This window comes from Papaver somniferum, chromosome 4 (assembly GCF_003573695.1).
Source record: "Papaver somniferum cultivar HN1 chromosome 4, ASM357369v1, whole genome shotgun sequence".
NCBI lineage: Eukaryota > Viridiplantae > Streptophyta > Magnoliopsida > Ranunculales > Papaveraceae > Papaver > Papaver somniferum.
In genome coordinates, this window is record NC_039361.1 from 80,398,205 (window position 1) to 80,470,293 (window position 72,089).

Genomic DNA, 72,089 nt, shown 5'->3' on the forward strand with positions numbered 1-72,089 from the left:
CTTTGGTTGTTGATTGATATTGATTGATCCTTGGATATTGGTCTTTGGTACCATCCAAGTTATTCCTTGTATTTGATTAGAACTCGCAGTTCTTACTTGAGTAAATCAAATCAAGAAGAGAGATATAAACTCATTGATATACTTTTAATTGATTGAGTCTAGTTGATTCTCTTAAAAGTATATTCGAGTTTGTTCATACAGATTGCTAAGCGAAATATTGAGTGGTGTTGTTAGACCCCCGCTTTTTCAAGTGGTATCACCAGAACCGTTGTAAGAAGCATGAATAGTTTCTGTAGTACCATCATTGTTGCTAGTGCTGGCTTTGTTTGTGTTAGGGTTTGTAACTGAACCTGACCTAAGATCAACCATTTTGTGAAAATGTGAGATTTGCTGGTTTTTTAGGGAAGTGAAGAGACAGACGTGTTGTCGAGACTCCTAAACCGAGCAAACTGCTCAACCTCACACAGATACACTGCAAAGGGAGTGCTTAGATTCGAGAGATCAATCTGTAGGACTCCGGCCCAAACCAAGTCAATGGCCGTTCCATAGTCAATTCGGTCGCAAAGAGGGAGATGGGTTGATCTGTAGGAAGGAAGCTGAGAATTGTGTGGGATCAATGATGATCAAGGATTGTGGATGTGTTGAAGGTTTCTGCAATAGTTGATAAACTGCGAAGTTTATGAATAAGTTCTGGTAGATTGATGAATTCTTGAGAGTGATTACTTGTAGAATTCTTGTTCGATGAATGTTCGAATGTTCAATCATGAATTGAGAGACTTACTTATATTGTCAGAATAGCGAACACATTGATCCATATAAGTGTGACGGTTTCATGAGTGCAAGAGTGGGAAAGTGGAAGATCGTGGTGAAACCAGTTCCAGGTCGTGCGGAGACTTGGTTGATCGCTCACCCGCTACTTTGCTAACTCCTTCAACTGTTTGCACGACTTACTCACATTTCTCGTCGTAGATGAACACACGTGCCGTAGGCCGCCAGACCAAAACACTAATTGATATCCCCTCATTTGTGACGTGATTGATGTCTCATGAATCGTGGAGTCTGCAAGGCAGACGTGTTTTAATTAGTCAGTTGTTTGACTGATTAAACGATGAGTCTAGTTTTGTTGAATTGAGCATGATTGACGAATGCTCAGTAATTCAAATTCATGAATGTTAATATTGTTTGTCCGAGAAAATATTGTAAATTCGATGAGTTTTTGAATATTGAGTTGCAATTAATATTTGAGTTGCCCGATTCGGCAAGTTACTGAATATTGATAAGTGTATTATTCGAGCAACTGAGCAAGTATTGCTCGATTCGACGAATTATTTATTGGTGGCGTGACCCAAACAAATATTAATTAAAATATTGGCAGATTACCGAATATTATATAATTAATCCAGATGCTGATTGTTGGATCAACATAAATTTATTAGCGTCTTGAACTTGCTTAGAATGATGATTTGCGGAGCGTTTTGTTCGAAACCCTAATTTTTGATCAATTGTTCGTCAATTGGTGAATTGCTGAAAATTGGTCATGAGTGAAGGAGGGACCGACCACATGGGATGATGGACGACCATGTGGTGCCCGAATGCTCGAGTGAGCGTGCACCAGGGCTCTCAGTTAACTGGTTGGTGAAAGAATGATGATTATATGTCGGTTTCATCATTTATTAAAATAGTTTCTCAATTGAGCATTAGGTAATAAAACTCAATTTATGGAGAAGTGAGGGACCGGCCAAGAAGGAATGAAACCGTACCTTAGGGGTGTGGGACCGGATGATGGTCGATTGAGATAATTTCAAGTTGGTTGGAAAGAGTTTGGACCCAATATGAGCAATTGAGCAAATTAAGTCAAAATTGTGAATATGTGTAGGACCGGCTTAGTGTAAGCCTCAAGGCCAGACTTGGTCGGTCAAGGAAGCATGCCCGTGTCACCATAACATTCGTGTCTCGGTCCTGAGTGTTTCGGTATTTTCCGATGTGCGTTTGAGCAACATTGTGGATTTTCAGAAGAGTTTGATCTTTGACTGAAATTCTTGATTTTTTTCTCGAATGAGCAGGTATGCTCGTTTGATCAAAAATCGGGAAATATTAAAATAATAATATTTCAATATTTCGCGTGAGTAGCCTAGTCGGTCATGTGAGCATTTGAGTTTTTGGCTTTTTCATGGTTTGAGCAATATTTGAGAAAATATGGAAAAACCATGAGTTTTGCTCAAACAAAGAAAATTGCTAAATAAAGGAGTTTTCATGAGTTCATGAAAATAACAAAATAATTAAAATAAAGGAAAAAGGCATGGGGGACCGGCCACAGCGTCATGGCCGGCCAGCTGGTGGGCCCGGTCCCTAGGCGCCATTTTTTATTATTTTAATATTATTTTCTCTCTCCTATTTTGTGTTGGATTCCTCGTTTGTCCATATTTCGAATGCTCGTTCGTGCGTTTGGTTGCTCGTTCGTGCATCATTGTCGAGTACACTTGCACCATTTTATGGGGCTTACTCAGTCGTAGTCCAGATGCCCGATTGTTGAGTATTTATTACTAATTTATGAAATTCAGTGGAGAATGATTCATGAAACCGAGTAATAAAAGTGAGTAGTTGTTTATTATCAATCCATAGGATCAGCCGTGGATTCGACCATGAATTCGGAATAATAAAGCGAGTGTTACCATTCCACGGGATCGTGGATTCGACCACAAAATCAGAGTAATTAACTATTACCATTCCATGAGACCAGCCGTGGATTCGATCATGAAATCGGAGTAATGAGACTATGTATTACCATTCCATGGGACTAGCCGTGGATTCGATCATGAAATCAGAGTAATGAGATAAAATAGATTATCTTCTAGGAATTCAGTGGTGGATGTCACGGTAGAATTAATCTATTGCATAAGGGATATTATCCAGTTAAAGCGCCATACTCGTTCTGAATGGTGCATAATCAGGAAACATCTAGTGTTGCCGAAGTCCTGAAGACGTTACTGCTCTCAATCTTACGGAGAACCTCTTGGATCTATACACGGTCTCTCTACATAGTCAGGCAACAGTGAGTGTCACCGACGTCCTGAAGGCGTTGTTGCTCTCAATCTTACGGAGAACCGCCCAATCGTTCTTCTATGTAGAGGGGGGTCTCTCTATGTAGTCAGTGAATAGCAAGTCACCGACGTCCTAAAGGCGTTAATGCTCTCAATCTTATGGAGAACCGCCTAATTATGTTATTCTACATAGAGGGCATGATGAAATGCGCAGCGTCGAATGCTCAGCTAGTGGGAAGCCTTTCGAGAATCATATTCATCATGGATCTGAGAGGAACTCGATCAGAGATCGTGAAGCGGTTCACTGATCGTAAAACATGAATCGTCACATGCATTCCTGAAGCCGGGTCAGAAACATGCAGTAACATGATTTTATGATTTTGACCTTTGTTGAAAATCCACCATCAACACCTGTGATAGCAACAAGTATTAGCATAGGGAGTTAGAGATAGAACCTTACCTGTGGCAGAGTTGGTATGAGCATAATTTTAGTGGTGGTCCAAACCATAGTTGCTCACTTTTGTTGTGTAAATTGTGCAATGCTGGACGTTGTAAGTCTGTAGGACCGTGCTATGTAGATATAGGTCTTCATGTGGGTAGGCAGTAAAAAACGAAATCCTTTGAAAATTAACCGAGATCCGACCCGTAGTAGTGGGAAGTTTGCACCTGCCAAGTGTTCGATGCCACTCCGCATGAGCCAATAGAATGTAGTTATTGTTGCAAAACCACTGCAAATTTCCAGTAGGCTTGCCACTGCACAAAATCAATCGACACCAATCTCTATGTGCAATTTTCTTAGGGATCAGAAGGACATATAAGACGTTTGACGGATACAATGTGAAGACTGTTGCTCTTCCCAGCCAAGATATAAACAAGAGAAAGAGAAATTCTTTCAACTTCCCATTCAATTTATTCCGATCAGAGCCAAATAGAGAGACAGTTTTTAGATTCAAAGAAAATCTCAGACTATGCCTCGTGTTTTTTATTGCGATGAAAATATATTAGAGGAGACTCCAGAGATATTAGTGGAGCGTACACTGGACTGGTACAATCCTCAGATACCCGTTTCGAGTCTGCCTTATGGAATTGCTTTCCCCAATGGAAGAGAGGCTATGAACTACACCCGCAACTTCAATTGGCACTCGAGTAATTTGCACTATAATCGAAGAGTAAAAATGGAGCAGATGTATGATCAGATACCTCCTGGTTATGATCAAATTGTAAAGAGGCCTAGATTGAATCTGCCATATTTCCAGGTAATATTCTTTGACATGCAAGAGCGGAAAGTTATTAATTTGTTTCTTATAGAAAGAATTGCAGGAATAAATTGTGATCCACATTAATAAAAAACTGATGTCGGAATTTTTTGTTTGCCACCATTTTGCTAGAATAATACTGTTTGTGGAAGAGGGTCTTCTCCAAGAGGAGATGAGGGAAGGCATGTGTTTCAAAATAGTGCATGAGGTTGGTGGTGGAAGTGGCATTGGGGGTGAAATTGGTGGTGATGAGGATAGTGGTGGTGGGAGCAGAGAGACAACAACTGGTGGTAGAGATCAAGGTCAGCAGAGGGTACCTTCTCATCCAAATGGTGATCGAATATGGGCGGCGAAGGACGGGTGGGTGGTGTTTGCTACTCATCCCCGTTGTTAGAGCATAGCTCGGTTGAACCCACCAAGCGTTGGTATGTCAAGTTTGGTTGTCATATTTTAGTGAACTAAAACTCATTTAAGAGTCGCTTGATTAAATGTACTAGAGTCAACTTCGTATAGGTTAGCTTGAAAGTTTAGGATATGAAACATTACAGTATTGTGAAGACTTGAAGAAGTGAATAAGTAAGGAGATACAACCACAACATCATCCTTCCACTTGAGTTTAGTGATATCTGACTTGAACTGTTTCATTCCCTAACGTATCTTTCAAGTCGTGCATATTGAAAACAAAACTGCGAAGCATGAACGCTCTAGATAGACATACAGTTGAACCTCGATAAACGAATGTTCGATAAATGAAAAACCTTGCTAAATGAACAATTTTTTCTGGTCCCGACTTGGGCCAAGGTGATAAATGAATAACCTCGCTTAATGCATTAATGAATAAAAAAAAATTGGATCCTTAAAGGCCCTATAGAAATATAAACGAATAACCACTGAATTATATATAAAAAAAATATATAAAATAAACCAAAATACATAATCATAAAATTTTACATAAAAATACATGTAGGAATGAACTCAAAAAAAATCATCTATCGTTGATTGTCTTTTTCTTCTACCCAAACCAAAATGCACCGTATCCTTAAATTTATGCAATGCTTGTACAGTTTCTGGAATATTTTGCTCGTGGTGTAGCATTAATTTTTTAAAGTGACCATCGCTTGAAAAGCATTTTTCAATGACACATTTGGTACGGCACTACTATCATATGGTTCAGGATATCATTCTCATTATTCATTACTGAGTCAATAATTTCTTCGTCTGTTGGAGACTCCATAACTGCATAAATCTCGTTAAGATAGTTCAAAAGATGTTTGTCCTCCATCACATTTCTATAACGTAAATTATAAATGACACCAGTTAATTCAAAAGTAAATGAATATTAATTGAATTATTGATAAGAATTTTGAACAATATTTCCTAGGTATACTTGTACACTTTCTCCTATACAATTTAACTTCTTAATTAAGAAAATATTGTCTAAATGAATAAATATTTGTTTATGTTTGAGGATAATTAGAGGTGAAATATGAAGAGATAAGAGGAAGAAGAATATTATTAGGGGATTAGAGTAGAACCATTACATAGTTTCCTTATATACAACCCTAGGAATCTAGATGAACCGCACATCCACGGTCCGTAGACCCTGTAACACTCCCCCTTGTGCGGTTCAATAAAAAAAAATTATACATAGAGCTTTACATGTAGTTCTTCAAATGTCGTTCTTCTTGATGACTTGTGCCGAAGTCCATTGCCTCATTAAAACTTTGACAAGGAAAACCCAGTGGGATAAACCTAGACGAATGGAAAAGATTATAACGTGACAAATGCAAGTAAAGGTGATTTGTTGCATATGATCACTTTGTTCCGTTGAAGTTGACTAGTTTCTTCACAACTCCTAAGGAAGAAAATCCTTGTGGGAAAGACAATATCCTTAGTTGGGAAATTACTTCCCGGTGTTTGTTGTTGTCTCATTAAAAACCTTGCCGAGCAACAAAACCCTGTGGGAAAAAGTATTCTCGGTGAAGGAAAAGAGTTCAACACACCATTAAATGCCCCCCCCTGATGTCAGACAATTTTCATTAGTCTAGTGCATTCAAAAGGAGTTTATAACACTTTACTTTGGTGACTTGGATGTTTATAGAACCATGTTGTTGATTCTGGAAGTTACGTTGCTTAATGAACTATCGTGTTTCATTTCTTTGATTCAGATATTTTCAATAATATCAATGCGATCTTTATGTCTTCAACGTTCAACATACTTGATGCTTTTAGTATTGTTTCTCTAAAACCTTGTCGAGTAACAAAACCCTTTGGGAAAAACTATTCTCCATCGAAGGGAAAAAGAGTACAACACAGCTTCAATTTCGAAGTAAATTATGTCGACATCATATCCTTGGATCCTCCCCATGATGCCGGCATCTCCTCCTGATTACTTTCAGAGTTGTTCCAGACTGTCCCTTTAGTCATGTACTTTTCGAAACTGAATATCGGTAATGACTTAGAAAATAGTCTACCGTATCTCCCCTGATTACTTTCGATGGAGAAGAGATTATTGTTCCTTTATAATCAACAACCTTTGGATTGCACTTTTGTTATCATTCTTTTTATGTCTTTGGATAAAATAAATTTATGTCAATGGTTACTTTTAAGCATATGATTACATTCATTATACCATTCCAATGACGTTGCGTTGGCGCTGAGCTATATCTAGCTAATAAGTTCATTGAGGATATAACATTTGGTCGAGTACATTATACTAAGTGCAATAATGCGTCTATTATACTTATATAAGGAAAGTTCATCTTCCAACCCAATTTCGTCATCTTCTCTTAGACGAATTGGTCATTTATGTACATTTGAAACTCGACTAATCATGGAAGTGCTAGAAGCATGCACGTCCTTGTTAAATTGCTTGATAATGGACATATGCAAACTGGTGGAATAATATACCACAAGCTCGGTCTTATAGTTTAGAACATAGATAAGATCGAGATTTCCCAGGATTTTCATCTCAAATTCAGATTTTAAATAGCTTGTAAGATCTTTTATTCCATTAAGAGTACTTATCATGTCCATACCGTCGACATATATAGCTATAATTCTGAATCAGGAACTTATTTAATACGCATGGCACGAAACCTTACTTGTTTATCCCTTCCCAATCAAATAGTAACTTAGACGGGTATACCACATCCGCCTGATTATTTAAATCAATAAGTGACTGTTCCAGTGTAATTGCAAACACACTCCGCGGTTTAGAGTCATTCAATTTGGGAAGCAAAAGGCCATCATGCACTTTTGCAAATATCTTTGAGTCTAAATCTTCAGAGATATAACCACATCTACTGTGTTTCAAGTTCTTTTGAAACTACCAAGAAAACTAATTAGTTGAACATTATGATGTTCAAAAGAGTAAGAGATCCAGGGATTTGTGACAAACCTCGTGAAACAAGGTGATTCTTTATACTTTAAGACCTCATTCTTCTCACTACACTTTGTGAAAAATAACCACATATGTCCCACAGGCTTTACACTATGTTGGTTAGTACTACCACACCAAATACCCGTATATTTGTCAAAGAACTAAGTTCTACCTGGATTGCGTAAGCCAAATATGCTATTTATTTGAAATTAAATAAAATAAATCATGGTTCGATCTTATTGTGCTATACTTCTGGAGCAACTATTTATGGATTATATCATCATTGTGCACGCATGATCCTTCCATTGACTCATATGCAGTCTCATAATCCGTCAAGATTTTATTGTTCTCTAGAATCTTTTAAAACTTCGGAGCGTCCTCCAGTTTGATTCATGGACATATTCAGAGACAATCTTATGAGATGATTTCTGACGATATAAATAAGTTGTGCCTTACTCACCTACTTCATTTCTAGGTGATGATTAATCGAACCAAGTGGTCTCTCCAACTTCCTTTATGGGGCCATGGCCTCAACCACACTTCCACTAAGTGTAGTTGCGACACCTTAGTATATGGTGTATATCCCTTATTGAGGATTCCTAACCTTGCGCGGGTAGGTTTGCAGCTGGTATGTGTGATCTCATCACTTTAGCGGCATCAGTGTACATTCTGAAAATCGATTATTCTTTGTCACTTCATATTTAAATTTATAGAGTACATGAATAAATATGAGACATAGTGGGAACACACCACGACAATTCTTGTTGTTCCCTTAGAAAATACTTTTTCTTATCTCCCCCTAATGACGGGAAGACTGTCTCATTAAAGTGATAACTCGCAAATATAGCGGTATGAGATTTCCTGCCAAAGGTTTTAAAATGCGGGTAATTGTTGGGAACTCGTTTGCAACATAATTACTTAACAGTTTTGAATACCCATCATAATACAATGTGGAATCGTAATGGCACATGTATAATGCAACCAAAAATGCGTAAGAACACAAATGTCATGCTTAAATCCAGTTACCAACTGGTACGCAAAAAAAAGGTTGACTAATATTGGGGACTAAAAACGAATTAAGTAATATTGCATATCCCCAAAGCAATAAAAGGTAGGTTAGTACGCATAACCTATTCCTTAGACACCGTCTGTAACCTTTGGTGATAGTCTCCGTGAGACCATTGGGTATAAGATGCTCTATATTGATCCTATTAAGCATGCAATATTCATCAAGTCATTTTGATGTAAATTCTCTAGCATTAATAAGGGTGATGAGCCTTTGCACTTTGCATTGTGTAATATGTGCTAGGTGTTTTTAAATGCAATTTCTTGGGAACTATAACCAGTCCAAAATGTCAAAACATTCACCAGAGCCATAAGTCACTTTAATGGTCTGCATTCTGCATGAACATTTTTCTAAATTTCACCTTGTTATCTTTGTAATATGGATTGTTTACCATTTGCATCTTAGGATGGTCTCGATCCTGTTTTATTGAAGACTTTGTAAAATGAGTGATATGCTCTCTTATTTAAAAGCATAATGGGAGGGAGGAGGGGGTTGTGCATCTAGTACTTTAGAAAACACTTATTGAGAGATATGTCGTTACTTCGCATTTTGTCAATCTTTTTCCCATTTTTGTTCACTCAAATAAAGTGATGTTCGCATGAGTCCTTTCAAAACGATCATCATGTCACAAACAAAGTTGCTTTATGTTTATGCCCAAAGCATGTATGAGTCGATTCCCAACATTTCATCGTCGGAGTCAATATGTTCAATAATCCAAATACTATAGTGATTTACATTTCACTAGATTGACTCATTAGTTTCTCTAAAATATATTTCCTTCCAAACATATTAGAGACTATAAAATATGAAATAAATTACATTCTCATCACTGTGAGGTTCCACATGATATCCATTTGCATGGGTTTCTTTGGAATTTAACAAGGTGTGATTATCTCTCGGTAAATGTAGAGATTTTATGATGTATTTGTTCTATCTCTAAAACAACTTTTGAGTAGTGCTGCTCTCGATGATCCAATCCTCTTAGTCACATTATAAGAAAATATTTTAACAACTAGTTTCAATTCCTTAAGCTGGTGGGAGGAAAACCACTATATGTTAGACATTGAGTCTTGAGATATTATAAAAGTGATGTGGCCTTATAAGTAACAAAAGTGAGATTCAACTCAAGTACTTTAGAGTGATATATATTACGTTTCACCCAATATATCTCAAGTGTTTTAGAGAATTTATGTCTTGTGTTTTCATTACATAAGTGCAGACATTGGATCTTGTTCAACTGAATAAGATAGTCAATTGGCCTGGCAAAGTTCTTGTTGCCATTAAAGTTGATGTGAAAATTGGTTGCGACTATGATACACACATTATATTGTATATACCAACACCTATGACCAGGTGCATTTCCAACTCTTTTATTTATGATGGGAGCTAAAATTACATTTTAGCTTTATCCCATGTTCAATTGATACTTGTACTTTGGTGTCATTACTGCTGGGGAAAAATACATTTTTTTCTTCTGACGATATATATGTCCCTTTTCACATGCTTTATATGAGTCGGTACGTCTAAGCCTCATTACTTCGTGGTTCTTTCCATTTTCAATTTTTGCTACATTTAGCTTTATTTGAGAAATTTCTTTATCTCAACAGGTCAAGAGAATCTCACTATACATGTCAACCACTTACTTTAGGTTGAATATACTGGTTTGTTAGTATCATGTATGAAGTAGAGAAATGGAAATTTTCTGACTCATATCATCTTTTGTGAGTTCTTCCACAAAAATTGGAGTACATGTGGATTTTATTTGAACGTATAAACTACTGACAGAATAATAGTCGAGCAAGTGGATTACATTCCACGGAACATTCAAATTTTGGGAAGAGAAAATATCAAGTACGCAATAATGGTGTTCAAGTACTTCTAAACCCCAAATAAATATATTTGAATCGAGTTGGTACAACCAAATGAACAGAAGACACCATTCAACCATAGCGCATATCATTTTCAAGAGAACGAAATAACATTAAGACTAAAATTCTTAATGATCGAGATCAACACTCATAATTTAAATTAACCGTTTATGGACTTATCTTAAGAGAAAAAAAAACATAACTAAAGCATGTTCTAAAAAATAAAATAAGCCCAGCAGGTACTCAATGTAAAAAAAAAAAAAAACACATTACATTAGTTACATACCTCATATATTGGTTCCCACCCTATATAAGCAAAACCAGAACAGCCTCAGTCGCGCACAACCCAAAACAGAACAGGCCACAGTCGAAACGGGGTCGGAACAGGCCACAGCTGGAACGGGGTCGGAACAGGCCACAGCTGGAACGGGGTCAAAACAGGACCGAAATGGGTGGACTAGAATGGGTCAGAACAAAACGGGGTCAGGTGGACCGGATCGGGTCGGGATGGATCGGACCGGGTCGGCTGGGTTGGGTCGGACATGCCATTTACTTCCAGATTTTTACATATTCACGCAGACAGGTTGGATGGCCAAGAGACGTTTTTTTTTTCTTTTTCTTTCTGTCCAACATATTTTCTTTCTCCTTAAAAAATCAAGTGACATATCGCCGACACATTTTCCCTCACATATTACCGTGAACATGCGATTACATACACAGTACAACCAAATCAAATCATCAATTAAATGGCTAATATTGGATATAAAAAATTAAAAAAAAAAAAGAAGAGAGAGAGAGAGAAAAAATACAGAAAATAAATTCATCTCAAAACCATCGTGACCCATTTTAGCATTAGAAATTATCGAAGTTCGCAACCAAGGGACACAGAAATATTTAACATTTCAAAGAACACATTGCAATTTTGATGGGGAAAACAATAACGGACTGTCTATATACTTTTATTTTTCTTAAATATACACAAACGCAAAATATAAAACATATGAATTAATAGCAGAAGAGACAAATGTTGATGAACGGATACAATTGCATGGTTTTGTGATTAAACAATAAAACTAAAATTTTTACCAAACAATGACAAAACAGGATATGATGATAAATATACCCTAGCATCGTATCACGCAAATCGATCGATTTTTTTTCCTTTTTTTTTTTTTTTTTGTCAATCAAACAGAACAGAACATAAACAGACAAAGATATCATTTAGATTCATCAAATAGTATAAGTCATTGACCAGTAGGTAGCCTACGTATGATGAATTTAGGGGAAAAGAAAATAAATTTATTTAGGTATATCTTTTAAGCTTTAATGGATCTCATTGAAGGAAGAATGATTTGATCTTACTGAGGTACACGGATTTGGTAACAATTCTCTTTCTCTGGTTTCTTTTCTTTTCTCGTTCTTTGCGGCAGTGTCTCCGTGCGTATTTGACAGAAGGAATACGATAAGTAGGGATATCCAACGAAGATGGAGGCTGTTGAAATGGTATTTGTGATTCAATGATAATCCCAAAAAAGAAAAAATTCAACGGCTGAGCTCGTGCTTGATAACGTGTTTGAGGAGAATTAGAGGTTAAACATGAAGAGATAAGAGAAAGAAGAAGAAGAATCTTATTAGGGGATTAGAATAGAACCATTACATAGTTTTCTTTATATACAACCCTAGGAATCTAGATGAACCGCACATCCATGGGCCGTAGGCCCTGTAACAGTTTATCAATAAATGAATAAAATATTCATTTATCGATAAATAAATAACCCCGCTAAACGAATATTTTTTCTTGGTCCCGAGAGCATTCATTTATCGAGGTTCGACTGTAGTATTAAGGAATACAATACGATGTTTATTGTTTAACCATTAAACTTTGTAGATAAGACATCGACATAATCGTTTGAATGCTATTGCGATTATGTATGGGTATGAGGTGAGAATTTCATCTTAGGAAACAATTTTATACATTTGTTTTAAGGAAGTAAGTTCATAAACTTTGTTTGTGAATCGAAAAGGAAATCGCCAGGCGTTATTGGGATTGTTCTTCATTGCATATCTTGTGAACGACCAGTATGTGTGATTAGTATAACCGCTCATGACTTGTTTGTGTTCTTGGTATAACTATTCACATGAGGCCTGACTTTTGTATTGGTATGACTTTTATTAGTGAAACCGATCTTAAGTAATCACCTGATGGTATGATCGAGTTTGTGTAATTTGTAAGACCTAACACTGGGTAAAGGGGAACCGATCCTAGTAAGAGGTGAAACACATCACAAAGGGGAATCGATCCTTGTATGGGGTGCAGCAAGGTTTATAGCAGAAAGGGGAACCGATTATATGGACATGTGAACCCCGTTTTTAGGCAAAGGGGAACCGATCCTATGGACATGTGCAACACATATAAGTTAGATATCATGTATATGTTGGGAACCGATCCTAGTACCTAGTCAACCGAATTTTGGGAAGCTAGTGTGACTATGCACGGTACTCACATGGAGGTAGAACCGAAACTTGGTTTGGTAGAACCGTTAAACCCATGATTTGTGATTGAGAGTTCTTAATCAATCGCATAGCTCTTGAAAGTCAGATGAACCAATTCTAAACTTGTTTGGAAGCGTGGTAAATCGGTTTCAAGTGTGTATGTATGAAAGAGGACTTACAAAGTAAGGCACACTTTGAACACGTGCGTTAATGTATATCTGTTATTGTTCAAAGATATTCCTTAACAGCTAAGAAGGAAGTAAATCCCAGGATCGAAATTAAATAAGTTAAGAATATTTTAATTATGGTTTTTAATTATATATGGAAAATAAGAATTAGTAATGTGCATTTGCTAGTTAAAGATTTTACAAGGAGATTTTCGATCATTATTTTGGACAGAGCATTCTCAGGAATTATGAAAACCGAATATGGAAATTATTATTGAATATCTTGAGAATATTTTCGATTTTGGAAATTCCTTGGTGTCCAAAATTCCTTGTCTATAAATACTTGAAGTTTGCATTTCGGGCAAACTAATCTTTCGTGAGAGTAAACTTCCTCTGTTGTACTGTGTTGATAGGGTAAAAGTGGGAAAGAGAAACAAGTCCAAGCCACAACAAGCCTATCCCCTTACAGGTGAAGAGAGAGAATGGATGGGTTTCAGAATCCCTTTCTAAATATCCTTTCTCCCCTTTTATAATAATCCCTCCTCCTCCTCTTATGGATAAGCACCCATAAGATCAATATATCACGAAGCTACCATTTCCTTTCCTTTAAGTTATTAGTAAACCTTAAGAGGATTTCTTTCTTTCTTTGACCAACACCAACTAGACTAACATGCTCTTTTATGGGCTAGAGCTATCCCAACCTTATGGGTTAGGTCTAGTCCCCAAGTCTCTCTATCCTAGACGGAATCCCTAATAAGTTAAGGGGACTCTTTTTCTAAGGATAATTATTTTCATGTACCAACATTAGTCCCCTGACTGTTGACTGGTCGTAGGCCAGGTCAACAGTCACATGTTGATTCATCCATTAGCGGATGCAACTAATGGAATTTTCAGACGAACACATCCGCGCATGTTGAATCCTCACGTGTTCCCTCCATCCTCATCTGATGGTTGGTTTATCTGTCCTCAGGCGGATGTGTCCCTGATAACCGCCTTAGAGGAGGTACCTCGCCTAGCAGCTCACAGGGAAACTATGTTTCTCCGACAATCGCACTCTGCTCGTCCGTTGAATCTCCAACCGCTTGGGAATCTTGGTTGGATTACATATACTCCAACCCCGATCATGGGGAAAATGATCCGCTGTTGGGGCATACGAGATGTGATAGCATATTCTTAGTATAGAACTGTCCGCTGAGATCATGACAGTTTGGTGCGCTTATTTTCTTGTTGGATGATTGATCCTTACATGTTTTATTTGCTTGGGGGAGGAGACTTCAATGCTGGAAGACGTGGTCGCGCTTAATGGTTTGCCCATTCATGGGAACACATGTTATTCTGAATCTTGTATCTTCAAAGCTATGAATAAGAGTGATAAGGATCTTCGAGATCATTTGGTTTTATCCAAGGAAGAGTCGATAAACTTCCAAATTTTAGACGAAGTTAAAGTGGAGGCTCCGGAGGAAAGTGAGGATAAAGAGGAGATGGGAACCTCATCAGAAGGTTATTATACTTTGCCTCCCTTTCGGAATCAAAGAAGACGAGGTGTCCTTCTGCGCTGAAATAGTTGGCATCCTCTATGAAAGTTGGTAAATTACGATGAATAGTTTATATCCACGATTTCGAGTCCCCAGGACTATCATTCAGATCAATGTTTGTCGTGTTCCAATAATAATCCAATAATATTATTGTATGTCAGTAATGGGTTTCTCATTTGCATCCTAGTAGGCGCAAGGTATTATTAGCGTAATATGTGATAAAGGTGCGTGAGATAGAGAGGTTATTGACATTTTTATAATGCAGTCCCTGAGTGCCACAACGAACAGATTCCGAATCATATATGACGGGTAAATTATGCTTTACACACTTGCATATGTAGCTATTTCAAATGAGGCGCAAGTATATGAAAGTCACGATGTATGAAAAGGCGGCTTACAGAGAGTGGTTTATTTACAACATCCAAGTGGCTACATATCAATCGGCTAGCTTAAGCGCACATATATTCTTACAGAGAATAGGTGCGCGTAAATGTAAATGCTTCATTGTCTCATGAAAATGGTAAGTTGTTCATTTAGTAGGCATGTTTGTAATTAGTTATCACTCACATGACCAATAGACTTATAGATCAGTGTAGGTATAGGCTCATATTCTTTAGGATATGCTAAGGCGGATGAATCCTCTTTTTGGGTAAGTGTTGAAGTTTCACTAATTTGTCGCTTTCACGCTCTCTCTCTCTTTTGAAAACTGTAGGGTGGATGAATGCTCGGTATGAGAGTTTTACTTAAGTGTTCAAATGGAATGGCGGATGAGTGAAGCCTGCTCGCCTCTTAAGCATATGATTCTGCTTGGTTATTATGACCCGAGTTTGCTTGGTTTTACTTCAACCATCTAGTGAAACGTACTTCGCCGCATGTGATCATTTCGATAGTGAAAATACACTTTGGTATTCCCGACTGATAAATGTCGATCGTCTTGAGATAGAATCTCACATGAGCGGTGTACTACGTACCTTCTTTTTTCTTCTTAACGATATCGTGAGCAACACATACTTATATATTTTTACCATTCGAGCATATATATGCCGACATGGTCGTTCAATCCGGCGTTTAATGATGTATGCTTACCATGCCGCCCGTTGGTTGAGAGGGTTGTCATCCGTGCACTATTATTGGAATCACTGACGATGCCGATAAGGATGGGTGATCATAAGCGTGAAATGACATTTGCAATTGTCCGCTCAGTGGGTGAAAGCACATCAATGGCCTTGGACAATGCCTAGCCATACTCGGGCATATTTGTGCATTTCATTGACCATAAAGCGGGATGAAGAGAGCGCATCAAGTTGCAAGTGGAGATGCACAATCGCAAGCGGGGGCTTCTTGAAGCAATTATGTCCTGATGTATCCGCTTCGTAGGAATTTGAGGATTTATTCTTAACAAGCCAAGTGTTGTATTCGTAGGGTAAGAATCTTTGTACAAATGTTTTAGGCGCTCGACATGCTCCCGTATTAGGCGAGAGAGATAACATTTGCGTGCAGATACTGAAATCATTTATCAATGATCGAGATAAGATAGATTTGTGAACTAGCGTTTGTGTATGTCCATTTAAGCTCCTACTTACCTTCTTTTGGCGGCCGTTGTGGCCTTATCTAAACGCATATAAATTTTGAAGTTGTCAAAGGCGCGTTGAGGGTCTTGCACTCAATGCACTTGAAATGTATTAAATGAGAAGTAGCATTACATTTTTTTTCATTTTTTTTAGAATGAGGCGGACGAGCGCTTGGTGAATATGATTTCCTAAGGCATTTAATTTTGTAACCATCACGTCGGTATCCTGCTAAATAGTGTGCGTGTTATCTTTCTCTTGGCTTATAACTTTAGTGGATGTGTCGTGTATGTCTTGCCCGCTTTCCTTTTAGTGTTTTGCAATGAAATAAGTCTCATTGGTAGCTTAGTGCTAGCCATGTTCCTGGCATTTCTCATTCCATCCTTATGTTATGCTTGTATCCTAGTCATACTCAAGGCGATCTCTCAAATCTATTTTTGCCTACAGTCTAGCCATCCATCTCAAATATCTTTTTTTTTTCAGTCTATCCATCCATGCTTTATTATCTAATGAGCCTACTCCATCTCGCATGTGATCATTTTGATAGTGAAAATTCGCTTTGACATTCCCGATTGATAGTTGATCGGCTTATGATGGAAGTTTACAGGAGCAGAGTACTACCTTCTCCTTTGTTTCTTAAGCAGCGCTATTATTATTGAGAGCAGCGGCTACTTACATTTTTTTACCATTCGAGCATATGTAGGCGGATGAGTGCTTGGTGTTCTACCTGTATGCACGAGTATGTATAGTCGCTTGGTTAGATGGTATGGGGGATTAATATACGCGCCTAATTTGGTGAAGTTGGAGGACGAGTGTATGGTATTTAACTTGCTCGCCTGCCATGCAAGGATTCAAGGAGTGATGATAGATTTCTGGAAGTAAGTACCCTCATACCCTTTTATTTCTTTCTTTCTTTCATATTATTTTTCTCTTTAAATAAGCTCGAGACGTGGTATATATCTATGAGCATGAATTAGCGCTTGAGTCTTTGGAGTCGAGTATGACATGCCCTACTTTAGTTTCTTTCAGTCAGCACCACTATGATTTTCGACTATTGTGGAAGCATATGCAATTATCATTTCGAGGTTTACGTTTGTCACATGGTTAACGGTTGTCACATAGCAGGGATTATCTCATAGCCCTTACTCATGACCGGATTATGTCATCGCTCAGCGTCGGTACGACTTAACTCATGGCACATTCGAGCCATCTATCTATTTTTAATATTCCATTTCTCATGGTACATTCCGGACCAGTCTTTTGTTTCCCACGCCGCATTCAGGGCCGCCTTTTTCATTTCTCATCACTCAGCCGTACTCGTGGCTATTTTCGGTTCATGGTGGCTATTTTCAATTCATGGTGCATTCAAGGCCATCATTCAAGATCCATCTTATCTCATTGCTCGGCTATTCTCATTTTATCTCATCGCTCGCCTTCTTTGATTTTATGGGTCGTACCCGCAGCCTAGTCATACTCAAGGCTTTATTCATTTTATGGGCTGTACTCATAGCCTTTTCCGGAGCCTAGCCCTTTATTGGACTATTAGTGTGCTTCAGTAAGCCACGTATGGATCCTAGCCCTTTCTTGGACTATTGGTGCGCCTTAGTTAAAGCCACGCACAGAGCATAGCCCTTTCTTGGACTATTGGTGCGCTTCAGTTAAAGCCACGCACGGCCCTTTCTTGGACTATTGGTGCGCTTCAGTTAAAGCCACGCACGGAGCCTAGCCCTTTCTTGGACTATTGGTCCGAAGCCTAGTCATACTCAAGGCTTTATTCATTTTATAGGCTGTACTCATAGCCTTTCCCGGAGCCTAGCCCTTTATTGGACTATTAGTGTGCTTCAGTAAGCCACATATGGATCCTAGCCCTTTCTTGGACTATTGGTGCGCCTTAGTTAAATCCACGCACAGAGCCTAGCCCTTTCTTGGACTATTGGTGCGCTTAAGTTAAAGCCACGCACGGCCCTTTCTTGGACTATTGGTGCGCTTCAGTTAAAGCCACGCACGGAGCCTAGCCCTTTCTTGGACTATTGGTGCGCTTCAGTTAAAGCCGCGCACGGAGCCTAGCCCTTTCTTGGACTATTAGTGCGCTTCAGTTAAAGCCACGCACGGAGCCTAACCCTTTGTTGGACTATTAGTGCGCTTCAGTTAAAGCCATGCACGGAGCCTAGCTCTTTCTTGGACTATTAGTGCGCTTCAGTTAAAGCCACGCACGGAGCCTAGCCTTTTCTTGGACTATTAGTGTACTTCATTGGCCATGCACGGAGCCTAGCCATACTCGGAGCTATTTTTCATTTCATGGGATGTACTCGTAGCCTTTTTCATTTCTCACGGTGCATTCGAGGCCACCTTTTCTCATTTCTCATGGTGCATTTTCATGGCTATTCTCAATTCGTAGTGTGACCATATTTAAAATTTCTAAAGTTCAATATTATATGACAAGGATATTCTATATATATAGTTCACACATGCGATTGCATAATATATGCGCGTTTTTTTTTTGGAAATCAAATATCAATACACAAATACGCGTTATCTCAAATATCAATACACAAGTATCAATTCGCTAAATATATGAGATGGGACAAGGTCTCCCATAAATACTTTTCATGCTAAACAAACACGCATCCGGGCATGTTGTCCAAAGTCACTGTGGTACAAATGATTCAAGCGCTCATACATATACATAACTTTAAAAGTGAATTTTCATGTGTACATGCTTAAGGGTTCGAGGCAGGGTATACATTCACACGGGTGTTAAGCAGTTATCCGCTTATCATAAGCTAAGTGGTATGAAATTTTAGATGATATTAGCTACTACTAGACAACAAAATGAGCTCATCTTAGAATCATCAACTCTTTAATGGAAACCTATTTTACTAGTCACTGGTAGAATCTAACAATGATGAATCATATTAAATTACTGCAGGCAACAATCAACAAGTATAGCGGATGTACAAGGAAATTATGCTACTGACTAAAATGCTAAAGGTATGTACACGCGATGGTGTAAAGCAACATATGCATTGATGCAATGCAAACTTAGAACTATACCAGAATTATGGGTTTAAGTGACAGTTCTAACAGTTATGTGTCTAAGTAATCTCAAAATGCACAGGTTTGTATTCTAAAATAACCAAGGATCATAAGATAAATGCTAACTGAGAATAAGCAAAGACAGTAGGTAGTTATCTTTTCGAAGCGGTTTGAAGCTTTTCATATTCTCGGAGCATGGGTAAAGGTTGTGCGTCTATGCATTAAGTCACGCGTCGAGCCCTTTGTGACGCTAGTGCATGAAGGATCTTGATGATGGCTTTGTTCTTTTACGAAATATTTGGATATATTGTACCATGTACTCATTAATAACTTCTCTTCGTCATTGCTTGGGGCTCACCTGAGAGGAAATTGGCATTATGCGGCGCTGGTATAGCCAAGTGGTATTGAAGCAATCGAGTGGTGCAGTCATACAAAGACGCAAACGGAAAAGACGCTGATGCAGCGAAGCAGTGCTGCCTGCAGCTCTCAAAGTCGGATTGGTAGTTTTATAGAGAGGAAAAGCGCTGGTGGTGCTCTCACGAGTTGAGTTGGTCGCATCTATGGATGGAAGGTGCCGATGTTATTGTCAGTAGCGGAGCTGGTGGCGGCAGGATCATGCATTAAAGGTCTGAGAAGAGAAGCAACGCTGGTGAGATCACGCGTTGTGTTACTGTGGTGTTTGCTAACACTAATCCCGATGGTAACGACGGTATCCATCGACATCCAGCTAACACATCTTGAGTGCTGACCTCCTCTAGTGTGACTCTTTCCCTGATTGAAATCATCAGTAGCAACAAGCAATAGAACAAGCTAGTGGTGTCGATGAGCGTAAGCGACAGAGTATGTAGTATGCATTAAATAAAGCCTACAACAACTCGACTGCTCTCCATAAACTCCTAAATACGTAAATGCATTCATGGATTCAAGACCACAAAATATAATAAGGTATACATTTTGAAGAGATTCTAATTCACAGGGATAGGGTATAGTTAACTATAGCCCTAGCAAAGTTGCTCAAGGAAATGGAATATAGAACGCGGATACATCTAAGCATCCTCGCTACTGACTAATATCGTAACTAGTAGTTCCAAGAGATAAAACATGTGCAATTTATCATTTGAGAAATGCAGTTGAGTTAAACAAGATAACACTTAGCCTTTTATGAGATGAAGCGGGCGTCTTGAGGGCTTTGTCCTGGCGTTTTCTGCTCGAGGTATGCTACGTCAAGGGTTTGAGGGAGGAAGATAGGTGGCAACGATGCAGTCAAGTAGCGCTGATGGGATTAAGTCTTGCGCTGCTACTTCCCTGTGGCTTTCTTCTATCAGAGCCGGAGTGGTAGTTCCGTGGAGAGGAGAAGTACTGGTGGCATTGTCACAAGTCGAGTTGCTTCTATTTATGCATAACGAATCAACCACTGCCCCTAGATTTTCATGATATGTAGAAAGGCAGCGATAGAGGTTCCTATACTGCTGCAGAATTTCTTTATTAGAGGTTGGAGTTCCATTCACGGATGGTTATGAGGTTGTGTGTTGTTCTTTAAGAGTTCAGCTCGTACTCGTTGCGAATTGACAACATTTAGTCTGTATTGCGGCAAAGAACTGGCTTTGCCATGATTCCCTTTGAGATTTTACTACTGCAGTTGGGGCTAGAGCTCGCCTATTTGAATTAGTCCCTCGATCTTACAAATTCGAAGTTTCCTGGACTGTCTCAATAGGTTCAGACTTTGTGGATTCTTCACCAGTTGAATCCGTTCACATCATAATGCTCCACGCAAAGGCACAATCCTATTAACCCAGATATGTCGTTTAAGCAGTAGGAGTTCCCTCTTAAGCGGTGGAGTTCAGACTAGGTTCATTCAAGAGACATTTATTATAGATTCTGGAAACAGGGGGTAAGATTTTCTTAGTTGGTCATTACTATTCAAAGATTGAATACCATATTATCTTATTTTATCCAAGAACTGAAGTAATTTTTAATTGAGATTTTCAGAATAATTAGTATAGGCACAAGTGCAAATCAAATGAAGGATCAAAAGTAAATCAAATGCAATATAATGAATCAAAGGGTGATAAAGATTAATAATAAATCAGAAGTTTGTTTTTAAATCAAACCTAAGAATCGAGATCTATCAATTTCAGTTTTAAACCCAATATATTTCTGATGATTTCTCTCTGAAAATTCTATGAAGTTTTTCACTGAAACGAAAATAGGGGAAAGATAAACGCGAATCTGAATTAAATCAATAAGGAGTCTATTTAGAAATCAAAATCTTTAGTGTTTTAACTACAAAATCACCTAATATAATCAAATTAGAAGATTAAAAAAAGAAAATACTTATCTTCTTAGACGTTCTCCATTTACTAATTTCATCTTTGACGTGTTCTTGTCGCTTAGATGAAGGCACGTTGATATACTTTTGGATAAATGGAAAATTGGGATGGATCGGATCTGGTATAGTGAAGCACTGACATTCGAGTCCTCTCTGGATTAGATTGGTACTTAATTTACAATAGTATGCAAGCGATGAAGAGGAAGGCGATGTAGATCGATGCAATCGGAGGGGATGAAGCGAGCGGAGTGAAGGAAGCTGCTCGGAAGATTAGAAGATCACCCGGGTTGATCTTGGTGTAGATTCTCCGTATTCAAGGAGGTTATGGTTGTGACTGCTCCTGTAGATTTCTATTAATGATGTGTGACGATGATTTTTTGCTAAGATTTGGTCGTGTTGGCGGAGCTGTGAAGATTATTGCAGATGGATGTGGATGAGAGAAGAACCAAGAAACTCTGTATGGTGTAGTCTCGAGATGTACAGGTACTATGGATGATACACATAGGTGCAATTATCGTCTAAGAGGAATGAAGCGTCTTGTGGAGAATAAAAAAGAAACATATCGTGAGAATTGAGCGGACGGGTCTTGCTGGGCGAGAAACTCAACTTCTCCCACTGTGGTCGCAATGTTGATAGAGTAAAAGTGGGAAAGAGAAGCAAGTCCAAGCCACAGCGATCCCATCCCCTTAGAGGTGAAGAGAGAGAATGGATGGGTTTCATAATCCCTTTCTGAATATCCTTTCTCCCCTTTTATAATAATCCCTCCTCCTCCTCTTATGGATAAGAACCCATAAGATCAATATATTACGAAACTACCATTTTCTTTCCTTTAAGTTATTAGTAAACCCTAAGAGGCTTTCTTTCTTCCTTGGACCAAGCCCAACTAGACTAACATTCTCTTTTATGGGCTAGAGCTATTCCAACCTTGTGGGTTAGGTCTAGTCCCCAAGTCTCTCTATCCTAGACGGAATCCCTAATAGGTTAAGGGGACTCTTTTTTTAAGGATAATTATTTTCATATATCAACATACTGTTAGTGGTGAAGACGCCTATTCGGAGAGGAGAGTAACCTAATTACGCGAAATCTCTTACGACCGCTCAATTTAAAGACTTCTTTGGGGTTGAGAAGCTCTACGAGTACTGTTGGTGGGAAATTAGATAATTGCGGTTTATCTTTTGTTTTTGATTGATTTGATTGACTAACCGTGGTTGAACTTTGATTGCACCTAGTTTGTTTATGCTTGAGAATCTTGTCTTCTGATATAAGATTCACTCTAACTAGTTCAAAATTTCGACAGGGATCTTTAGACTGTTGTTAGTGCTAAAGACGATCTTGTGATAATCCATTGTTATTAGATTCCGTTCTGTATGTGATTGATCACAAGAGATTCAAGTAATTGTGTGCAGGTGTTTATTGAAGATCTAAGAAGATTCGAAGACAAAGAAGAGATAAATGATTTTTGACTTGGTTATATAAATCTTTGGTGCGCACAATACTTGTTTCGGTAAAAAGAGGATCTCACTATAATCGGTTTATTCTTGTGGTAGATTGGATAGAATAGTTGAGTAGATCGGCATCAGTACGGTTCTTTGTGATTAAAAGTATTGATTGCAAAATCTTACGATTACCTTGGGTAAGTGAACATAATATAGATCTAAGGACCTGACAAAGGAGTTTATTTGAGATAAACAGAAGAGACTTTGTCTGACTCATATCACTTGGTTGAAGAGAGTTGATACCAAACAGATTTTTTGTTTCTTTACTGTTTGGAATACGAACCAAAGGAATTGTTCCAAGTACGTGACTTATTCATAAGTTGGAGGCGTGGGAATACAGACGGAACTAGGTGAACTATAGGTTTAGTTGCTTGGTCTCAAATATACGAAGTTTGTTTATTTTGTATTGCGGCTTAATCCTGAGAGTATTCAATTCTGTACAAGGTCCTCAGGTTTTTCGGCATTTGTAGTTTTCCTCGTTAACAAAATCTTGTTGTGTCATTTACTTAATATTTTCGCATTATAATTGTTTTATTATGATTAAAGTAAATTACACAAACGTTAATTCCTATTTACTTCATAATCAATCCTATTATGTTTGGTTAAGTCCGAACCTTTGTATCAAGTAAACATACTTTGTTGTTGTATTGTCTCGATCTCGTATCCATAGACGATCACACGAAGTGCGAACCGATTTGTTGTATTGTCTCGACTCTGTCCATAGACAATCACTTTCGGAGAAAGGACTTATAGGAAGGAAAAGTTTTAGCTTGAGGTATATTTGGGTACCCTCGCCTTTTCAATTGGTATCAGAGCAGGAAAACACGAAAAGATCTAATAATCCGTGTTTGGTGCGATCCATCCTATAGGAATTGAATCTATGTCTGATTCAGTTAACGTTATGCAAGAGTATGAATACTCAAAAGTTGAAGATGTTACTACTTCGTTAACTCATGATCCTGGAGTTGCGAAAACATCTATGTCTTTTTCTGATGAAAAAGAAGATGCTGATAAAGAGTTGGTAAAACTCCTAAAGCCTATAAATTCTCTGTCTTCTAAAGTGCTGATATTAAAGACAGAGAAAAATCTTCTTAAGAAGGAGATCATAGATAAATACATTCAACTGAAGATTCTAAGCTTAAAGAATATGAATCTCACTGTCAAATTAGAAGCTCCTGGTAAATCTCTTTCTCAAGGAAAAGAGACACGTCATGTGATTCTGACGAATGATTCTGTTGTGATTTTTTCTGATACTGAGGAAACTAAAAGTCCTTGCTTGAATTTTACAGATTGTGATAAAACTGGGTTGGTCACGTCTGAAACAGATCAAGATGATGGTAGTCCACCTAACTACATCAAGTCGGAAGAGTATAAGAAACCATCTTCTATGTCTACTGATGATCAAACGAAATCTTGTCCAAAGGAAACTTTGAACCAATTCCGTGAAAGTAATCTTAAGGAATACACGTTTCAGTCATTTGACAGTAAACTTATACTTCTTCAACATACTGTGGTAAAAATATTGAAAGAAGTTTCTTGTCTTAAAAAACTGAAAGACCATTCCTCAGTAGAAAGACAGATTATACAACTACCGGATAAGATCAACTCAAAAGAATCAGAGGAAAGAGTTGATAATCGCTTATGGAAAAAGGTTCCTCCACATCCATATCGAAACAATTATTTTAATGAAAAACAATTCCAGAAGAAAGGGAAAGAGAGAATCTCTGCCAAAAGAAACAATCAGGAATTTCCGATAATTGTTTCAGACAATCACACTGACGTGGATCATAAGGAAGTCCTTATAATGAGAAAATCCTATGAATATCTCATTGAAAGAATTAAGAGAGATCTATCAATCTCTGAAAATTCTCACATCAGTAAGTTTTCTCCACATGATCATATCTCTAGAGTTAGAAAAGACCATTGTCTTGAGAGAAAATACTTTGGGCAGAAATTCCCTAAAAGAAACATGAACTATGTTTCTGATATTCAATGTAAGCTGGAAAAAGCTTACTTAGATCTAACTTAGTTGTATCAAAATTTGTGCGTTATCATCATCTTCCGTGCTCTTATTCATGGATGGGAGAGGCACAATAAAACTGGAGCACATGTGTTTGTGTAGTTGATTATCAGAAAAGTTGTAACACTTTATGGACAGCTGCAAATCCATGGTTGCTTAAAAATGTTCATGTTTAACATGATATTCCAGATATAGGTTTTATTAAGAATTTTCGAATTTTAATAAACCTTCCAACTTGAAGAGTTCGGACAAAGGAAACGGAATATATTTCTGTAATATTTTCGGATTCTCTTTTATTTTCGGTCCGAAAGTTGTCTCTTTTTAAAGAGAAACTATCTCCTACCTATTTGGTTGAAACCCTGATCAATCCTTTATATATATATATATATATCCGAGCATGCCTCCAATAACTCGCGATATCTCAAAGGCTAATAAGGAGGAAGCTCAAAAGGTTAAAGATCGTCAAGGAATCGATACAAAGAGGAAGAAGAGAAATAGATCAAAAATCATGTCTGATTATGATTCTGATAGTTCTGTAGGATCACAAGATTATTCATGTCTATTGGCTTATAACCTTCAAGATCCAACCAAAACCAAGTGGGTTCGTCCTGATAGTATGATTGACTATATTCAAGGTTTTGAAGAACTAAGACTCAATCTCATAATAACGGTTCGAAATCAAGATTGGCTCAATGATAAGATTGAGGAAACAAAAGCTGGAATTGCTGACATGAAAATTCAAGTTGAAAAACTTGAGAAACAAGAAGTGGTTGCGGACAAGTCTCTTGAGACATGCTTTAACAGTTTGAACACTGAAGAAACCTCAGTGAACAACAAGAGCACCACTAGAGATTAAGTTATACTCCCTCTATTTTTGGAAAAGATATACTTTCACTTTTTCATTTTAGCCTAAAAATAGGCCAAATTGAAAAAGTGAAAGTATATCTTTTCCAGAAACGGAGGGAGTATGCTGTAATACTTAATCTAGAAAAATAGGCTGCAATTTTTGATTTCATTCATTGATTGTATTAAATCTATTATAAATAAAAACTATTATGAATAAAGTTATTTGATTTATAATTTTCTTGTGATAGTTTTTGATTTACATAACCTGTGCTTGAATGCTTTATTTATTGCTATGTATTTTTATGAGATGTTTGATTTCGGTTTTATTACCTTGATATTCGATCTCATAATATGTTGTGAACCCTTATGGTTTTGGTGACTTTTTGATTTAGCGGGATTAAGTTCTATCCCATGTTGGTAAGCTTTATCAAAGGATCATGAGGGATTCTGATAGAAACAATATGTGAAAAAGTCACAATATGTTGAATCGGTTTGGTTTAGCATAAAAGCATCTGAGTTTCGCAGGTTTTCAACTTTTGCTTGCAATAGTTAAAAACCGATTTTCAACCTTTCTCTGGTAAAGGTTGGTTGTTGTTATTCTTTTGTTTTGCATAAGGATGACAAAATAATTAGGGCTGCACAAAACCTATCCAACCCGCACCCTCCAAAAATTACCCGCACCTGAACCAACCCGCCTAGGCGTGGGTCGACTATGGGTGACAACTTCAAAACCCGCTTAGCATTGGGTTGGGTGCGGGTAGAAACTTCTCTCACCCGATCCAACCCACCCACCCTCCTAAATACCCTAACCCTTAGATTAGATCCCAACTACTAATCCTAGCCGTTCAATTCTTATATATAGTACAAAAATATAACCTAACCCTAATCGCTTCTTTTCTTTCTTAGTTTCCTTCCTTTCTTATTTTCCATATTCTTCTTCTGTTCTTCAATATTCTTCACATCACCTTAGTAACACATCAAATCATCGTAAAGTTACACTTACAGTAGTATCCCCAATCTAATTAAATACGACTAGGACCCAGTGATTATGGAACGAAGCTGAAGAACAGTCACCGAACATGGAAGAACAACCACCCAACAGAGCTGAAGAGTAGTCACCAAACAGGGACAAGAATCACAAGATAAAGCTTCATCCACCAAATGATTGATTAATTGATTGTTTGATTTCTGATTTCTATTTAAACCGAAATTATCTTAAAAGTTATTAACTTATTTTTCTTTTACAAATGCATGAATTTCCTTGCTTAATCATGTAATTTTGAAATGAAAAGGATGAGTAAAATTGAAGTTAATAGAAGGATTTTCATAGAGGGTTTTGTTGTTTTCTAAATTTTTGATATTTTTGGGTGTCAGAAATTGAAATTGAAAAATTGTGATTATTGTTAATTTTGGATGTACAAGTTTCATCTTTGTTCTCTTTCAATACAGTGAATCTGGATTATGTTCATACGTGTACTTTTCTAATTGAATTCAAACCCCAGAAAATGAAGATATCTTGTTGAAAAATCAATTTCTACTTTCACAATAGAAAAATAATTTTTATATACCCAAAAGTGGATGAATCAAAGAGACTGTAAAGATTTATCAAGAATAAATAGCGGGTATACTCGCCACCCACCCGATCCAACCCGCCGTAATGTGGGTCGGGTGAAAACCGACCCATTATGATGTTGGGTTGGTTGCGGGTGAAAACTTGTGTTACCCACCATCAGTGGGTTGGGTGGTGGGTGAGGTCAAAACCGACCCATGTGCAGCCCTAAACATAATGGTATTTCGATATCAATTCTCCCTGGAAGAAGAAGATGTGATCATATTAGAGAAGTGGATGCGATATTGAGGTAACAATCTTGTTAGTTGATTGTTTTCCTGTTTAATAAAAGCCTAATTTTATTGCTTATATCTTTTTTCTTTTGCTTAACAAAATTTCAGTACAATTGATGTTTTTATTCCATTATGTGTGTATGGATGTGTGTGTGATTCATTTGGTTCCGGTTAAGAAAAACTGTTGTTATCTTGCTTTGTTGTTTGGTATCAATTGTTAAGGCTTACAAAATTTACGGTGAAATTGTAGTGCTTTAATGTTTATGTTGTTTCAATTGCTTCCGGTTGAGGTGAATAATTATGCAAGTTGATTTGTTTTGGTTTGTATGAATTATTTATGGCTTGACAAAAGAAAATGTTTAGGGATGAGTTGTTTAGTCCAGTTCGATTCCGGATAAGAGAAACTAAGTTAATTCTGATCTTAGTTAGACTTATCAAAGTGGAGGTTTCGGATAATCAAGTCTAATCGAATTCCTTAACAAGAAATGCTAATTAACTAACCTAGTATTTGGCTTGTTTAAAACATAAAGGTTTAAGTTATATGGATAATTAGAACCTGGTGAGAAAAATAGAGTTATCTTTATTTTGGTCTTATTGAATAAAGCGATTGTATTTGTACAATCGGTTTAGCAAAGGAACTAATATGCTTAGTTGATTTTTGGTTTTCTAAACTAGTTGGGAAAATTGCTTCGGGAAATTATTTCCATGATAACATAACAAAACATAATTACTTTGTAGTTTCGGTTTTGATATTGGTTATCAAAAATGATGTGTGGAACCCTCGTGCTTGACTCAACAGGTTGCAAGTCTATTTTGAGATTTGTAAGATCCTTTTCGTGTTGTCCTTTATTTTTTTCGTTTCTTTGTCATTTTGTGACAAAAAGGGGGAAAATATATAGAGTAAACAAGTAATGCTGGTGTCAATTTATATTGATTGGTGTCACTAGGGAAGAAGGACATTGGTGCTTGGACGTTTATCTAATGAATGAGGAAAAACATAGACTAAGGGGGAGTAACATATCATATGATTTGGTATAACAAAGACGTGAGGATTGAAAATCTACCTATCTCACCTTTAAGGGGAGTATGAGCTTTGTTATTATAATGTCAACATCGGCATTTTTAAGGATTGAATGAATGCAGGTTATGTGTTGTTGAATTCGGGAATCAAGCGTATGTGTAATGAATTATTGTAATTTGTTTATCCATATGATTGTAAGAGTTATGTCACTAAAATTGACAAGAAGGGAGATTGTTAGAGCATAGCTCGGTTGAACCCACCAAGCGTTGGTATGTCAAGTTTGGTTGTCATATTTTAGTGAACTAAAACTCATTTAAGAATCGCTTGATTAAATGTACTAGAGTCAACTTCGTATAGGTTAGCTTGAAAGTTTAGGATATGAGACATTAAAAGTATTGTGAAGACTTGAAGAAGTAAGGAGCTACAACCACAACATCATCCTTCCACTTGAGGTTAGTGATATTTGACTTGAACTGTTTCATTACCTAACGTATCTAGATAGACATAGTATTAAGGAATACAATACGAGGTTTATTGCTTAACCATTAAACTTTGTAGATAAGATATCGACATAATTGTTTGAATGCTATTGTGATTATGTATGGGTATGGGGTGAGGATTTCATCCTAGGAAACAATGTTATACATGTGTTTAAGGAAGTAAGTTCATAAACTTTGTTTGTGAATCGAAAAGGAAATCGCCAGGTGTTATTGGGATTGTTCTTCATTGCATATCTTATGAACGACAAATATGTGTTGAAAAGGAGAGGGTACCCAAATATACCTCAAGCTAAAACTTTTCCTGCCTATAAGTCCTTTACTCCGAAAGTGATTGTCTATGGACTGCGTCGAGATAATACAACTAATCGGTTCACATTTCGTGTGATCTTCTATGGATACGAGATCGAGACAATACAAAAACGAAGTATGTTTACTTGATACAAAGGTTCGGACTTAACCAAACACAATAGGATTGCTTATCAAGTAAATAGGAATTAACGTTTGTTTAATTTACTTTAATAAAAACAATTAAAATGCGAAAATATAAAGTAAATGACACAGCAAGATTTTGTTAACGAGGAAAACCGCAAATGCAGAAAAACCACGGGACCTTGTCCAGAATTGAATACTCTCAGGATTAAGCCGCTATACAAAATAAACTAACTTCGTATAGTTGAGACCAAGCAATTAAACCTATAGTTCACCTAGTTCCGTCTGTATTCCCACGCCTCCAACTTATGAATAAGTCACGTACTTGGAACAATCCCTTTGGTTCGTATTCCAAACAGTAAAGGAACAACAAATTTGTTTGGTATCAACTCTCTTCAACCAAGTGATATGAGTCGGACAAAGGCTCTTCTGTTTATCTCCAATAAACTCCTTCGCCAGGTTCTTAGATATATCTTATGTTCAATTAATTACACCAAGTAATCATAAGATTTTGCAATCAATACCTTTAATCCCAAGGAACTGTATTGATGCCGATCTACTCAACTATTCTATCCAATCTACCACAAGGATAAACCGATTATAGTGAGATCCTATTTTTACCAAAACAAGTATTGTGCACACAAAAGATTTATATAACCAAGTCAGAAATCTTCTATCTCTTATTTATCTTCAAATCTTCTTAGATCTTCAATAAACACTTGCACACAACTACTTGAATCTCTTGTGATCAATCACGCACAAAACGGAGTTTGTTAACAATGGATTATCATAAGATCGTCTTTAGCACTTACATTAGTCTAAAGATCCCTGTCGAAACTTCAAACTAGGTTGGGTGAATCTTATATCAGAAGAGAAGATTCTCAAGAATAAAAAAACTAGGTGCAATCAAAGTTCAACCACCGTTAGTCAATCAAATCAATCGAAAACACAAGATAAACCGCAATTATATAGTTTCCCACCAGCGGCACTCGTAGAGCTTATCAATCCCAAAGAAGTCTTTAAATTGAGCGGCCATAAGAGACTTCGCCTAATTAGGTTACTCTCCTCTCCGAATAGGCGGCTTCACCAGTAACAGTTAACAGAGGAAGTTTACTGTCACGAAGGATTAGTTTGCCCGAAGTGCAAACTTCAAGTTTTTATAGACAAGGAAGTTTGGACACCAAGGAATTTCCAAAACCGAAAATATTCTCAAGATATTCAATAACAATTTCAGTATTTGGTTTTCATAATTCCTGAGAATGCTCTGTCCAAAATATTGATCGAAAATCTCTTTGGAAAAACTTTAACTAGCAAATGCACATTACTAATTCTTATATTCCATATATCATTAAAAACCTTAATTAAAATATTCTTAACTTATTTAATTTCCATCCTGGGATTTACTTCCTTCTTAACTGTTAAGGAATATCTTTGAAAAATAAAAATATACGCATTAATGCACGTGTTCAAAGTGTGTCGACATCCTTACTTTGTAAGTCCTCTTTCATACTTACATACTTGAAACCGATTTACCACGCTTCCAAACAAGTTTAGAATTGGTTCATCTGACTTTCAAGAGCTATGCGATTGATTAAGAACTCTCAATCACAAATCATGGGTTTAACGGTTCTACCAAAACAAGTTTCGGTTCTACCTCCATGTGAGTACTGTGCATAGTTACAATAGCTTTCTAAAATTCGGTTGACTAGGTACTAGGATCGGTTCCCCACATATACATGGTATCTAACTCATATATGTTGCACATGTCCATAGGATAGGTTCCCCTTTGCCTAAAAACGTGTTGCACATGTCCATAGAATCGGTTCCCATTTCTGCTATAAATCTTGATGTACCCCATACAAGGATCGATTCTCCTTTGCGATATGTTGCACCTCTTACTAGGATCAGTTCCCCTTTACCCAGTGTTAGGCCTTACAAACTACACAAACTCGATCATACCATCAGGTGATTACTTAAGATCGGTTTCACTAATAAAAGTCATACCAATACAAAAGTCAGGCCTCATGTGAATAGTTTTACCAAGAACACAAACAAGTCATGAGCGGTTATACTATCACACATATTGATCGTTCATAATATATGCAATGAAGAACAATCCCAATAACGTCTGGCGATTTCCTTTTCGATTCACAAACAAAGTTCATGAACTTACTTCCTTAAAACATATGTAAAACATTGTTTCCTAGGATGAAATCCTCACCTCATACCCATACATAATCACAATAGCATTCATACGATTATGTTGATGTCTTATCTACAAAGTTTAATGGTTAAGCAATAAACCTCGTATTGTATTCCTTAATACTATGTCTATCTAGAGTATTCATGCTTCGCAGTTTTGTTTTTAATATGCACGATTTGAAAGATACATTAAGGAATGAAACAGTTCAAGTCAAATATCAGTAACCTCAAGTGGAAGGATGATGTTGTGGTTGTAGATCCGTACTTCTTCACTTCTTCAAGTCTTCGCAATACTTGTAATGTCTCAAATCCTAATACTTTCAAGCTAACCTATACGAAGTTTAATCTAGTACATTTAATCAAGCGACTCTTAAATGAGTTTTGGTTCACCAAAATATGACATACCAACGCTTGGTGGGTTCAACCGAGCTATGCTCTAACAATCTCCCCCTTTTTCAATTTTAGTGACAAAACACTCTTACAATCATATGGATAAACAAATTACAATAATTCATTACACATACGCTTGATTTCTGAATTCAACAACACATAACCTGCATTAATTCAATCCTTAAAATGCAGCAGATGCATTATAATAACAAAGCTAATACTCCCCCTAAAGGTGAGATAGGTAGATTTTCAATCCTCGCGTCTTTGTTATACCAAATCATATAATATGTTACTCCCCATTAGTCTATGCTTTTCCTCTTTCGTTAGATAAACGTTCAAGCACCAATGTCCTTATTCCCTAGTAACACCAATCAATATAAATTGACACCAGCATCACTTGTTTACTCCATATATTTCTCCCCCTTTTTGTCACAAAATGACAAAGAAACGAAAAAATAAAGGACAACACGAAAAGGATCTTACAAATCTCAAAATAGACTTGCAACCTGTTGAGTCAAGCACGAGGGTTCCACACATCATTTTTGATAACCAATATCAAAACCGAAACTAAAAAGTAATTATGTTTTGATATGTTATCATGGAAATAGTTGCCCGAAGCAATTTTCCCAACTAGTTTAGCAAGCAAAAAAATCAACTAAGCATATTAGTTCCTTTGCTAAACCGATTGTACAAATACAATCGCTTCATTCGATAAAAACAAAATAAAGATAAACTCTATTTTTCTCATCAGGTTCAAATTATCCATATAACTTATACCTTTAAGTTTTAAACAAGCCAAATAATAGGTTAGTTAACTAGCATTTATTGTTTAGGAATTCGATTAGACTTGAATAACCGAAACCTCCACTTTGATAAGTCTAACTAAGATCAGAATTAACTTAGTTTCTCTTATCCGGAATCGAATTGGACTAAACAACTCATCCCATAAACATATTATTTTGTCAAGCCATAAATAATTCATACAAACCAAAACAAATCAACTTGCATAATTATTCACGTCAACCGAAAGCAACTCAAACAACATAAACATTAAAGCACTGCAATTGAACCGTAAAATTTTGTAAGCCTAAACAATTGATACCACACAACAAAGTAAGATAAAAATAGTTTTTCTTAACCGGAACCAATTGAATCACACCCACATCCATACACATATAATGGAATAAAAACATCAATTGTACCGAAATTTTGTTAAGCAAAAGCAAAAGGATATAAGCAATAACATTAGGATTTTCTTAAATAGGAAAACAATTAACTAACAAGATTGTTACCTCAATTTCGCATCCAACTTCTCCAATATAATTGCATCTTCTTATTCCAGGGAGAATTGATATCGAGATACCATTATGTTATCATCCTTACTCAAAAACAAAAGAATAACAACAACCAACCTTTACCAGAGAAAGGTTGAAAACCAGTTTTTAACTATTGCAAGCAAAAGTTGAAAACCTACGAAACACATATGCTTTTATGCTAAATCAAAACCGATTCAACATATTGTGACTTTTTCACATATTGTTTCTATCAGAACCCCTCATGATACTTTGATAAATCCTACCAACATGGGGTAAAACTTAATCCCGCTAAATCAAAAAGTCACCCAAACCATAAGGGTTCACAACATATTATGAGATCGCATATTAAGGTTATGAAAACCGAAAACATACATCTCACAAATCAATTTGCAATACACCATAAATATTCAACATAAAATAAAGTATTGCAATTACATCAATCTTGTAGGAAATTGAATTGCGAAACCAACGCAAAAATAATGAGTTCATTCCGAGTTCGGACGAAGAAATTATGGGCAAAACAGTTTTACACTCCTTCGTATGGGGACCTCTCACTAGGATCGGTTACCACACTATGACATGGTACTAGGATCGGTTACCACACTATGGCACGGTACTAGGATCGGTTCCCTCACTAGTACAGGGTACTAGGATCGGTTCCCATGAGTTACTTGTGACGGATCACAATACTACACTGATTTTGACATAACTTTTGCATACGATGTCCGAATTTAGTGATTTTTAGATCGTTTTGACCAAAAAAGCAAGAGATACACAAATATGATCAGTATATATCAACATTATCAACTCAAAATTACCGTTTCTATCAAAAGCTCAAAGGTAGATAGAGAAGGTATGAGTATAGAAGAAAATAAATCTCCCTAAAGATGTTAATTAGTCATATAATAATCGAGAGATCATGTGCTCAGTTTTTCATGTGCTTCCTCACCTTTAAAAAGATGGATCACTAAGGTGACCATGCACATTATAACACAACTAGGTTGTGTTAAGTTGATCCTTGTCTTGTTCGTCACGAGTGACTAAGACTGAATCATCATTCTTGACCTCTTGCTTGGTTTGTTTTCTCTTGTTCCATCTCTTGTTTTTATTCTTTGACTTGTGATGAAGAGTGTCATTATCACAACCTTTACTAGTACAAGAGATTTAAGACATGATTTCTTTCTTTAGTCTTTCAAGAAGACTCTTGTAATTATTGTCACCAACAATTAACAGCTGAGAGTCATTCTTGTGACTAACTTTTGATCCCTTCTTGGCTATGGAGGACTTTGGGACCCATTTAGAGTTGGATTTGGCAGGAGCAACTTTCTCCTTCATACTTTTAGGATCATTGTCCTTTTGAATATTTTTCAAATCACCCTTTCTCCAGTTTGGAACATCAGATCTTGTTTTTGCATTTAAAAAGTCATCCCTCTTTCTATAATTGGGCATTTTATGAAATGACCTCGTCGAGTGATATGCAAAATTTGAACTATCATTAGAATAATTCTTTTGCCTAAACTTAGGACAATACCGATCTGAGTTCTTATGAGGAGAAAACTTAGCTAATTCGTCTGATACACTATAAAGTGCATCTTGCATCTTTCGAACTTTGCATCCCCATTGCAAGTGTCCTTTATTACCATAATAATAACAATGCTTAGTATAAATATACAAAGTATGAGTTTTAATGTTACCTTTTTGTGGATCATCTTGCATTGGAGCTCGACGAGTTTTCTTCTTCTTCTTCTGATCCTTGTTCAACGTTGTTGCTTTCTTGACATTAGCAGAAGTACTCTCTTTGATTGCTGCTGGTTGAACACTATTCTTAGGCTTGACAGACTTTTCTTGTTTACAAGAAATATGAGCATCTTTGTCATCAGTGGAAGCCTCTAATTGAGAAGAATTTGTAGCTTTAACAAATTTTACCTCTTTGCTAGTATTGAAGCATCTATTGCCTTATAGCCCAATCCTCGTGTATCACGATGATTTCTACTTGCTTCTAATATTGAGGTTAAATTATTTGATCTATCATTGAACTTTTAAAGGTCCAAATTTTCTTCTTCCAACATCTTGATTTTATCAAGAGCACTAGCTAGATCAGCCTTAAGGAATTTTTCTCGTGAGAGATATACACCTTCTTTCTCTTCAAAATTCTTTGGTTGAGAATTAACCCTTGCTTCAAATTTAGCAAGTTTCTTTTTCGACAAAAAAAGATCTCTTTGAAGGTTTTCACATTCTAATTTCTTAGAATTTAACTCGTATGTACGATCTTTAAGAAGAGAATCACTGATTTGTTAACCAATGTAATATCCTTGAAAAACCCTCCTCAGTTTCTTGTTCTCACGACAAAGAGGAGTCATAAAACCAAGAAAATCTGAAGTTCTCAGTTTTTCATTTTTCAAAGGATCCAGCAGTTTAGAGTGTTCTGAAATATCATCTTCTACTTATTTTTCAAAATCTGAGTCATCATCATCGGAAATTTTATCTAACCCTTTTTGTAGACATATTTTCCAGTCCTCACCGGTTTCTATATTATTAACAAGATTAACTTGTCTAGTAGAATCTCTAGAGATGATTTCTTCGGATATTGAGTCGTAGATCCCATCATCAAGTGTTAATTGAAAACTCTTGATGTCTTGCGTTACGTTAACTGAATCATTCATTAGATACAACTCTTATAGGATGGATCGCACCAAACACAGATTCTAAGATCTTTTCATTTTTACCTGCTCTGATACCAATTCAAAAGGCGAGGGTACCCAAATATACCTCAAGCTAAAACTTTTCCTTCCTATAAGTCCTTTACTCCGAAAGTGATTGTCTATGGACTGCGTCGAGACAATACAACTAATCGGTTCTATTAGAGCATTGCTCGGTCGAACTCACATGCGTTGCTATCTCAAGCATGTTTTTCAATGTTAGTGATCAAAACTATAAGTCTTGATTTCTAGTCCATTATAGCTAAGTCTCGGACTAGGACAGAAAGTGTAGTTGAGCTCAAGGACTTCATGGCGATTCATCATACAAGTAGAAGAACTACTCAAGGAACCGGTGGAACTTCTCGACAAAAAGGTATGTGAAGACTTGAACTTATCTGTCACTCAAAAGTCTATCTACTATATCTCACTCTTTGAGACAAGAAGTCGTGTGCTATATATATAAACTTGGATTATACACATTTGGTATTTCGAGCCGAGTATACCTCACCTATCTATATCTCGAAATATGTGTTGGTAAGCTTTTCGCTTCGATCAAGTTTATCTTTACCATGTGACGAAAGTCATAATATGTTTCAATCATCTTGAAAATTGCTTTGGCGAGAAATGGTGTAACAACTACATAACGTCCTCTAAGAATTTTTCAATGATTGAAATGAGAGTTTAGATTACATAACCAATGGTGGACATAAGCATTGTTGTGGAAACACATTTATGTATAAGTCCTATTCCTTGAACCAAAGTGTGCGAACTTTGTTGATCAAGAGAACCGAAAGAATGGCGTGAGCCAAGTCCGCGAACTGCCGAAGTTCTCAAACCCGAGAATTTCTGATGGAGTTGACAAACTACTTGCGTGAAGCTAAGTCCGCGAACTCAGTCCGCGAACCCAGTCCGAGAACCGGCGAAGTTCTCAAACCCGAGAATTTCTGCTGGAGTTTGTAAACTCTGCCCGGTAACTTAAGTCCGCGAACCTAGTCTGCGAACTTGAGAAGGTTATATATCTGAAGATGATTTCTGAACTTAAACTTAAAAATACTAAGGAATGTTGTTTGCAAACCGTGGCTATAAAAGTTCATGAACCAATTCGAGTGAATCAAATCATCTTTGCTTCAATTATGTCTTGTGTAGTACATAAGACCAGGTTAACGACTTAAAGACTTCATTGGGATTGTGAAGCCAGATCGATACTACTTTTATCATAGTTTTGTGATCTGATCTTACATCTTCTATCATACGAGTAAAATAAGATTGATTGGATTGAGATTGATATATCCGATAGGCAAGATATAAAAACTAATCACAAACATCTTCGTCTCATTTGTGATTCCGCAACATCTTGTTTCGCTACCATACGATTATGATTGTTGTGAGGTAATTAATAACTCTAGGCTGTTCTTCGGGAATATAAGACCGGATTATCAATTGGTTCCTGTTCACCTTGAATATTATCAAAATATGGAACAAAACCTTTAGGGTTTATATGTGGGAGACAGATTGATCCTTTGATAGACTTGTCTATGGGAGACAGATTTGTTTATTGTCAAAGCCTGCGATTTTGGGTCGTATCAACTCTTAGTTGTGGGTGAGATCAGCTAAGGGAATCAAGTGCGCAGTATCCTGCTGAGATCAGAGGCGTAGGGAGTACAACTGTACCTTGGATCAGTGGGAGACTGATTGGGGTTCAACTACAGTCCAGTCTGAAGTTAGCTTGGAGTAGGCTAGTGTCTGTAACGGCTTAATAGTGTGTGTTCAATCTGGACTAGGTCCCGGGGTTTTTCTGCATCTGCGGTTTCCTCGTTAACAAAATTTTTGGTGTCTGTGTTATTTCTATTTCCGCATTATATTGTTTTATCTTTATAATTGAAATAATACATGTTGTGTGTTAGATCATAAATTAGGGTAATCCAACCTTTGGCTGTTGATTGTCATTGATTGATCCTTGGATATTGGTCTTTGGTACCATCCAAGTTATTCAAATCAATTAGAACTCGCAGTTCCTGCTTGAGTAAATTAAATCAATTAGAACTCGCAGTTCCTGCTTGAGTAAATCAAATCAAGAAGAGAGATATAAACTCGTTGATATAATTTTAATTGATTGAATCTTGTTGATTCTCTTAAAATTATATTCGAGTTTGTCCATACAGATTGCTAAGCGGAATATTGGGTGGTGTTGTTAGAATCCCGCTTTTCAATTGGTATCAGAGCAGGAAAACAGTTTAAGACCTTATAAGTCTGTGTTTGTAGCGATCTGACTCCATGGACAGAGGTGATATATCTATTAACGTACCACCAGTCTTCGATGGCTCTAATTACTTATGGTGGAAAATTGTTATGCGAGCTTTTCTTCAAGCACGTGATTTCAATCATGGGTATATGTTGTTAATGGCTATGATGCTCCCGTTGTGGCAGTTGGAGATGTAAACGTTCCCAAGAATATTGGTGAATACAGTCCTGCCGAGATACTTGCTGCAAAACAAAATTCCGACGGTTTGAATGCCATCATACATGCCGTTACCTCAAATATTCAGCACCATGTGTCTAATTGCACTAGGTCTAAAGATGCTTGGGATATCTTAGAAACCGTATTTGAAGGCAACTCCAATGAAAAGGAAACTAGGCTTCAAAACCTTAATTCCGATTGGGAGAACCTTCGGATGGCTGATAATGAATCGATTGATGATTTTTACCACAAAGTGTCTGAAATTGTTAATGCATCATTTGCATTGGGTAAGACCATTCCTGAAAAGGACACTGTGATGAAAATCCTCAGATCGCTGCCATCAAGATACGATTCTAAGAAGCATGCCATCTTTGAGGGAAATAATCCTGATACATTTTCCAAGACTTCACTAACTGGAAAGTTAAGAATTCTTGATCAAGATACAGCGAGAACGTTCGCACTCAACGCTATGAACAAAACTGAGATGTCTTCCTCTCACTTATCTTGGGATGATGAATGTGATCATTCACTAATAGTCAAAGAGGTCAAGAATCTAATAAAAAGGAAGAATAGATTTGCAGTTTTTCCATCTTCTCCGATTGCTGAAAATAATTCAACAAAAGAAAATACTTCTCGATATAAATCAGATGAGTCTAACTGGTGCAATGGATTTACTGCCCTTACTTCAGATTCTCTTTCGACTTCAAATTATAATTCATAAATTGAATTTGACACTGAGTTGGTTGATCTCCTGAACCAACTCAGTGTGAAGAAATTCTTCAAGAGAACCTTCGTCTTAAAGCCTCCTTGAGGAATGTTGAATCATCACTCCAGACGAAAACTATTGAGATAGAGCATCTGCATATTAAATTCGTCCAAACCATGTATCTAAAGGAAGAAGAGATTAATTCTCTCAGAGATGACCTGCAAAGGCTGTTTAGAAGCTCTGACAAAATTACAACAATGTTGTTTGGTCAGAGATCCTTTGGAAACAATCATGGTTTAGGATTCAAAAGAAAAACCAAAAAAGTAATGGATTCTGCAAATTAAGGAAACAATGGTTGGGTGTTGTGTCAAACAGGAAAAATTACATGGAGACGAAAAATCCACATTGATCTGCTCCTTCTGTGGAAACTCAAGGCATGATAAAGATACCTGTTGGAGATTCAAGAAAAGAAACAAAAGAGTCACCAAACTTCAAAAGAACATGCAAAGAGTGAGTCTGGATAAAGATAAGCAAGGTAAATATTCCAGAAGAAGTAAGAAATATGTTAGCACAACCAACAGTGACAAACCAAGAAAAAACAAGGGAAGAGGGCATTTGTCCCATCCGATCACCAACTGAATGATGACGTTTGCCTTCTCATCTTTAACTTGGGAAAGATGATAAGTGTCTGAGAAGTGGCTCAAGTCAATGTTTGTGAATTTCCATTTATATTTGTGTAGGCAATCTTTTTAGATTCTTGGAAGACCGTGTCAAAATGATCTAGGGTTTGACACGTTTAAATCTCCTTTTATTGTTTGTTTTCCCCTTCAATTACGTTCTCATGGCTCCTGTAACTAGAGGTACTACCAAAAGAGATGCAGTAGAAGCAGTCAATGTACATCTGTGCAAAGGAATCACTTCCTCGAGAATGATAAAGAAGAAGTCAACAAACAATGGAGAAGGTTCTTCCTCTAACTTTCTCTTTTCTGTTTATCGTGCTAGAGACATGGTGAAAGTTTTCATCAACAAGCAAAATGATTTAAAATCTCGAATTATTTCCTATTTGGAAGAGATAACTCACTATGAACAAAGGTTGTCTCTGACCAAGAATACCCTGCATGATCTAAAAAGAGAACTTAGTGAGTTAACTGATATTTCTGAAGATCTAGAGGAATTGAACGATCCCATAATCAATGGGTTTTTCAATAATGAGAAGGAATTTTCTGTAGATGCTCTGAGAAAGATCTACAATGCCTAGTAAGTCTTCTTTTTGGTTTAGTTGGAAGAACAACTAGTGCTTTGAATAGCAATGATTGTGACTACACATAGCTATTATTTTTTCATTTTCTTATTTTTTTTAGGTTTATTTGGTTTAAATTCTAAAAATATCTGGAGGATGATATTTTTGCAGTATTAATCTTTATGATTTGTTATATTTCAATTTATTATGGGATTGGTGTTTACGTCCGTGAACTATTTTTGTCCCATACTTTGTCAAAAGTAAAGTCGTTCGTGTTCGGTATTCACGTACTGGTAAAAGAATGAATGGATTTTTGACAAATACAAAAGTTAAGCCTATATTGTCAATTATTTGATGGAAGATATGTTAAAATCTTTTGTTTTCAAGGATTATGCCTATTATTGTCGTTATGCAATAGTGATTGAAGATAAAATGAATCCTTATGTATTCCGCAGTATTGATCATCCCTGATCCATATTCTTATGTATTACTGTGAGGCTCCGTAATGTATCTTATGTTGAGCACTATACAACCAAGTTGATTTATTAGCTTAGTTGGTGTTCCGTGAGATAAGTTATGTCGAGCATATTGAACTAAATTAATCATCTTGTTTGGTTAGTTATTTCTCCGTAAGTATTCTTATGTCGAGCAAAACAAATGACAATTAGATTGATTACTTTTGTAATTAGTTTGGTTGTGTATTCCAATTAGATTAATTATGGGTTCTCTTTTAATTAATCTAGTTGAGTATTTTCGTGTCTCCATAAGTTTTCTTATGTTGAGCATAATAAATTGAATTGATCACTTCTTGTGTTTAATTTGATTGCGTATTCCGATTAAATTAATCATGGGTTTACTTGTGATTAATTTGATTGAGTTTTTGGATATAGGAAATCATTCTTATGGTTTTTGGTGTCCAACTAATAAACATTTTTGGAAAAAATTGGCTCGAAAAGTTGTCGGAAAGCACCCGGAGGACATTTGCTATTCGGACTTTCACTTTGGATAAGGGGTAACCTAATTACTAAGGGGCATCCCATTTCCAGGCAGTTGCTAATCGCACCCCTACTCTGGATAAGGGGCAACCATCTTCAACATTAAAAAAAAAAAGGATTTTGGCGGGGAAAAAGTGCAGTTAAAGAACAGTTTTGGCAATCGTGATTTGGAGGAGTTTGAGGTCGATTAAACCTCTGATTTTCATAGGATAGACTCCTTATGGGTCTAGGAATCTGATATGGGTGTTTAAATCGACTAGACTGGCCTCAATCGACGGATTTTTCTCACAACAGAAAATATGGAAAGTCACGTGTGTTACCTGTTTTAGGGAATTTTAGAGAGATTAAAATGTTGTAAACCTTCCCAAAGATTTGTATCTATCTAAGGAAGAGTTTATAATAAAAAGGAAAGCTCAGAAACGCGTAGAAATCCTAAAACAATAAATTGCCGCAACTTGGACGTGAAGAGAAGGAAAGAGATTTTGGAAGATTTGGGAGAGATTTAATCGGTATATTTGATATAAATAGATGTCTTGGGTCATATAGAAGAGGTGTCGAGAGTTTGGGAACCTAAGGAGAGCCAGAGAAAAAGAAATCAGAGCTTTACCAAACTCTGTTTCTGCTGCTGCTGCTGCTGAAGAAGAAGAACGCGAAGAACATTGACGCTCGGTAAACAGTCGCAGAACAGTGTCGTTGTTTAACAGCTGAAGAACATTAAGCTGTTCAGGGCAGTCTTATTTTAGGGTCTTAAAATCAGCGACAAAGCAACAGTTTTTCTGTAACAGTTCCATTGTAACAGCTGTTTTGCAACATCAATACAGTGTTGCAAACAGTCTCTGTTATTATTTTTCACTCTTTTAATCATCTTTTGAGCAACAAACACACATTTTGAGATCATGATTAATATATGAGGAGCTAAACCCCATTGTTGAGGCGATAGAGGAAGCTATTTTTCCAACAAAAAGTGGTATATTCTATTTTATCTTTTTATTTGCAATAATTATATGATTATTTGCCTTGAACTATTATTGAATATGATTTTTATTTGAGTGATTGTGATCTATTTTGATGGAGTATGCTTAGTTTTAAGACTTTTGATGCTTCATACTTGGTATGTACAATTATTACTTTTGAAAATCTACTTGTTGCAATATTTTAGAATCAAATTAAACAAGAAAATTGCATAAATATAAGTATTGGTTTAATCACTTTGAACTTGGAAAATAGTGGAATCTTAGCCTCAGTGTTTCTTTTAGTATTGATATCATCTTTGATTGAGTTTGCTATAATTTTTAGTGAGTTTTCTATTTTAATATTAGAATTTAAGTCTAATTAATATCCTTCACAAGTCTGAGAATCGAACCACTTTTACCACTATCTACAAATAACATCAATCTACAAATCCGAAACCAAACAATATTAAAACCAAAATAAAACCTCACATCTCTCAGAAGTTCAGAAGTTCAAGAAATTATGAAAAGAGATCAAAGAAAGTCAGCAAAGAAAGACTTTTGATCCTCTGCATCCTTCAAGATTTGCAAAGCCGCCTTCTCCAGGTTCAGCGCCTCAGTCAGCTTAGCAATCTTTTCCTCCTTCTCCATCACAGCATCATTGGGAAAGGAATTCTCCAAGTTGAACCCCCAATCAAAGAGTACATCTGGAGTCACAGTATTTCTGTCCCTAGCGCATATATCACTTAAAACACGCAAGATGATACTTACTTGCATTGTTAAAGCATAAGAGCGTCCAGGTCTCTGGTAACAATGATGTGACCAAACTTCCTCCATATCTTCTCGTACAAGCCTGCATATCTAATAGGAACGGTGAATCCACCAAATAATTCATGGTGTGGAAGCGATGCATCAAATGTAGGATCAAAAGCAACTCATTCACTTGGATATTCATGCACCACTATACGGTTCTCAATTACTGGAGCAACTTCTACGGTCATGGCAGCAGTTTCTTCAATCTCCTTTACTTGTGGCTCGGTTTCTTCTACTACTGGAGTAGAAACAATCGAGGTTTCTATAACTTCATTAACAAACCTCTCATGACCTTGAAGTGCAGGGATGGTTGTCTCTTCATCAATAACTCCAGGGCTGCTCGCGTTATCATTATTGATTTCAGTATCCTCAACTTCGGTATTTGGTACCTAATACGAAGATTACATGAGGTTAGAGCAATATAGATATGGAAACAAAATAGGATCATAAACTATAGAATACAAGTAGTCCAACATCATCAAGGTTCATCATTATGCACTCAAGACGCGAGCAAATAGCGTGAAAGTCATAGAAATACGCTTAGCGGAAAGCTCAGCCGAAGAGATTTTACTCTGCCATGTACAAGACGACGAACTGGGAGCAATCTACAAGGAATATGAGGACAAGTTATATACCATTCTCTTCGTATGATTGTTCTATACCACATACCAAAATTTCATAACAATCTGATGAACGAGCAAGGAAATGTGGTCGAAACATTAGACAATGTACGGTCTGAAAAAGTTCTGAAAGTCTCCTGGAAGTTTACTGTTTCGCCTTTTTCAGGCCCTGAACGTGTTCAAAACTTAAAAAGCTTCTTCATAAAGCTTGGAAATTCTCCGGGATTAAAGATACATATGCAGACCATGAAATCCGACTTCAAACGAAGACTCTACGGCGTTTATACTAAAAGTTGAAGTCTGAAGTTTTCTGGTGATGTATTTCGACAAAATTACTTGTATACTCACATGGATTCTCATTCATTCATTCACAAATAAGAAATTCCATACTTCAATGAATAGGTTACAAGAATATACTTACTTGAGGAGTCTCTGAAGCATTCAAGGAATTGGAATTGCCCGTATCAGCATCAAGAGGCTCATCACTTCCATTCGGTTTCGAACCTTGGGAATTTTATTCATATCTATTCTCCGAAGATGAACGGGCATCAGCACTCTCCGCTTCCATGACGACATTCTCCTGGACATATTCTCAAACAATTAGCATTTTATATATGAAGCATCATATGCGGCTACGTAGAGGAATACTCACAACATTTTCTTCTTCAACGCTCAAATCAGAAATTGTCTGCCCAGCAGCAGAAAATTGAAGACCGACAATACTTGATGGAGCAAAGTTATGAAACGGAATAAAAAATATTGGTTTCGTGATTCTAACAACACGGAGAATAAGTCATAACAAAAGGAGTATTGATAACTCACCAAAGAAGTGACTGGGGACTTTATGGTATTAGGTAACAACTTATAATTCTTGCTCCTGCCTTCTCCGCCATGAACAATTACTTCATTTTCTGAGAAATCTACACGGATTCGAGGTTTTACATTAGACCGTCCTGTGGAAAAAATTTGATGCAATGATAAAAATACAATTATCATAATTTTATGAAAATTATAAAAAGGGTTCATACCTATGAACATCCTGGAGATGCCTTTCGTTTATCACCGGAAAGATACTTCAATCTTGGTCGACCATCGATCATCTCAGCAGAAGAAGCATCTTTCACCGGAGGTTGTCCAGTTGTTGCAAAATCATGTAGACGCTCGAACTGCTGATCCCAAAAGTCTACATAACCTGGAGTCGCATATGTAATTCTATCGGAGCAAGGGAACCAGTAATCACTTCCTTATACATGTGTACGGTATAAATGGGTCATAAGTTGTTTGACTGATGGTTTTCTCCTTCGAAGAGTCGGAACACACTGATCCATACCCATTTGTTGAGCTAACCTGTCAATGTTGTATTCCTCCAATGAAAGCTCCCCATATATTGCTGATATCAAGTGACCAGGAGTGCAACTCAACATGAAAGATCTTTCACCATCACTCGGACCTGCACCAAATGCCAAAGTTATGCTCTCTCCAGTATTGAAAGTCGCCGGCTGAGAAATACAAGAAGGAACTGACACCCATGGACGAAAATCGAACTCGGATTCACTGTCTAAAACATCAATGAGACGTGTCTTGAACCGAGGTTGCTTTGTAGACCAGCGCATAATCCTAGCATTATCTTTATCAGAGAAGACATGACGAGCATCAGCGTTTGGCCCTGACGAGATAGTACATGGAATAGGAGCATAATTCTTAAAATGTTCCCACAACAAAGCTTGGAGAAATATCGTATTGGCATAATATTCAACCTTCATGGAGCCATTTGATACGCTGGAGTCTATAATCAAGGAAACTAAATTAGAGTACAAAGAACCCAAGAATAGACTACCTATCGGAAGTTGCTCACCTTGAGCCATCTTGATAGCAAAGGGAATCACAAACTGCTTCAACAAAGTTCCACTGTCTACAAACAAATCTCTGGACATCCATAAGCATAAAAAACAGCAATAGACAACCCACTGTCAACGGGACAATCAAGAGCCTCATCTCTTGGCCACCAACGCGTTAACCAGTAAGCATAACAATATTTGCCAGACGCCTTGTTGATCCGCTCCATTTCTGCTGTCAAGATATTAGAAATTGATGTCTCTTCAGCTGAAAGATCCTCAGAAAGATTACCTGTGATTGGGAGATGCAACAAAGCATCCACATCTTCTAAGGTAACAGTAAACTCTCCCCATCCGCATATGAAGGTATGAGTTGGAATGCACCAACGAGCAATAAGAGCCACTATGCCTCGCACATCATGAAAAATAAACAATTCTCTGGATGCTTGAATAAACCTTGTTACTTGTGCCTGGTCCAACATAGCTCTGACGCGAGGGAAACCCAGCATGTGCCTCGCCCATCCAGAAAATTTCTCCAAAGGTCGTCGAGAAAGCTTAAACTCTATGATTGGTGCAAGAAAAATTCCTCAATCAAGACAAAATGGAATTACTGTCTTGGGAGTCACCAATTTCTTTTGAGTAACACTCCTGGGATTTATCAGAAGATGATATGCTGGGGACTTAAGACGTTTTTCGGTCTTCTGCTGAACCTCAAAAAACGCATCATCCACATTTGGAACATTCTTGATCCCAGGTGTTTCTTCTTCTTCCTCACCAATGGAAGTTTCGTCCATGCATGTATCATCCCTGGAAGCGTCATCATCTATGCATACATCGTCCCTGGAGGCATCATTTTCTTGAGGATCAGACATCCTTGTGAAGTAGCTGCACATGCACACAATATTTTACTTCAGTCTGCTATTCATACAAGATGAAAACATCAACGGAATGAAGTAATTGGAAAAGTGATCGTGCAAACATCTACAAAATGGTAATTATAAACTCTTACCTTTTTACAATTCCACTAACAATAGTGACGGTAGTGCAAGAGTTAACACTCTAAAATTTGCTTGAATCTGCAAAAACGAACAAAAATTTTAGCACCCGATTTTTCATAAAATCATGAACATAATTTTCATCATGTGAACAGTCACGACGAGGTTATGAAAATTTACATGAAAGCAATATTTCATCATAAATAATTGTTTACTTTAATGATTTCTCAAAATCATGTTTTATTTGTCAACATAAATATATATATGCATGTTATATATATATACAAGACGCGAATTATTCACATATTTTTCATGAAAAATATATTTCACGCGAGCAAAACTCACGTATAAAAGAAGAAAAAATTCGTGACCAGGTCACGGTTTTGCAAAAATAAAATAAAATAAAATAATAATAATGATCTTTTCCTTCGTACGATCATTTTTCTTTGAAACGAAGGTTTATTTCAGTTTTGTGAAAAGTTCACATCTTTTAATATAAAGTTTTGGCTTCCATGAAAGTTCATAAACAAGATTTTATCATTAGACACAGGTCTATATATATAAAAAAAATCTCTCCGAAGTCAGGGATTATTACTTGTTTCTTAAACTAACAATCGAAACGAACATACGTTTTCCAAAAAACAAGGGTTTTCAACAAAACTCACACTCATATATGCACATGTATACAATTTCAATATGATCAAATCATGAACTCAGCAAAAATAAAAAAAAATCGCTACCTGGTCGGCGCCGGCCGGAAGTTGGTCGGACGGTGATTGCTCCGTTCGGACGGCGGCGGCGCTCCGGTGATTTTTTTTTCTTCTTTTTCTCATGTTGACGTGAGGGAGATGATGAGTTGATGAAGGTAGTGGTCGGCCAAGGTGAAATTAAAAAAAAAAGGTTAATTCCTTTTATATCAAATTTTATTTCCAAAACCTAATTTCACAAGGATTTCCTTTTCGGTCCGGACCCGTGAATCCTAAACCAATCAAGGTCCCATCACCAAATCAGCGGATCAACACCAATTTATGCTCATTAGACGATGCTCTATATCTATCGTATCACTGGGATCTTTGTTCAAGCCATGGTCTACTTGCGCAGTCGAAAATCCGGTAACGTCTTATCTTACTACTAAGTTCAATTACTTATTCTCGTTCATAACTAGAAAATCACCATTCAGTGCTGACTGCGGAACATGACTATCCCTCACTAAGTAGGGGACTTAATGTAGATGGTGGATTTTCAACAAAGGTTAAAATCGCAAAACCATAATTATACATGCTCCTGTCCAGCGATCAGATGAGTATTGAGGCTCATGTCTCTCATTGAAGCATGAAAGCTCATGCCATAAAATCTCTGACTGAGAATGCTGTCTCTCAGAGTACATGAAGATGTGTAGTCTCTCAGCTGAGGCAACGACACATCTCATGAATACTGAGCAATTTCAGTAATTGTTTCTATATAGAATCGGAAGATTGGACGGCTCTTAGACAGCATGCCTGCTAGTATAGAGCAATAACGTCTTCAGGATGCAACAAGGCTTTCCCTGACTATATAAGAGAAATATGACGTTTCAACAAGCTCATATCTCTCAATTCTCATATAATTAATGCTCCTAGACAGCATGCCTGCTAGTATGGAGCTGTCAATTAATTATCCCTAATCGTTAACTGAATATTCAACAATATTCTACGATTTTTTGTAATATTTTGTCACTTCAATTTGTGGTTCTTCCTAGCAGAATTCCACAGATTAGTGATAAATATTCAACGTACTGGCATCTGAGCAACTATCGAATAAGCCCCGGCTAAAATGATGCAAGTGTATTCAACCATAATGCACAAACAAGCACCTGAATGCACGAAAGAGCATTCCAAAACACGAAGGAACGATGAACCTATGCAAAATTGGAAGAAAATAATAAATAATAAAATATTAATCAAGACGCTAGGGGACTGGGCCCACCGGCCGGCCGGTCGTGCCGTGGCCAGTCCCACACCTAATTTTATATTTTATCATATTTTATTATTTTCCTTGATCTCATGAAAATCTCTTCATTTGAGCAAATATCCTTCGTTTCATGAAAAAACTCCTTGAATTCATGAAATTTCCCTCAAATCAAAGAAATAATAAAAATTAGGAAAGGTGTCTTGGGACCAAGCTCACTAGCCGGCCGGTCATGCCCTAGCCGTGGCCGGTCTCACACCTCATGGTTCCTTATTATTTTTATTATTTCCCTCATCCCATGAAAATTCCCTGATTTCATGATATTTCCCTAAATCCATGAAAAATAATATAAAATTAGGGAAACTCGTGGGACCGGGCCCTAGCCGGCTGGTCATGCCCTAGCTGGTCTCACAAGCCCCTTATTTCATTATTATTGTTTTTTATGTTTCCCTCATCTCATGAAAACTCCTTGATTTCAACAAATTCCTTGGTTTCAACAAACTCCTTGATTTTATGATATTTCCCTAAAATCATGAAAATTATTGTAAAATTAGGAAAAATACCCTGGGACCGGTCTCTTTGGCCGGCCGGCATGCCTTGGCCATATCCGGTCCCACACTTCATGATTCCTTCATCTTTTATTATTATTTTCCTTCATCTCATGAAGTTTTCACGGTTTCAGTAAAATCTCTGATTTCTTCATATTTTCTCAAAATGTTGCTCAAACGCACACCAGAAAATATCAAAATTCTCAGGACTGAGACGCGAACACTTTTGGTGACGTGAGCACGTTACCTTGATCGACCAAGGTTGGCTATTTGGCTTGCAAGGAGCCGGTCCCATGTACTTTTCATGATTTGACCTAATTTGCACAATTGCACGTATTAGGTCCAAAACTCTTCCAAACAACTTGGAACTTCATAAAAAATGATCAACAGACGATCCCATGACCAATCAAGGCCGGTTTTATGATTCCTTGGTCGGTCTCTCATCTCTTCATAGTTAGGTTTTAACACCTAATGCTGAAATAAGCATTATTTTTCAGCAACAAATGATTAAACCAGCATTTAATCATCCTTTAACCAACTGGTCTTCAAGAGACTTTAATATTTTTCTCACCTCAGCAGATGGGCGCTACATAGTCGATTCATCATCCCATGTAGCCGGTCCGTCCTTCATTTCATAAATGATTTTCAATAAATCATCAATTAATCATCAATTCAGCAATTGATCAAAATTAGGGTTTTGAGTTCAAGGTTCATAATCAAACACTAAATTTTATGTTGATCCCATGATCAACATTCTTTAATTATACTTGGTTTGGTCGCCAGTATTTTAATTTAATATTTATTTGGTCATGCTACCAATACTTCATCAAATGAGCAACATTTGCTCAGACGAGCAATATTTGCTCAGACTAAGGAATATTGGTTCAACTATCAATATTCAACAATTCATCAAATGAGCAACATTTGCTCAGATGAACAATATTTGTTCGCACTGAAGAATATTGGTTCAACTATCAATATTCAATAATTCGAGCAACATTTGCTCAGACGAGAAATATTTGCTCAGTCCATGAGTATTGGTTCAACTATCAATATTCAATAATTCATCAAATGAGCAACATTTGCTCAGACGAGCAATATCAGTCCATGAATATTGGTTCAACTATCAATATTCAATATTTTCTCAGTCCATGAATATTGGTTCAACTATCAATATTCAATATTTGTTCATTCCATGAATATTGATTATCAACATTCAACAATTTATCAAACGAGCAACATTTGCTCATACTAGAAATATTTGCTCACTTTAACAACCAAAATAATTATACCTCTGTCTCAACAAAATTTTTTAATTCATGAGTCTCAGAACATTTGAAAACTCACGTTCAACTCAGCAACACAAGGACTCATCGTCCCATAAAGTCAGCAACTGACTCCACAATCACGAGATGTCAATCGTGTCACATGGGGGGATATTAACTAGGGTTTTGGTCTGGAGGTCTACGACATGTGTGTTCATACACACGATGAGAACGTGGGAAAGTAGTGCAATCAGTTGGAGGAGTTAGCAAAGTAGTTGGTGGAAAGTTAACCAAGTCTCCGCACGATGAGCAACTGGTTTCAACACGATTTTCACTTCCCTACTCTTTGATTCCAGCAACTATCACACTTCATGGGATCATGGTGTTTTCAATTCAAAAACATAAAGGGCCTCTGAATCATGATTGAAAGATACAACATTCGTCTAGACAAGAATTTCTCGACAAGTTCACACAGACAATCTTTCGTCTACACGAACTCATCGTCTGAGAAATCACTCTCAACTGAGTAAATTCAATCATTCAGAACCTTCTTACGCATAATACAAAACACACCTACAATATCGATCACCATTGATCTCACACATTTCTCAGCTTCCCTCATACAGATCAGCCCATCCTCTCTTGTGACCGAATTGACTCTGGAACGGCCATTGTCTTGGTTTAGGCCGGAGTACTACAGATTGATCTCTCGAACTTAAAGCACTCCCTTATTTCAGTGCATCTGTGTGAGGTTGAGCATTTGGTCCGTTCAAGGAGTCTCCACACGGTCATCTCCTCAATTCCGTAAAAACCAGCAAATCGTTTTTCCCCATTGTTGATGGTGGTTTTTAGCTTAGGGTTAAAATCGTAAAACCTTACATCTGACATGAGATCACTACAACCACTAGCGCATATATTGAATCATTCAACATACCTACGTAAGAATTACCAGGGTACCTTTTTTTTTATATACACGTGTCATGTTCCACAACAAAACCTTTAGTATTGACCGACATCATTTTCGTACATACCAAAACCTAATTCTCATGCTACCGCGCCAAGGCATTCCAACCATGCCAGGTGCACCACTGTTCCAATGGCAAACCATGCCAGCCACATATCCGCGCCAAGGCATGCCAACCATGCCAGCCGCACCACTGTGCCAATGGTAAACCATGCCAGCCACGTCTACCGCGCCAAGGCATGCCAACCATGGTAGCCGCACCATACGCCAATGACATGCCAAACCCTTGGCCTCACCATGCCAAGCCAACCGCACCTTGCCTTGGCCCCAACCATGCTAGCCGCACCATGCGCCAATGGCATGCCAAACCCTTGGCCCCACCATGCCAAGCCAACCGCACCTTGCCAAGCCATAAATGACATTGGCATGTTCCACGGCAGAACCCTTAGTATTGACCGACATCATATTCGTACATACCAAACTCTAATTCTCATGCTACCGCGCCAAGGCATGCCAACCATGCCAGCCGCACCACTGTTCCAATGGAAAACCATGACAGCCACATCTCCGTGCCAAGGCATGCCAATCATGCCAGCCGCACCACTGTGCCAATGGTAAACCATGCCAGCCACATCTCCGCGCCAAGGCATGCCAACCATGCCATCCGCACCACTGTGCCCATGGAAAACCATGCCAGCCACATCTCCGCGCCAAGGCATCCCAACCATGCCAGCCGCACCACTGTGCCAATGGCAAACCATGCCAGACACATCTCCGCGCCAAGGCATGCCAACCATGCCAGCCGCACCACTGTGCCAATGGAAAACCATGCCAGACACATCTCCGCGCCAAGGCATGCCAACCATGCTAGCCGCACCATGCGCCAATGGCATGCCAAACCCTTGGCCCCACCATGCCAAGCCAACCGCACCTTGCCTTGGCCCCACCATGCCAAGCCGTCCGTACCAAACCCTTGGCCCCACTATTCCAAGCCATCCGCGCCATCCGCTTTGGCCCCACCATGCCGGCCTTCCATATGCGGCTACCAAAACGAAGGTGTGCGACGATCAACGACCACCCTTCCATCCTAGATGCAAATACTAGCCGTCCAAGGTCGCCAAACAACGCATGGTAACCTTTGGCTCAAAACCCTAGTTTTGGCCACGCCAACCGCGCCAAGGCATGCCATGCCACATGTGACAATGGCATGCCAACCACCTTGCCGCGCCATACCATGCCGACCTTCCCCATGCGGCTACCAAAACGAAGGTGTGCGACGATCAACGACCACCCTTCCATCCTAGATGCAAATCCTAGCCGTCCAAGGTTTCCAAACAACGCATGGTAACCTTTGGCCCAAAAACCCTAGTTTTGGCCATGCCAAACCGCGCCAAGGCATGCCATGCCACATGTTCCAATGGCATGCCAACCACCTTGCCGCGCCATACCATGCCGGCCTTCCACATGCGGCTACCAAAACGAAGGCGTGCGACGATCAACGACAACCCTTCCATCCTAGATGCAAATCCTAGCCGTCCAAGGTCGCCAAACAATGCATGGTAACCTTTGGCACAAAACCCTAGTTTTGTCCACGCCAAACCGCGCCAAGGCATGCCATGCCACATGTGCCAATGGCATGCCAACCACATTGCCGCGCCATACCATGCCGACCTTCCCCATGCTGCTACCAAAACGAAGGCGTGCGACGATCAACGACCACCCTTCCATCCTAGATGCAAATCATATCCGTCCAAGGTCGCCAAACAACGGATGGTAACCTTTGGCACAAAACCCTAGTTTTGGCCACGCCAAACCGCGCCAAGGCATGCCATGCCACATGTGCCAATGGCATGCCAACCACCTTGTCGCGCCATACCATGCCGGCCTTCCCTATGCGACTACCAAAACGAAGGCCTGAAACAATCAACGACCACTTTTTCATCTAAGATGCAGATCTTAGCCGTCCAAGGTTACCAGCTAACACATGACAACTTTTGGCCCTAGTTCGGTCACGCCTAAACAAATCCAAAACCCTAACTTTTGGCCGCGCCTAAACTGGGCCATATTAAAGCCATACTAATCATACTTTCATACCACTGGCTACCAAACGAAAGGTTGCAATAATCAACGGCTACCTTCCTCTTAAGATGCAAAATCTCGACCGTTGAAGGTCACCACCGAGCTGGCAAGTCTCCCAATCTCAACTTGCCAGACAACAACAACATGCTACATGTTTTCCACGAAAACACTCGATACATCAACGCATGTCACAAACTGGGGGATGCTTATTGGGTATTGGTTTGGCGGTTTACAACGTGCGGCTTACATTACACTCGTTATAAGAAAGTGTCATAAGGATGAGGAGGTTAGTAAATACAGGGAGTAATGGTGAAACGTTTTCTTTTATGGAACATCAATTCCAAGCGTTACCGGTTACCAACTCCTCTGATTTACTCACCCGTTTTCCATTTCTTAATGAGAGCAGAGTACGTGTCACTTCGACTTGTATAAATAGGCATTACCTATTTCCACTGAACAACAGGTTCAGGTCAGGAGGATACAACACTCAAAAAATATTTGTTAGCTTTCCATCTATTAGCTTCCCACTTTATGATACATGTCATGAAACAACTACTCTTCCAGAATCAACTATTCTGGTCTCAACACTTTCTTCGCTTCCCTCTCCAAAACCAACCCTTCTCCTTCACTTTGTGACCGAAGCAAGTCTGGAACGGTCATTTCTTGGTTTAGGCCGGATTTGTAAAGATTGATCTCTCGAATCTAAAGTACTCCCTTGCAGTACATTGTTTAGGGTTTAAATTCGTTTCTCACCCACACACCCGAAATTACCAAAATCAGCAGAAACCATTTTCACCCTCAAACACCCATCTACAACGAGCCTAATTGAATATAATAAATAACTTGGACGGTATCGAAAACCAATATCCAAGTGTCAATCAATTTAATCAACAACCAAAGGTTGGATTCACGATTGATTGAAATTACGCACAACCTATGATATTTCAATTATAAAGATAAACAATATAATGCGGAAAAGAAATAAGACAAACACCAGAAATTTTGTTAACGAGAAAACCACAAATGCAGAAAAACCGCGGGAACTAGTCCAGAATAAACGCACACTGATTATAAGCTGTTACACCAATTTCCTACTACCTATTCGGACTAGATATAATACCTACTTCAGCACTTGTAGAACTCCTAGCAGAATACCGATTCTCTTTAGAAATTTTTCACGCAAATCTTCTAGCAGAACCCACGAATATCTTTATAAGATACAACAACACGACTAATATGATTTGATATTTTGTTTGCACAAAATACAGGTTTGATTTCCCTTTAGATATGAATCAAGGTTTTGGAAAGCTTATGTTTGTTTTGATAAAAAAACAATTACTAGGTAAAAGTAATGTTAGAGCACTGCTCGGTCGAACTCGCATGCGTTACTATCTCAAGCATGTTTGTCAACATTAGTGATCAAAACTATAAGTCTTGATTTCTAGTCTACTATAGCTAAGTCTCGGACTAGGTGTTTGAAGGTGAAAACGGTTTCTGCTGATTTCGGTAATTTCGTGTGTGGGGGTGAGAAACGTGTCTAAATCCTAAACAATGTACTGCAAAGGAGTAATTTGATTTGAGAGATCAATCTGTACAAATCCGGCCTAAACCAAGAAATGTCCGTTCCAGACTTGCTTCAGTCACAAAGTGAAGGAGAAGGATTGGTCTTAGGAAGGGAAGCGAAGACAGTGTTGAGACCAGAATAGTTGATTTAGGAAGAGTGGTTGTTTGACGACTTGTATCAGAAAGTGAAACGCTAGCAGATTGGGAAGCTAACAAGTGATTTCTGAGTGTTGTATTCTCCTGACCAAAAACTTGTCTTTGGTGGAAATAGGTGAGACCTATTTATACAAGTCACAAAACGTACCCTGGCCTCGTAAGAAGTGGAAACGGTTGAGTAATTGAAGAAAGAGGTAACGGGTAACGCCTGGAATTGATATTTCCATAATGAAGAAAACGTTTCACCATTACTTCTTGTATTTACTAACCGCCTCACTCTTATGACACTTTCCTGTAACGGGCGTATTGCACGCCGCACGTTATAAACCGCCAGACCAATACTCTGATGAGCATCCCCTAGTTTGTGACATGTTTTGATGTCTCGAGTGCTTTCGTGGAAAACGTGTAGCATGTTGCTATTGTTTGGCAAGTTAAAATTGAGAGGCTTGCCGGTTCGGTGAAGAACTTGTACGGCTGATATTTGCATCTCAGAAGGAAGGGTAGACGTTGATTATTGCAACCCTCCGTTTGGCAGCCAGCGGCATGGAGGCATGGCCGACATGGCATGTTTAGACGTGGCCAAATCAGGGTTTTGGCATAAACCACGGAATTTGTAATTGGGTCAGAAGTTTCCATGCCTTTGGTGGCGAACTTGTATGGTTGAGATCTGCATCTCAGGAGGAAGGATAGTCATTGATTGTTGCAACCTTCCGTTTGGCAGCCAGCGGCATGGAGGCATGGCCGGCATGGCTTTGGCGTGAAGTGGAGCCGCTGGAAGTGTGCGGCTTGGAAGGGAGTCACTTGCGGCTTGGAAGGGAATAGATTGCAATGTGCGGCTTGGAAGGGAGTCGCTTGCAGCTTAGAAGGGAGTCGCTTGCGGCTTGGAAGAGAGCCGTTGGCAGCGTGCGGCTTGGAAGGGAGCCGCTGGCAGCGTGCGACTTTGTCTAAGTTAGGGTTTGGTATGCTGAAACCCTAATTAGCGCCCCTTATTAGAATCACTGTATAATTCTCGTACGGACTCGGATTTTGATGGTCCGCCCCTCCATTCTGCAGGAAAAGAATTTCCTATCTCCCACGCGATAATATTTAGGTTTTGAGCTCGCTCGAGAGGTGAAAACAGCTCAAAAGTAAAACTCAGGAAGAATTCAGGAGGGATGTTGGCATCCAGCGGCATGGTGGTGTGGCCGGCATGGTTTTGGCTTGGACAAATTAGTGCTTGGCACCGTGACCAAAGAATTGGCATTGTAGCCAATAGGTTGCCACAATTCATTTGGTTTGGTGGAGAGCTTGTACGGCTGAGATTTGCACCTCAGAAGGAAGGGTAGTCGTTGATTGTTGTAACCCTTCATTTGCCAGCCAGCGGCATGGAGGCATTGCCGTCATGGCTTTGGCATGTTTTAGGCGCGGCCAAAATTAGGGTTTTGGCATAGTTTAGGCGCGGCCACAATTAGGGTTTTGGCATAGTTTACGCGCGGCGAAAATTAGGGATTTTGCATAGTTTAGGCGCATCCAAAATTAGGTTTTTTTTGCATTGGGCCAGAAGTTGCCACGCGTGTGGTGGAGAACTTGTATGGCTACGATTTGCATCTCAGAAGGAAGGGTGGCCGTTGATTGTTGCAACACATCGTTTGGCAGCCAGCGGTATGGCTTTGGCAATGTTTTAGGCACGCCCAAATTAGGGTTTGGTCGGCATGCCTGGCGTGCCATTGGCGTGGATGGAAGGGTTGGCATTCCTTTGGCGCAGAGATGTGCGTTGCATGGCATGCCCTTGGCACGATGGTGCGACTGGCATGGTTGGCATGCCTTTGGCGCGGAGATGTGGCTGGTATGGCATGCCATTGGCACGATGGTACGGCTGGCATGGTTGCCATGCCTTTGGCGCGGATATGTGGCCGGTATGGTATGTTGTTGGCACGGTGGTGCGGCTGGCATGGTTGGCATGCCTTTGGCGCGGAGATGTGGCTGGCATGGCATGCCATTGGCACGATGGTGCGGCTGGCATGGTTGGCATGCCTTTGGCGCGGAGATGTAGAAATTAGGGTTTAGCGTGTCGAAACCCTAATTAAAATATGCGGTATATGTGATTGGCACGCTTGGATAGCATGCGCGGCTGGCATGTGCGGAGATGATGCCAGTCAGTACTGAGGGCTCTGCCGTGGAACATAGCATATACATAAAAAAAAAGGTACCCTGGTAATTTTCTCCTAGACGTATTGGAAGGCTCAATAAATGCGCTAGTGGAGATATTGGTATTCACGACTCCGTTTCCTTACAGAGTGACGTCGTGTCAGACTATGGTTTTACGATTTTAACCTTAAACTAAAAACCACCATCAACATTAAGTCCCCTGCTTAGCTCGGAACAGGGCATTGTTGCGAGGTAAGCATGAGATGGTGACAAACAAGGACAAAATTGAAACGACAAGTCATTAGGAGATGGTTAGGAAGATCCGGGTAACCTTTTTCTGGAGGTGAAGAGAACCCATAACTCTTGCGTTAGTGGCTTTGCGTAAATTCGGCTCGTGGTGCTGCTGGCTTGGCCGTGGAGTGGTAGAGATGATTGCTGGCTGAGGTGCAGACTATTGGGATCAGCTTGGAAGGGAGCCGCTAGCATAGATTTGGCATGAAATGGAGCCGTCGGTGTTGGTCGGCTTGGAATGGAGCCGTCAGCATTGGTAGACTTGGAATGGATCCGTCAGCATTGGTCGGCTTGGAATAGAGTCGTCAGCATTGGTCGGCTTGGAATGGAGCCGCTTGCATGAACTTGGCGCGGGCGCTGGATTGGGCATGGCATGGCGTGAGCGGCTAGCGTTGGCATGGATTGAAGTGAGCCGCTAGCTAGCGTTGGCTTGTCTTGTAAGGGATCCGCTGTCGTTGCTTGGATTGGAATGGTGGAAACTGTCTTCGGTCCATGTGGAAACTGGCTTTGGTCCTCGGGATGGTGGAAACTGTCTTCGGTCCAGGTAATGGTGTAAACTGGTTTCGGAATTTCGGATACCAAACGGTGGTGATGACGCTGGAAATCCGGCTATCAAACGGTGGTGATGGCGCCTAGTAACTTCGTTTAAATTAGGATTTGGCATGCCGAAACCCTAACTAGCGCTCCTTACTAAAATCGTTGTAGAATTCTCGTACGAACTCGGATTTTGACGGTCCGCCCTCTATTTTAAACGGAAAAGAATTTCCTATCTCCTTACGCGGGAATATTTGGGCTTTGAGCTCGTTTAGAAAGTGAAAACAGTCCGACAGCAAAACCCAAGAAGAATTCAGGAGGGATGTTGCGATCCCGAGGTAGCATTGTCGCGCCCAGTCATCTATTCCCGTTCATGGATCAAGAAGGAATCTTTATTCTGTGCAAACTCTAGAAACTCCATCCGCATGGAAAGAGGTATCGAGCCTCTTCTGTTTTCTGTTGTTCGTCCGGATCCATGCTTTCGTCTGCAGTGTCTCTCCAGTGGATTCCAAAATTTACCAAACTCCATCGCATTCTTGGGGTGGACGGATGAAATATATGCTCGACAACGATCATTTCAAGGATAATCTTGGAGATTGTGGTTGCGTCGTCGGTCTATCCTCAATTTTAGGTTGTTCAGTACCTGAACTTTCTAATCGCGATGATGATATGCCGTGGATGCTTGTATGGTCGAAATCTTTCGGAGCCACTGGATGAAATATATGGGTTGGGAGACTGTTCCGTTGCCGATGTGTTGCTATCAAGTCTTCAAGGATTTTTTCCAAGCGACATCCTTCGAACTATTTTCTGAGTCTTGGAATATCATATGGAATTAGATGCGGTGAGCAGTCCCCAGTTATACTCCTGTTGGATCCGATAGCATGGTCGAATATGTGAGTGTATCTTTGTGGCATGCTTTTGGAGTCTTTGATGCACATGTACGGCTTCGTGTTGAGAAATTCCTGCGGCTCGTAAAATTTCGACAGTGATGATGTTGAAATCATAAATAACCTGGTTGAGGGGAGTGAAATCGTCCCGTGTTGGTAGTCCCCATGTGTAGCCTACTTTCATTGCATCACCTTGAATCCACGTCCACGAGATTTGATACAATTTTATTGTACTCTTATAGATGTGACGTTGGGATGCCCGGAATATCACATGGATGAAATATTTTGGATAGCGAAGAGGTAGAAATGACATAGTTACGTTGTTTATCGTGGCTCTCTCTGTTTCTTCAATAAAATGTTTCAGCCGCGTCTCTGGAGTTATCTCATGAGTTTTTGATGGTCGTCAGGATGGAATGCGATGAACAGTCCCCAGTCGCACTTTTCTTTAGTTTTTGAAGTTGTTTCCTCTAAGCATGCATGGGATCACCGCGGCCTCGTAAAGTGTTGCATGCCACTTCTAGACAGAGAGGTGATGATATTCTGACCTTGTCGTGGCTATGACCTTTTGATTGACCGTGTCTTCTGAGCTTTGACAGTGAAGGGATTCCATGTAGATCCTCAGTCCCTAAGTATGGTTTACATGTTTCCATCTTGTATAGTCGTGCTACGGTGAATCTCTGGCTGGTATCAACAAACGAGCGGCACCGGTTTTTGGAAGCAGATGTGATCAGAAGAGACTGCATTGTCGTGGGAACAAAGTAGGTTGGCTGAAATTGTATGCTCTTCCTGCCACGACTACGGAAATTTGCTGGTTGCGATCATGATCCTTGACATGGGGAGTGTGGTGGCACGAACCTTGTCAGAAGGAGTGGAGGTTACGGCAAGATCCTCGGCAAGGAAGAGCGGCGGCTACGACACGATCCTTATAAAGAAGGAGTGGAAGCTACGACACGATTCTTGGAAGGAAGGAGGCGTTTACGCGGCTTCGATTCTTGGAGAGGACGTTGAAACTTATGAGGAAAAAACGTTGAAGTTTCTTCTTCGGATCCTGGAGCAGCTTGTGGAGAGAACGCTGAAGCGGAGCGGCTGCTGAAGCGAACGTTGAAGCGGAGCCGCTGCTGGAGAAAACGTTGAAATGGCCTTGCAACTCTCGGAGACTTGACGGTTACAATGTTGAAGTCGGAGACCGCGTCACTCAGCGTTCTGTCAAACTCGACATCCTTCAAGTGAACAGTGGTTAGGAGTCCCCAGTTCCCTCTATCAATCGTGCTTTCCAGGAGAGGTTGGGGTTTGGGAACGACTTCCCTGGCTGGAAACAGCTGCTTTCCTGATGCAGTGCGGTTGAGGGATGCAAACATGCCTTGATGCTGCGCCTTGGAGAAATATAGAATCTCACATAAATGTTCCATCATATAGTGCACGATTTTGTGGGCGAAGTCCCCAGAAATCATGCAGCTCCTGACGGGAAGAGGGTCTTTGTGAACTCAGGAGGGTTGCTGATTTTCCTTGCATCGGTTTTGGAGAAGTCGTTCCTGATCTTTACATATGATGAAATTGGATTGCTGAGTCCCTTCTACTGGGCGTCCAAGAGAAAAGTGAGCCTCTTCATCTATATACGAACATCCTGCTGAAGTGCCTGCGCCGATGTTAAAAGTATTATTCGTCAGCCCCCTCTTGGGTTGACGTGACTCTTATGGTGGCCGCTCCGTCAGTGTCTTGAGGAAAATAGGTATCTCTTTCTGAGTTATAGCCATGTATGTCTGATCCTTACGAGAACCTTTTGTATTTCCATCAAATCAAGAGTGGTAAAAGGAGGTCGGCTTCTTCTGTATCCTCCAGTATCTCGTCCTGATGGTGGAGTAGCAGCGGCTCTGGTGACAGTTGGATCTTTCATACTTGAAGAAACGTTGGGGGTGGTGGAAGCGGCCCTGGTTCTTGTGATCGTAGGTGTATCATGTAGAGATGGCGCGGTTTTGATCACGGAGTGCTAGAGCCATGGCGTTGTTTCGAAGGATGAGGATGTCGTTGCTTTGGTTGGTTGTGGAGCGGAGAAGGTTGTGCTGGACTTTGGATGGCTGTGGAGCGAAAAGATGGCGCTGGAAGGGTGCAAGTTGTTAGCGCTGGAAAGGATGCAAGCTGTTGGCGCTGGAAAGATGCAAGATGTTAGGGCTGGAAGGATGCAAGCTGTTAGCGCTGGAAGGATGCAAGCAGCTGGCGCTGTAGAGATGCAAGCTGTTAGCACTGGATAGGAGTGGAGGGGACGCATAGATGGCGCCGGCTAGTATGTGGAGATGTTTCCGGATGGGGTGTGGAGATGGCGCTGGAAGTCTCTTGGCGCTTGCTTGGCCACGGGCTGTTGGCGCTATGGAGCGTTGCTAGCGGGCCCGGTTGCCTCTTCCCATGTGTAACCAAAAATAGGAAATCTTCCTCCATTCGATCTCCAAAAACATCGTGCCTATAAAAGGCGCTACCCATCTTCTTTATCCCGTATCATCAGTTTTATTCCCTCGTCTTGGAGCTAGCGGAAAAGCAGTAGCAACACAACGAGCATATTCTAGGTATGTATTCCAGCTTTCCTCCTTTAGCTTGTTCTTCCATCTTGGTGCATACCTAGCCATAGGTATGTCCGCCATAGTTTTATGGGTGACGCTATCCTGACCGTGATAAGTCCCCAATCACTCCTCGTCGTGTGATAACTGATAACTGAGACATTGATTCCCGAGTGAATTGTTTGCTTCTACCATCTTGAGATCGGAATTGAAAGATGAAACTGGAAATTGGAAATCGATATTGCAACCGAGAGATTGACCTCCCGTGTTTGAGGGTGAAAATGGTTTCTGCTGATGTCGGTAATTTCGTGTGTGTGGGTGAGAAACGATTCTAAACCCTAAACAATGTACTGCAAGGGAGTACTTTGATTCGAGAGATCAATCTGTACAAATCCGGCATAAACCAAGAAATGGTCGTTCCAGACTTGCTTCGGTCACAAAGTGAAGGAGAAGGGTTGGTCTTAGGGAGGGAAGCGAAGAGAGTGTTGAGACCAGAATATTTGATTCTAGAAGAGTGGTTGTTTGATGACTTGTATAAGAAAGTGAAACGCTAGAAGATTGGGAAGCTAACAAGTGATTTCTGAGTGTTGTATTCTCCTGACCAAAAACTTGTCTTTGGTGGAAATAGGTGAGACCTATTTACACAAGTCGAAACGAAATGTACCCTGGCCTCGTAAGAAGTGGAGACGGTTAAGTAATGGAAAAAAGCGGTAACGGGTAACGCCTGGAATTGATGTTTCTATAATGAAGGAAACATTTCACCATTACTTCTTGTATTTACTAACCGCCTCACTCTTATGACACTTTCCTGTCACAGGCGTATTGCACGCCGCACGCTGTAAACCGCCAGACCAATACCCTGATGATCATCCCCAAGTTTGTGACATGTTTTGATGTCTCGACTGTTTTCGTGGAAAACATGTAGTATGCTACTATTGTTTGGAAAGTTAAAATTTAGAGGATTGCTGGTTCGGTGAAGAACTTGTACGGCTGAGATTTGCATCTCACAAGGAAGGGTAGTCGTTGATTTTTGCAACCCTCCATTTGGAAGCCAGCTGCATGGACGGCATGGCATGTTTTAGGGGTAGACAAATTAGGGTTTTGGCATAAACCACGGAATTTGGCATTGGGCCAGAAGTTGCCATGAGTTTGGTGACGAACTTGTATGGCTGAGATCTGCATATCATGAGGAAGAATAGCCTTGATTGTTGCAACCTTGTTTGGCAGCTAACGGCATGGAGGCATGGCCGGCATGGATTTGGAGTGAAGTGGAGCCGCTGGCAGTGTGCGGATTGGAAGGGATCCACTGGCAACGTGCGGCTTGGAAGGGAGCCGCTGGCAGCGTGCGGCTTTGTCTAAATTAGGGTTTGGTATTCTGAAACCCTAATTAGCGCCCTTTACTAGAATCATTGTAGAACTCTCGTACTGACTCGGATTTTGATGGTCCGCCCCTCCATTATGCACGGAAAAGAATTTCCTATCTCTCCATGTGGGAATATTTAGGTTTTGAGCATCGTGACCAAAGAGATATTGACAGCCAGCGGCATGGTGGTATGGTCGGCATGGCTTTGGCGTTGCCAAATTAGGGTTTGGCATCGTGACCAAAGAATTGGCATTATATCCAAGAGGTTGCCACAAGTCGTTTGGTTTGGTGGAGATCTTGTACGGCTGAGATTTGCATCTCAGAAGGAAGGGTAGCCGTTGATTGTTGCAACCCTTTATTTGGCAGCTAGCGGCATGGAGGCATGGCCGGCATGGCTTTGGCATGTTTTAGGCACGGCCAAAATTAGGGTTTTGACATAATTTAGGCGCGGCCAAAATTAGGGTTTTGGCATAGTTTAGGCGCGACCAAAATTAGGATTTTTTGGCATTGGGCCAGAAGTTGCCACGCGTTTGGTGGCGAACTTGTACGACGAAGATTTGCATCTCAGAAGAAAGGGTGGCCGTTGATTGTTGCATCCCTTCGTTTGGCAGCCAGCGGCATGGAGGCATGGCCGGCATGGCTTTGGCAATGTTTTAGGCACGGCCAAATCAGGGTTTGGCCGGCATGGATGGAAGGGCTGGCATGCCTTTGGCGCCGAGATGTGGATGGCATGGCATGCCCTTGGCACGATGGTGCGACTGGCATGGTTGGCATGCCTTTGGCGCGGAGATGTGGCTGGCATGGCATGCCATTGGCACGATGGTGCGGCTGGCATGGTTGGCATGCCTTTGGTGCAGAGATGTGGCTGGCATGGCATGCCATTGGCACGATGGTGTGGCTGGCATCGTTGGCATGCCTTTGGCTCGGAGATGTGGATGGCATGGTTGGAATACCTTTGGCGCAGAGATGTGGCTAGCATGGCATGCCATTGACACGATGGTGCGGCTGGCATGGTTGGCATGCCTTTGGCGCGGAGATGTGGCTGGCATGGAATGCCATTGGCACGGTGGTGCGGCTGGCATGGTTAGCATTCCTTTGGCGGGGAGATGTGGCCGACATGGTATGCCGTTGGAACGGTGGTGTGGATGGCATGGTTAGCATGCCTTTGGCGGGGAGATGTGGCCGACATGGTATGTCGTTGGAACGGTGGTGTGGCTGGCGCGGAGATCTAGCTGGCATGGCATACCATTGGCACGATGGTGCAACTGGCATGGTTGGAATGCCTTTGGCGCGGAGATGTGGCCGGAATGGTATGTCGTTGGCACGGTGGTGCGACTGGCATGGTTGGATGCATTTGGCACGGAGATGTGGCTGGCATGGCATGCTATTGGCACGATGGTGCGGCTGGCATGGCATGCTATTGGCACGATGGTGCGGCTGGCATGGTTGGCATGCCTTTGGCGCGGAGATGTGTCCGGCATGGTATGTCATTGGCACGGTGGTGCAGATGGCATGGTTGGCATGCCTTTGGCGCGGAGATGTGGCCGGCATGGTATGCCGTTGGCACGATGGTGCGGCTAGCATGGTTGGCATGCCTTTGGCGCGGAGATGTAGAAATTAGGGTTTAGCGCGTCGAAACCCTAATTAAAATATGCGGTATGTGTGATTGGCACGCTTGGCTAGCATGCGCGGCTGGCATGTACGGAGATGATGTCAGTCAGTACTGAGGGCTCTGCCGTGGAACATAGCATATACATAAAAAACAGGTACCCCGGTGTTTGAGGGTGAAAACGGTTTCTGCTGATTTTTGTAATTTCGGGTGTGTGGGTGAGAAACGAATTTAAACCCTAAACAATGTACTGCAAGGGAGTACTTTAGATTCGAGAGATCAATTTGTACAAATCCGGCCTAAACCAAGAAATGGCCGTTCCAGACTTGCTTCGGTCATAAAGTGAAGGAGAAGGGTTGGTTTTGGGGAGGGAAGCGAAGAAAGTGTTGAGACCAGAATAGTTGATTCTTGAAGAATAATTGTTTCACGACTTGTATCAGAAAGTGGGAAGCTAACAGATGGAAAGCTATCAAATTTTTTCTGAGTGTTGTATCCTCCTGACCTGAACTTGTCGTTCGGTGGAAATAGGTAATGCCTATTTACACAAGTCGAAGTGAAACGTACTCTGGTCTCATTAAGAAATGGAAAACGGGCGAGTAAATGGGAGTAGGTGGTAACAGCTAACGCTTGGAATTGATGTTCCATAAAAGAAAGCGTTTCACCATTACTCCCTGTATTTACTAACCGCCTTATCCTTATGACACTTTCTTATAACGAGCATAATGTACGCCGCACGCTGTAAACCGCCAAACCAATACCCAATGAGCATCCCCCAGTTTGTGACATGTGTTGATGTCTCGAGTGTTTCCGTGGAAAACATGTAGCATGTTATTGTTGTCTGGCAAGTTGATCTTGGGAGACTTCCCGGCTCGGTGGTGACCTTCAACGGTCGAGATTTTGCATCTTAAGAGGAAAGTAGCCGTTGATTATTGCAACCTTTCGTTTGGTATCTAGTGGCATGAAAGTATGATCAATATGGCTTTAATATGGCCCAGTTTAGGCGCGGCCAAAAGTTAGGGTTTTGGCTTTGTTTAGGCGCGACCAAACTAGGTCCAAAGGTTGTCACGTGTTAGCTGCTAACCTTGGACGGATAAGATCTGCATCTTAGAGGAAAAAGTGGTCGTTGATTGTTGCAAGACTTCGTTTTGGTAGCCGCATAGGGAAGGACGGCATGGTATGGCGCGACAAGGTGGTTGGCATGCCATTGGCACATGTGGTATGGCATGCCTTGGCGCGGCCAAAACTAGGGTTTTGGGATAAAGATTACCATGCGTAGTTTGACGACCTTGGACGGATAGGATTTGCATCTAAGATGGAAGGGTGGACGTTGATCGTCGTACGCCTTCGTTTTGGTAGACGCATGGGGAAGGCCTACATGGTATGGCACGGCAAGGTGGTTGGCATGCCATTGGCACATGTGTTATGGAATACCTTGGCGCGGTTCGGCGTTGCCAAAACTAGGGTTTTGGGCCAAAGGTTACCATGCGTTGTTTGGCGACCTTGGACGGCTAGGATTTGCATCTAGGATGGAAGGGTGGCCGTTGATCGTCGCACGCCTTCATTTTGGTAGCCGAATGGGGAAGGCCGACATGGTATGGAGCGGCAAGCTGGTTGGCATGCCATTGGCACATGTGGCATGGCATGCCTTGGCGCGGTTTAACCTGGCCAAAACTAGGGTTTTGGGCTAAAGGTTACCATGCGTTGTTTGGCGATCTTGGACGGCTAGGATTTGCATCCAGGATGGAAGGGTGGCCGTTGATCGCCTTCGTTTTAGTAGCCGCATGGGGAAGGCCGGCATGGTATGGCGCGGCAAGGTGGTTGGCATGCCATTGGCACATGTGGCATGGCATTCCTTGGCGCGGTTTGGCGTGGCCAAAACTAGGGGTTTGGGCCAAAGGTTACCATGCGTTGTTTGGAGACCTTGGACGGCTAGGATTTGTATCTAGGATGGAAGGGTGGTCGTTGATCGTCGCACACCTTCGTTTTGGTATCCGCATAGGGAAGGCCGGCATGGTGGGGCCAAGGCCAATGACGTTGATGGCTTGGAAAGGTGCGGTTGGCTTGGCATGGTGGGGCCAAGGGTTTGGCATGCCATTAGCGCATGGTGCGGCTAGCATGGTTGGGGGCAAGGCAAGGTGCGGTTGGATTGGCATGGTGAGGCCAAGGGTTTGGCATGCCATTGGCGTATGGTGCGGATAGCATGGTTGGCATGCCTTGGCGCGGTAGACGTGGCTGGCATGGTTTACCATTGGCACAGTGGTGCGGCTGGCATGGTTGGCATGCCTTGACGCGGAGATATGGCTGGCATGGTTTTCCATTGGCACAGTGGTGCGGCTGGCATGGTTGGCATGCCTTGGCGCGGAGATGTGGGTGGCATGGTTTGCCATTGGCAAAGTGGTGCGGCTGGCATGGTTGGCATGCCTTGACGCGTTAGCATGAGAATTAGGGTTTGACATAGATGATGTCGGTCAATGTTAAGGATTCTTCCGTGGAACATGACACATAAAAAAAGGTACCCTGGTAATTCTTACATTGGCATGCTGATCGATTCAATAAATGTGCTAATGTTCATGGTGACGCCATGTCAGTTGTACGGTTTTACGGTTTTAACCTTAAGCTAAAAACCACCATCAACATTAAGTACCCTGCTTAGCTCGGAACAGGAACATTGTTGTGAGGTAAGCATAAGATGGTGACGGGCAAGGACAAAAATCGAAACGACAAGTCGTGGAAAGATGGCCAGGAAGGTCCGACTAACCTTTTCGAGAGGTAAGGAGAGTCCATGATCCTCGTGTTTGGCGGCTTTGCGTAGATTCTTTTCGTGGTGTAGACCGTGAAGTGGTGAGATGAAGATCGTCGGCTTAGTCTGGCTATGCATCACATTGGCTGGGTTAGGGAACATCATGAAGCTGGCTTGGCGAGTTTTCGGTGTTGGTGTGGAAAGTCATGGTGCGGACGGCTTTGGCATGGTGATTGGTCTTCGCGGGCCCGGTTGCCTCTTTTCCTTACTTGACTCAAATAGGAAGTCCTTTCCTTATTAAAAATCCCAAGTATCACGCCTATAAAAGGAGGGCCGGCCTCTCCTTTTACTTCACACCTATTTTTTTTTTATTCTGGCCGTGTGGTAACAATAAAGCGGACGACGATCCCAGGTATGTCTTCCAATACTTCCCCTTTAACTTGCTTTTCCTGTGTTTTTTTTTGTGTTAGTGCAAACCCTAGTTGTAGGCGTACCTTTTCATGAACTTGTAGAAATGTTGGCCTTCTGCATTGGTATGAATCCTAGCCGTGGGTATGCTTTGCACGAACTTGTAGTAACATTTAGGCGTGAATACCGTAATGATGTTGGCCGCCTCAATTACCGTGCAAAGTAGGCATGCATGAGCTGGTAATTGTCATTCCCTTTCCGCGAAAACCTAGCTTCTAGATTTTACTCCTTTTTCCTGGTGTGACCGTGTGTATGGTTCCCGTGGTGGGGCGCGCCTCCTCGGTCGGGAGAAAATTTCCCGCTGCAAGGTATGGTCTTGGCATGAGGTGGTGATGCAGGGTCTGTCAGTCCCCATTTCTTTTCCTATGCGCATTATGACTTTGAAACAAATTATCTTGCGTCCAGGATGGATCTCCTGTGTTTGATAAAATAATTTTCATGCACTTTCCGTAGTAATTTCTCTTCGTATTGTTCCATTGTAGTTATCTCGAAGGTGGAAGTAGCGTGAGAGAATTTTCGTTAGGATGTCATTTGAGAAAAGTTCTGCCGTACCGAAAGATGTTGGTAATTCCAAGCCGAACATAGATGATGAGTTATTTACAACATCCGCCACGATTAGGAGAAATCATCCTAAGTATGTGTCGATTCTTCTGACTGGTCCGGAAAGTGAAGCCCGGTCGGTTCGGCCAGGAGGTGTAATAAGGTTTTGTCTTCAGAGGAAAGAGTATCATGCTTTTCCTATTGACTTTAAAATCTCTGCGAGTCCGTTGCGTCCCTTTGAGAAATGGATGTGATTCATGATGAGCCAGGAATGTGTAAAAGCCAGTTTGACCAAGGCGCAAATCATTGATGCTGTCGCGGCTTCCGTAGTGCTTCAAATTAGGAAATATATTCCAGGCGTGGTTGCTTTTGTTTCCAGATGGTGTCCAGACACTCACACGGCCATATGCAGGTGGGGTGAAATGGCTATCTCCTTAGAGAGCGGGGCCGTGTTGCTGAACCTTCCTGTAATAGGAAACCTCGATGTCAAATTTTCTGCAGATGAAGAAGAAATGTGTGTCGCTCTGGCTGCGAAATCAAAAGGATTCATTCGGAAAGAAAACGAGACGAGGTGCTTTTATGGCTGGTGGGTGTCTTAGTGGTTTCCCGATGAGTTGGAGCAGAATCAGAAGAATAGTACGATTCATGTCGCGGCGTTCTTGGCTATTTGGTTATCCAGAGATATTTTCGATGACGGCTCGGGTAAGAAGGAGATAAGACATGAACTTATCAAGTTTGCCATAAAATTGGCAAAAGGTGTCGTTCTCCCTATTGGCGGCTTGTTTCTTGGTTCTCTGTACACACACTTGGATCAGCTGGTCGCGGACATGTGCGCTTCAAATGGTTACATGAAAGTGGATTCGTACATTCATGCCACCTTTCTCCAAGCGTGGTTGTGGGAGCACTTCGAAAGGTATGCTCAAAAACCGTTGGCCGTACTTCCCGAGTCTTGGAGTGGCTCTAGGCTACTGTGCTGGTCGAATAGGCGCCCAAAGATTGGTTCGGACCTGGTTGGATTCCTTGACAACTCGCACACGGTCAATTTTCGTCCAGGGTCTCTGGTGCATGCGTCCATAACTCAGATCAGTACCTTTGCTCCTGCTCCGAGCATGTCTTTGTCTTCTGATAAAGAGGATATGAGTGTTGGAGAGATACTGTTCATGCGAAGCTGCACGCCCGGTTATGTGCCGTCTTTCTTTCGAGGATCTTGCAAAGCAGTCTCTTACAATATCTATAGGACGGCTCGGCATATGGGTTTTGACCAAGGGGTCCCACTTGTTCGTCAGCCGGTTGTTCCAGAAGTCTCGTTGTCGACTGTTCTCGATGCTACTGTTCTTGTGTCGGGTAAAAGTCTCCCTTTCCTGCTTGCGGAACGAAATCCATCAACAACCTCCAAATATAACATATTTTGGCAGGATGAGTTTCTCGTTTTCCATGGATTCATGAATGATGTGGTAGAAAACCGTCGCGGTAAGCCTTCTCCTGTGGTTTTAGCGGAGCATTCACTGTTGAGGGATCCTTCTTCGCCCAAGCGAAAATCCGTTACCCCGAATGAAGATAGTCCCCAAGTGAAGGAGCGAAGATCTAAAACCGTGCAGATGGTTCCCAGTCAGTTTCGACAGCCCTACCGACTTTCAGTTCGTCCAATATGCGGGTACGTGTGATTTTACTCTTGACTTTAGTTGGATCGTGTATATCCTTGTTTCTTTCCTGAGTATCCGTCTTTGTATATTGCCTAGGGTCTCAGCAGCGTGAACGCCTTTACCAAACTTGCAAGTAGTATGAAAACATCGCTTCTCGAGACGGAGAGTGGCAGTGCTGAGCCTATCCGTGGCGATGGGGAACCCGAGAAGGATGAAAACTCAGAGTTCAGTGATGGCGAGAGTAGTTCTTCCGACAGCAGTGCTGAATCTTCCTCTAGCCAGTCTGAAAGTGAATCAGTGAGTCTCCCGCATGTTTTTTTTCTTTCTATTTGGAAAATATCTAAGCCGTGATGTCATAGGGGGGAAACCGTTTCTGAAGATGTCCCTGAGACGGAGACTGGTGGTGATACAGCTTTGTCTTTAATTGTGGCAGCCGCACCGGGCGACCTTGAAATGGATGTTGATCGAGATGAAAATGTCTTTGTAACTCAGACAATAGAGAGTACTCCAGTGGCCGCAGGTGCAATTGTCGTTAGGAATCCCTTGACGGTTGTTGATGTAGACGCGGGCGCCACTTTCAACCCACCATACCTGGTTCCTTATCCGGATCATGTGTTGATCGGGGGATTTAGCGTGCCATCCAAACATGCGGTGCTATACACCAAGATATGGGAAAGCTACGGACATATCGCCACGACTAAGAAGGTTACTAGTCGATTTGTGCTGGTTAAGCGTGTGGAGGAAGCTTTGTCTTCGATTGACGACATGTTCAACGTGACCAGTAATACTGTTTCTGAGGATGTAATCTCGAGCTGGAGGTTCCATCGTGACATGTGTGTAAACTTCGAATTCAATGTTCCTTGGTTCGTTGAAGGTTTCTCTGAGGTTGAAAAGTTGATGGTCGATACAGTCGAAGGTCCTTCGGCGGATATAGTGAAGAAGCATGAAGCGGAAGTCGAAAAATTGTCCAGGAAGCTGAAGTTGAAGAGAGCGGCTCTCCAAAGCACGAAGAAGGCTCTTGCTAAGAAGAGCAAGCCACTGTTGAAAAACTTTCCTTGAATGTATTTCTGTCTTCTGAACTTCTTATTTTTAGGTTTTTTTTTGAAAGGCAAATGATACGCCTAGTTTATGGTTTTGATTTCCTGGATTTTTGGGTTGATAGATAAATGTTACCTTGAGGGTTTTGGAATGGATTTTTTTGGGAATGATGTTGTCTTGATTACGATTGCAAGTGACGCAAACATCCCAGGAAAACCATGGAACGTGAGCATTGCGTATCGGTAGATGACATGGGGTGAAACGTAACATGGATATCGGTTTCATCATTCCCGTGAAAACTTGAAATAGCAAACCATGTATTTTGTCTAGGTAAGACTTACTCGGTTTTTCAGGTCTCCTGATGAAAAGGGAATCTTCCAGGTGTAAGACCGAGTTTTACGGGAGGCACCGCCGTGATTGTGGAAAGTCCCCAGTCGTCTTATCTCATAGTCGTTGATCCCTGGTTGGATCGTTCGCTTTTAACCTCTAGGCAGTCCCCAGTCATCCCTCGTCGTTTCAAGACTGATAATCGGGTCGTCTGGTAACTGAGTCGTCGATCTCTGAGCGGATCGCCTGCTTCTACCGCCTTGATGTCTGGGTCGAAGCATGAGATCGATGGTCGAAAATTGACATTGTAACCGAAAAATCAATCTCCTACTGTAGT